Source organism: Oncorhynchus mykiss, chromosome 12, assembly GCF_013265735.2.
Source record: "Oncorhynchus mykiss isolate Arlee chromosome 12, USDA_OmykA_1.1, whole genome shotgun sequence".
Lineage (NCBI taxonomy): Eukaryota > Metazoa > Chordata > Actinopteri > Salmoniformes > Salmonidae > Oncorhynchus > Oncorhynchus mykiss.
Window position 1 is genome coordinate 59,559,088 of NC_048576.1, and position 72,089 is coordinate 59,631,176.

General features: G+C 42.6%; 2 protein-coding genes, 2 long non-coding RNA genes and 1 other non-coding gene across 5 annotated transcripts; 2 read left to right on the forward strand and 3 right to left on the reverse strand.

Annotated features, from left to right (window-relative positions):
* Nucleotides 1-8,768: 8,768 nt before the first annotated feature.
* LOC110537880 lies at nucleotides 8,769-10,224 on the reverse strand. Its single transcript, XR_005035050.1, has 3 exons — nucleotides 10,127-10,224; nucleotides 9,875-9,997; nucleotides 8,769-9,610 (listed from the first exon to the last, which is right to left on the reverse strand). It is a non-coding gene; the product is annotated as an uncharacterized LOC110537880 (transcript).
* A 1,832-nt stretch (nucleotides 10,225-12,056) lies between these two features.
* Nucleotides 12,057-15,476, reverse strand: LOC118936462 (G-protein coupled receptor family C group 5 member C-like). The gene is made up of 2 exons (XM_036939516.1): nucleotides 14,471-15,476; nucleotides 12,057-12,070 (listed from the first exon to the last, which is right to left on the reverse strand). Exons 1-2 carry the CDS (start codon nucleotides 15,471-15,473, stop codon nucleotides 12,057-12,059), a joined length of 1,017 nt encoding a protein of 338 aa, XP_036795411.1. The 5' UTR covers nucleotides 15,474-15,476.
* Nucleotides 15,477-27,373: 11,897 nt separating this feature from the next.
* Nucleotides 27,374-37,100, reverse strand: amdhd2 (amidohydrolase domain containing 2). The gene is made up of 12 exons (XM_021624330.2): nucleotides 36,941-37,100; nucleotides 34,832-34,983; nucleotides 34,534-34,670; nucleotides 34,191-34,330; nucleotides 33,081-33,135; nucleotides 32,620-32,832; nucleotides 32,094-32,182; nucleotides 29,955-30,099; nucleotides 29,620-29,727; nucleotides 29,480-29,548; nucleotides 28,886-28,987; nucleotides 27,374-28,473 (listed from the first exon to the last, which is right to left on the reverse strand). The coding sequence occupies exons 2-12, from the start codon at nucleotides 34,912-34,914 to the stop codon at nucleotides 28,400-28,402; spliced, it is 1,215 nt and encodes a 404-aa protein (XP_021480005.1). The 5' UTR covers nucleotides 34,915-34,983; nucleotides 36,941-37,100; the 3' UTR covers nucleotides 27,374-28,399.
* A 426-nt stretch (nucleotides 37,101-37,526) lies between these two features.
* Nucleotides 37,527-39,191, forward strand: LOC118937690. Its single transcript, XR_005035051.1, has 2 exons — nucleotides 37,527-37,991; nucleotides 38,837-39,191. It is a non-coding gene; the product is annotated as an uncharacterized LOC118937690 (long non-coding RNA).
* Nucleotides 39,192-40,283: 1,092 nt separating this feature from the next.
* On the forward strand, nucleotides 40,284-52,436 carry LOC110537890. The gene is made up of 5 exons (XR_002475687.2): nucleotides 40,284-40,712; nucleotides 40,822-41,140; nucleotides 41,394-41,471; nucleotides 43,154-43,264; nucleotides 51,291-52,436. It is a non-coding gene; the product is annotated as an uncharacterized LOC110537890 (long non-coding RNA).
* The last annotated feature ends 19,653 nt before the right edge of the window (nucleotides 52,437-72,089 follow it).

A 72,089-nucleotide genomic window follows, 5' to 3' on the forward strand; every position in this document is an offset into this window, starting at 1 on the left:
GGTTCTCCCATCTCCACAGAGGAGCTCTATCTATCCTTGACCAAGGCCCATCTCCCCTGATTGCTCAGTTTTGCCAGGCGTTCAGCTCTAGCATGAGTCTTGGTGGTTCCAAACGTCTACCATTTAAGAATGATGGAGGCCACTGTGTTCTTGGGGACCTTCAATGCTGCAGAAATGTTTTGGTACACTTCCCCAGATCTGTGCTTCAACACAATCCTGTTTCGGTGCGCTGCGGACAATTCCTTAGACCTCATGGCTTGGTTTTTGCTCTGACATGCACTGGCAACTGTGGGACCTTATATTGACAGGTGTTTGCCTTTCCAAATCATGTCCAATCATTTGAATTGACCACAGGTGGACTCCAATCAAGTTGTAGAAACATCTCAAGGATGATCAATGGAAACAGGATGCTCCTGAAGCTTAATTTTGTGTCTGATAGCAAGGAGTCTGAATACTTATGTAAATAAGGTATTTCTTTTTTTTATATTTAATAACTTTGCAAAAATGTAACTTGTTTTTGTTTTGTCATTATGGGGTATTGTGTGTAGATTACTGAGGATTCTTCTTCTTTTTTAAATCCATTTTAGAATACGGTTGTAACATAACAAAGTGGAAAAGGTCAAGGGGTCTGAATACTTTCCAAAGGCACTGTATTATTTACGGCCCTGCTGTACCGAGCAAGAAACGTTTGCACCTGCCATTCCCACTAGGTGGTAGTCAGGACAGAAACATAATTGGGGTGCTTCTTGTTATGTTATTAGTAATAATAATGATTGTTTCTGGAGCGAATGTGGTATTGTTTTGAATAAAATGTAACATCGTAACTGCATACGGTTCCCATACATTTCTGCAGGTGCTGTTTGTTATATTTATTGCTCAAATAATGTATTTCAATTGCGTTTGTCAATATTTGTACAGAGATAGTTGTTTCACCACTCTTTAGTTCTAAAATCACATCAGACAGGTGTGGTTTTGTTTCAATGCAAAGGAGCTAATAATTGTATAGCCAATAGTTAATCTATAGGGGAGCTATTTGTAGAGGTTGGGCAGTAGGTAAGGTAGTGGTTTTCTTTTGTTAGACCTACGTAACAGACTCCCTCCACATATCTTAATGATGTCCCCAAGCCTAAATAAATCAGCCCGGCACCCTCTGTTTTACATCTGTAATCCCAAAAAAGGTTGATTTACAAGACATGAAAGGACCCGTTGTCTGAGGATCTTTGGCCTGGGGAACAACTAATGCAGCCGGCTGGATCTAGATATTTCTAGCTGGTTTGTTTAGAGCTTCTCCTGTGTAAGAATCTACAAACATCTCAGGTTACATGGACTTGTTGATATACTTTCATAAACCGCAAATACATTTTTACAAACCTTTTAAAAATCTGTCTTTGTCCACTTTTTTATTTTTTTTATTCTCTCCCCTGCTTTGTCATCCCTATGACAAAGTGACTGTGTACAGCTATACAGAAATAATAGATTATATAATAACAACTTCTACTGACTATGGATGGATGAACTCTGCTGTTTAATCAGCTTGAACATGCCTGATGTTGTGTAGGTCTGTCGAGTGTGTTGTCATGGTGACAGTAAATCCCTGTTGCCCAGTGAGAGACTGGACAGGTGGTTGTGATTTCTAGTGAAGGCTGGCTGACTGGACCGTATCCGCTAAGTTCAATGACCAATATTTTCATTGCTCATAGTTTCAGGGGGGTACTGTACCATAGAATTACATGGGAATAATCTCTATGTACTCAAGCCTTCATGTACCTTTTCAATCCTTCATGTACCTAAGTCATTCAAGGGTAACTTTGAACACTAGTAGTGATTCACAGGAAGTTTGTTCTGTAGATCAAGACCTTTTATTTTCAGTTGAAGTTAAGCAGGGACGTGTTTGCTCAGGAAGAAGTAAACAGTAACATATGAAATGTTGCAGATGCAGTAGAAATGTAATGAATAGAGCTGACATGATTCCTTGTACTCTGTCAGAAATGCATGTCTGTTCTATTTCTATCTGAACGGACTGCTGTGCGTGAACCAGGAATTCCCCATTGCTCCTTGTCTGTTTGGAATCTGTCTCCATGGAAACAACTCATCAGTTATCCATTATGGGTTAGGGCCGCAATCTATGACCCACATCATATTTGTGTGGTCAGGAGGTTCAACCACACTGTTTAATTTTTTTAAATCAGAAAACAAGAGGCAATGTGTGTCCCAAATGGCACCCTATTCCCTGTATAGTGCACTATTTTTGACATGGGCCCTGGTCAAAAGTACTGCACTATAAAAGGAATACGAGCCATTTGGGACGTAACTGCAGTCTTTCTAGAGGTAATCTATAGTCACTTTTTGGTCTTTATCTATGACGTGTATATACTCTGTGTTCTTGAAGTGTTGACCTAGCTGTAACAATGAGATGCATGGGGACTCGCTAGGTAATGATTTGCAGGTGGTCTGTCCTATTCCTAACCATGTCTTATTTGTGTAAATGTAATTATGTATACATTCAAACAGGGCACACACGTCTTCACTGGGGTTCTAGTCCACAGAAACCTGCTGTTTATCACTGAGTTATGTAACTAAGAAGCTATTGTGAAGGTTTTTATTTTTGATCTTTATATTTTTCCTATACTCTGACCAATAATCTAAAACTCTGCATCCAAAAACAGTCATGCTATTGAAATGACAGATGGGGCCTTTAAAGCGTTCAACATAATGCTGACTCATGTCTGCATGCATCTGACCAGTTTGTTTGTTTGCTATTAATGACCCCTAGAGTCTTCTCCATTCTGCAGCCTGCTTATCTCCTCTGTGTTAACGAACCCAGGACTGCTGACTGACTGAACAACACAGCCCAGCACAGGTAACAAGGAGAGGAGTGGGTGGGTGAGGAAGAGGTTTCTCAGCCTGCTGCTGCTAGGCAGCCATAGCTCAATGAGAGTAATTGTGTGTGTGTGTACGCCTGCTGTGTGTGCAGTGACAAATTACACATGAATAAATATCTTATAGCTACTTCTCCCAGTGGGAAGGGAGAACTCATTTTAATGAAGCGAACAAGAGGGCAGCTGCCTCAACCCAGACTGGGCCATGTTTAGTGAAAAAATCGAATAATACTGTGTGAATAGAATATGGCTCTGAACTTGTATTTTTTACACAGCTGCTACTCTTCATACAGCTGTTACCATTACCCATACACTTTTATATCCTGTGTAATATAGAAAATATAACAAATATTCTTGTGTAGGTTGGTTGCGAGAGGGCTCTACTCGCAGCCCACTCAACTCCTTTTATATAACATGTACGCCTGCCTTCTGGCCCTGGATACCTCTGGATGGAAGACTGTTCTTGATGAATGCACTGACATGACTCAACGGTTTCATAACCACAAGGACTTATCGCATCTTGAATCTATGTTTTCATCTCAAATGGCACCCTATTCCCTTTATAGTGTACAACTTTTGACCAGAGCCCATAGGGGATATGCTGCCATTTGGGATGGACACTATCTACTGCATTAAGGTACTGCATCATTCCACTGCCCGACGAAACTCGTATTATGAACCCTGTTCTCATATTCTTCTGGCTTGATTGAGGGGATACACATATTCAGATTCTTAGTTTCAGCTACTTCATTCAAGGAGAGTCTGATCTCTCTCAAAAGCAGTGTGGTTGGATAGTATACACGAGTGGACATGCAGTGTGTAGCTGTGCACTATTTATTTCATTTATGTTTTACCTTTATTTTAACAGGGAAGACATTGAGACCTAGGTCTCTTTTACAAATGCACCCTGTATATACAACAAATATACACATTGTAACCAACATGTATAATACAAAAACACAGTCACAGGCTGTGTAGTATACAGTGTAGAGCTCTGCTATCCGAGCCCGATGGTCCCCGAGATTATACTTCGGGTTAGGTTTGTTTTTTTAAATCAATTACTAGGTTTACAGGTAGGGCTCGGGTATCACAAAATTTATCATTAACATTTGAAGCTGAGCCATTTGCTGGTGCTCTGCTGCGCAGTACACATCATGGTGTCAGAAGCGCTTCAACCTCGTCAAATATAATACCAGAACATTGTCCACAGGAGAGATTATGTTCTAAGTGAATACTTTTTATTTAATTTATTTTATTTTATCATGTTTGGTAATTAGTATTTTGTGTTTTTTATTTATGTGTGTTTTATATTGTGCAGGGCTCATTTAAAAAAGTAACTTGGTCAGCCATGCTTCCCCCAAAAAATTTAACAAGAAAAAAATAAAATAATAATCTATGTTTCATAAATTTCCATCTGTTTGCTAGGGGCTGAATGTATCTCACCGGAGAAAGCATCCGAGCGAACGAAACAGCGCCCCTCTGTCTCAGTATGTGTAGTATATTTAGCTGATGCTGTCTGGTCAGAAAGAGTATGACATTGTTGCTGCCCGTAGCATTGAATTCAAGGGAAGCCAGAGAGCATTTGGCCTCTAAAAATAAAATAATGGCCAATCAAAGTTGACCTAAACAGTGAGCTCAACTGTGAATGGTCTTGGCGCACCAAAAAAAAAACGTGTCAAGGGGAGCCAGTTTGGATATGGCTTCAGACCAATCACATCACAGGCCAAATGTCATTATTGACAGAAAACAACTTGAATTGTTGCATCTCGTTGTGTCGTGCTCCGCTGGCTAACTAGTTAGCTAAAATCGTCCCTTTCCTAAATTAACCATTGATGGAGATAGGGATTTGGACTTGTGGTTTAACTTAATTCTCCTTACTCGCCAATGATTTATAGCGGCGATTCTGATCCAACCATAAATTCATACATTGTGCCCCTGGCCTGAGGATGGAGGTTCAACATGTAGCTAGATGTAGTATGCTAATGTTAATCGGGGTGGCAGGGTAGCCTAGTGGTTAGAGCGTTGGACTAGTAACCGACTGGTTGCAAGTTCGAATCCCTGATCTGTTGTTCTGCCCCTGAACAGGCAGTTAACCCACTGTTCCTAGGCCATCATTGAAAATAAGAATTTGTTCTTAACTGACTTGCCTAGTTAAATAAAGGTAAAATAAATCAATAAAAAAAATTAGCTGGCCTGGTGTATCGTTGCCCATGAAAGGAAGTTAGGCTTGCGAGCAAGTATTTTAGCCAGGTAGCCTAGGACAACAAAAATTACAGGTGTGTACTGTGACAGTGTCATAGACAGTTTAGGCAACATGAAAGAGGATAGTACTGGCGTTTCTCTACAAGTAGGGTGAGTCCACATGTTTTTTTTCTACTTGCACGCAAGAAATCAGTACCATGGACAGCCACATATTTAGCTTACGTTGATTGGACAGTAGTTTTTGGTATCTTTTAGTTGTCACTATATTAGACTAGGCATAGGTGATTAGATGGTGCTGGAATAGTGGAGGCAGATCCTGTTTTCTTTGACTTGCGATAACCCTGTGGTTCTAAATCAATAGTTTAGTAGTCCGAAAATGTCTGAAACATTGTCTTATATATCACGGTATATGAACTAACAGGTTATAGAGCAAACAACGCAATTATCACAACACATCGGTTGTAATATGGCTATTTTTTTCCTGGATTGGCTTCCCCAGGGATTTTACTCACGTACCTCTACTGATTACACCCTAGATCAGCTAGATGCAGGCAAAAGTGTTTCTCTCGACCTGTGCACCTACGTTGTAAACATTCATAGGCTAGCTTGTAGCAACCTCATGATGGGTATAGAGAGAATTTGAGTATCATGTAGTAACTTAAACCTACCGATGTTACATTGAACTGGGTGAATGGAATATGAATGACTCATCCAATATGCTGTTATAGAAATAAGGCCATGTTAATTTAAAAAACAAAATCATCATCCCTCATCTTAAATGGCACAGACCGCCACTGGTGTATTGTGTGTGTGTGTATAGTATGCAGTGTGTCTGTGTTGGTGTGTAGTATGCATGTGCTTGTGTGTGAATCAGGAACACTGATGCCCATGCACACACACACATCCATGTCGGGGGCCCCAGCAGGCAACGAAGCTTATCAGAGCTGTGTATGTAAATAACTCCTCAGAGGTGTATTTTCATTCTCAGGACACTTCCTCTTGCGATGTTCCCTACTACACTATCTACAGTATCTGCCTCTTTTCCAGGTACTGTATTGGAGCTATTTCCACCTTGACCGTTTTATCCAAGGGATGATATCAAACAAGACGTGTAGTGTGATTTAATTATTTATTTAATGTTTAATGTTTCTATTGACAGAAAATGACAAGTTAGAAATATTTTATATTATGGCTGATATGGTTAATCATTTTAACAGATTTAGTTATTACACTTCTGAACAGTAAAGTGTAAACACAGAAGCACCCAAACAAGTTCCCATTGAGGGAGGAATTCATAACCAATAAAATAACAATTTACAGTAGATACATGTGACAAATCAAACTAGAGGGAGAATATATACCGTCCTGTATACACATTTAAAGTTCTCAAGGTGAAAATACAATAAATGATAATAATTTCCAAAATATGTAAAGACTTATATGAAGTGTATACATCAGTGCCTTGGTGTTTTAAAAAACATAGAAATACAGTGTAAGACCAGTTTCTTAAACAATATCACTGTGTTTAGACATCCACCCCAATTATATTTTTTTCACTAATTGGTATTTTGACCAAACCGTGCTGCTGTGAAAAGATCTGATTTGATTGGTCCCCCCAAAACATGGCGGAAATGCAGCTTAAAAGCCCTGGTTTGTTGATAAACTTGTTTGAAACCCTTACCTCCATTCCCTGTCCAATATAACAGAACTAAAAGGAGACTCATTGCCCTCCTGTGAAAGTCTGTCGACTATAACAGGACAGCAGTGATCCCAGAGAGAACAGAAACGAAACACACTAGGCTTAGGGGTCAGGGGTGAAGGTGGATGCTGATAAAACAGGTAAGCGTAAGATAAGAACAGACAACGTGAAAGAATCTATCCTGTCTCTGTCCATGTCTCGCCTTCCCTTTCTCTTCATTATAATGTGATTCTCATAGTCACATTAATTTAACCCCCTAAATGTAATTTTTGCACCCCAAAGGAAATCAAATTAGAATAAAAAAATCCCAATAAAAATCTGTCCGTTTTTAAGCTAGAGATATCTTGCATTGGATGCGTCTCAATCCCCCACATCAGCCGATGTCGCACTTGCGGTGAAAGGCGACAGAGTGATGTTTGTCAGACCATGAGATATCCCGAAACACAACATTGTCTGTAGCATCCAAACGGTTTGGCCTACAAACTATTATAAAGGTTGAGACTCTCATGAACACGATGGTGGTCTCCGTTTTGCTCTACGACCCCCACAAGCGTCATGGGACTTATCTGAAGTAGTTATAGCCGATCTGCCAATTTCTGTCTATAGCGTCCAAAAGGTTTGAGCTACACACTAATAACCCCTCTGTGGAAAGGTGAGTCTCTCACGAACACGTACATGTCAGTCGCACAGTGCCTTGCAAAAGTATTCATCCTCCTTGGCGTTTTTCCTATTTTGTTGCATTACAACCTGTAATTTATTTGGATTTCATGTAATGGACATACACAAAATAGTCCAATTGGTGAAGTGAAATTTAAAAAATTACTTGTTTCAAAAAATTCTTAAAAATAAAAAATGGAAAAGTGGTGCATGCATATGTATTCACCCCCTTTGCTATGAGTATATACACCTGTTCTGAAAGGCCCCAGAGTCTGCAACACCACTAAACAAGGGGCACCACCAAGACCAAGGAGCTCTCCAAACAGGTCAGGGACAAAGTTGTGGAGAAGTACAGATCAGGGTTGGGTTATAGAAAAAATATCCGAAACTTTGAACATCCCACTGAGCACCATTAAATCCATTATTAAAAAATTGAAAGAATATGGCACAACAACAAACCTGCCAAGAGAGGGCCGCCCACCAAAACTCACAGACCAGGCAAGGAGGGCATTAATCAGAGAGGCAACAAAGATACCAAAGATACCCCAATCTCCACTGTGGCGCTTTGCATCTCCTTCAGGGTTATCTGTCCATAGGATCACTTTAAGCCGTACGCTCCACAGAGCTGGGCTTTATAGAAGAGTGGCCAGAAAAAAAGCCATTGATTAAAGAAGAAAAATAAGCAAACACGTTTGGTGTTCGCCAAAAGGCATGTGGGAGACTCCCCAAACATATGGAATAAGTTACTCTGATCAGATGAGACCTAAAATTTAGCTTTTTGTCCATCAAGGAAAACGCTATGTCTGGCACAAACCCAACACCTCTCGTCACCCCAAGAACACCATCCCCACAGTGAAGCATGGTGGTGGCAGCATCATGCTATGAGGATGTTTTTCCATCAGCAGGGACTGGGAAACTGGTCAGAATTGAAGGAATGATGGATGGCGCTAAATACAGGGAAATTCTTGAGGGAAACCTGTTTCAGTCTTCCAGAGATTTGAGACAGGGACAGTGGTTCACCTTCCAGCAGGACAATGACCCTAAGCATACTGCTAAAGCAACACTCAAGTGTTTTAAGGGGAAACATTTAAATGTCTTGGAATGGCCAAGTCAAAGCCCAGACCTCCATCCAATTGAGAATCTGTGGTATAACTTAAAAATTGCTGTACACCAGCGGAACCCATCCAACTTGAAGGATCTGGAGCAGTTTTGCATTGAAGAATTAGCAAAAATCCCAGTGCCTAGATGTGCCAAGCTTATAAAGACGTACCCCAAGAGACTTGCAGCTGTAATTGTTGCAAAAGGTGGTTCTACAAAGTATTGACTTTTGAACAGTGAATAGTTATGCACGCTCAAGTTCAGTTTTTTTTGTCTTATTTCTTGTTTGTTTCACAATATAAATGAATTTACATCTTCAAATGTTGTTGTGTAAATCAGATGAAACAAACCCCCGAAAAATCTATTTTAATTCCAGGTTGTAAGGCAATAAAATAGGAAAAATCGTGAATACTTCGCAAGCCACTGTACATTTGCTCTAGGATGCCCAGAGGCTTTCACAGGACTCGTCTGAAGGTCCCCCAGTACCAAATGAATGGAAGTATATATGGAGTTTAGTTCCAAAAAATAAGTGGTCATGTAAAAAACTGTTTTTGAAGTATTTCTTATATATAGGACAGACACTTCAGAACAAACTTCCTTTAGATTTTTTACAGGGCTTAGACTGAAAGGTTTTTATGGCTGTGCAACAAATTCCTTTTGCCTTGTTGTCCATTCACTCTGGCCACACTGCTGTGTGTTGCTGTGTTGGTTGGATCTCCCATCAGTGCATGGGGTTGTGGCCCGGGGGTGGGGAGTGCTGGCTTGGGAGATGGGTAGGTGGAGGGTGGCTAGTACTGCCACTGGGACAGTCTGGATGAGACACAGGGAGATGAGAGACACACTTGTTCTGGGTGCACAGCACCAAGACTGTGGCCTCTCCTCTGACACTGGCTCCCTCCAGCCCTACTGTATGTACAGAACAGCCTGGCCTCTACAGTGGTCAAAGGCTCTGGGTTTTGGGGCTGCAGGGAAAACTAGGGCACAGAGTAGAATAGGGGGAGAGTGAAGAACAGGAACCAGGTTGTAGTAGCGTAGCATAGATTCACCACAGAGGCTTCTTATACACACCATTTCCCTGAGAAAGACAAGGCAGAAGAATTAGATGTGAAATCCTCCACCTTCCACTTATATACTTTTCACACTGTCGTGCCAACCCAAACTGTCCTGTGCAGGCTCAGATATGTTCTTTTCACATTGACTTTTCCAGAAACTGTTGGATGCATAACCAGGCCAGCATAGTACAGCTCAGCTCGGCTCAGTAGTTTTAAAAAGGGAAAGAAGACAGCAAAAACACCATGGATGCGTATACTGTTGTGTATGATGGCAGTGAAGTGCTTACACTGACTGCCGGGGACAGTCCTGTGGTGGGTAGGGGCACTAGAGAGTGAGGCAGGGAGCTGCTGCTCTGGTTTAGAGGGGGGGCCGTGGCCCTGGGGAGGCCCGTCTCATGGGACTGGTCCCTCTGTAGAGAGGACACGCACACATAGAGAATTAAAAAACGGTTGGTTTCGGTATGTATTTCTTGGAGAATAACACTAGTGTGATAATGATATGAGTGTTTAAGTCAGTGTATTGGGTAAAACCCACTCACATTTGCCAGGCTCTTGGTGATTAGAGCTAGTTCTGTGGGCTGGTACACACAGCTGCGGAGCTGACCACTATAACCACCGTATGGAGATACAGGCTTGTTGGCTGCTAGGGAGAAGAGGGAGAGAAGAATGCAAGAAAGAAAGAAATTAAAATTAATTAAAACTTCAAAACTCAGCTGCAAGTGCTTCAATTGCTTTGGATCGCTGAGGGCTGAATGATCAAATACACACTGGGATTTTATAATAATGGGATTACATTTCTGGCCAGCTCCCTTAAAGTTACAAACTACCAGTTCATTATAAATAATTATAGTTTCAACTCTATCACTTGTGGTAAGTACATGTCACAGACAAAGATAATATAATATTCCATTTGGATATGTCACATACATCACTATCGGATACATCTGACATTATTTTAAGAGAATGCGTGAGCCACCGTCTCTATGGCAACATCATGGTGCGAAATACTGGGGAGCCGGGGGGCTCAGCTCCCCCTAAATAATGCTAATTGAACCATGAACCTATTTGTTTAAAATGCAATGGTAAATATTAAAATAAAAGCTTCCAATGAAATGAACACCCCCACCTCTCTGACATGGTTTAAACCATTTATTTCTATGTGGTGGTGCTGTCCACTTAGTAGTGCTGAATTTCGGCTTCAGCTGAGCTCCTTTTATACATAGATTTTCCTTTGTACTTCCTCATTTTCGCCTTTGTTTGCCATGTGTCCTTGATAAAAAATAGCATATGCCTTTATTCCAATGCATTCAATTTATCCGTTGATTTATCATTGTTTGCTTTTGTCAGTCAGCTGTTTAGAGTGCTAATTGTTGTTTTTTTCAGGTACACACGGTTACTGGTGTTCTCCATGCCATCTGTGGCCAGAAGTAGTAGACCACTGATTTAGCTTTATTATTTTCTATAAATATTTGTTTTCTTTGCTGGTAGCCTAGTGCCTAGAGCGTTTGACTAGTAACCGAAAGGTTGCAAGATCGAATCCCCGAGCTGACAAGGTAAAAATCTGTCGTTCTGCCTCTGAACAAGGCAGTTGTTATTCCCAGCACATTATGCCACATTAAAAGGTAATACATTTTTACAATTTAAATGACGTCTTTATTATTAGGCCCGTAAAATAAAATGCAAGAGCATGCCCTCAATACAGAGATGGCATGGGTTAATTTGCACTCTGGGCAACAGAAACATAAAAATGTGTGTTTAATTATAGCCGAACAGGACAGTCGATCAGCTCATTGTAACCCATTTACAGTCCACATCAAGCTGGGTATTTCCTTATAATATACTGTAATTTACAGTATTCACACAATCATTACTTCTGTGTTTCAAACTTACACAATCACCACAACATTTTCATCCTGTTTAATACCGTAACCAAAGAGGTAGGTGTGTGTGTGTGGTGGTGGTGGGAGGGGAGGATTAGGATAGAAACAGACAATTACTGGGGTCAAAGTTCACAACCCAGCCCGCACATCCCCTCGTCCTGTCAAATGGAACCCCCAGAGCCCCGGTCAAAACTATTACACTATACAGGAAATAAGGTGCCATTTGTTAGGCAGCCAGTCTCTTAAATAACAGGTTATTATGCTATTAGGTACTGTAAAGCTCTACAAACAGAACAAGTAAACCTGACCATAGAATAGGTCAAACTGACCCTAGATGGAGAATAGCTTTTCTGTGTGTTCCATTACCATGTGAATAGTAAAACTGCATCCCAAATGGCACCCTATTTCCTACATAGCATACTACTTTTGACCTGGGCACATAGAGGAGAATAGGGTGCCATTTGAGTCACAGCCTAGATCTCCTATTTGTTCCATTTGAATTTCAAGAGTATAACTGATACTGTACAGCTCAGATCACAAAAGGACTCTCTCCCTCTCTAGCCCAGGTTGGCAAATATACAGTATGAGATCACCCAGGCCAGGCTGTGTAGAGGGGAAAGGTCAAAGGTGATATAAATGTTATTAAAAGCTTTCATGTCTACATACATTAGTAAACAAAGCCAATTATGCTGTTTTCATGCGGTTATAGGTATTCCCTCCTACTGGCCAGAGAGACACCTGTATGTAGTAGGTAGACATGTACAAAAATGGATCCAACCAGTAGAAAATATGGAGAATTCTAGTCCCTACACATTGTTACTTAGAATTCTAGAGCAAATACGCTGAAATCCAACCAACACTAACCCCATTTTCCCAGCAAAGACCAAAATAAATAATGGGAAGAGAAAAAAAGGATACATTGTATGTTTCCCAAATGCCCCCATATTCCCTACATAGGCTGTGTTTTTCAACCAGCCAAATTCTGATATGTTTTTCACTTTTGACCAATTCCATCAAATGTTTTCTCATCAGTTGATCTGATTGGTCAAAAGAACAATTTGTGAAAAAAATATCAGAATTGGGCTGCCTGTTTAAACGCAGCCCTAGTGTACTTCTTTTGATCAGGGCCCAGGTCAAAAGTACTGCACTATGTATGGAATAGGGTGCAATTTGGGGAACACACCTATGTTGTCTGACGACTGAGATCAGTGGAAAGGCACATGCTCTCCTGTGTGTTTTAGTGGGCAGGTGAACAGGAAACAGAACAGAGTGTTACATCAGAAACCAGAGGCGGTTTAACGTGTCAGTCAGGAGATGGCATCCTCAAACAGGTTAAGCTGGCGTGGGACGACAGAGGGCCACACTTTTCTTACTCCATATCTACTACTGATATACACTGAGTATACCAAACATTAGGAACATTGGTGTGTATTGTTAGATACTATTGCACTGTTGGAGCTAGGAACACACGCATTTCGTTGCACCCACAATAACATCTGCTAAATATGTGTATGTGACCAATACAATTTGATTAGACATACACAATCCATGTCTCAAGGCTTAAAAAATCGTTCTTTAACCCGTCTCCTCACATTCATCTACACTGATTAAAGAGGATTTAACAAGTGACATCAGGGATCATATCTTTCACCTGGATTCACCTGTACAGTCTGTCATGGAAAGAGCAGGTGTTCTTAATGTTTTATATACACTCAGTGTCCAGTCTATTAGGTACACCACCCGATTCACGAAAATGGTTCACTCCGAACATTGCGGTCGCTTGCTATATAAAGCAGGCAGACAAGCATCGAGTCGTTTAGTTACTGTTCGATTGAACGTTAGAATAGGCAAAACGAGTGACTGAAGCAACTTTGAGCGTGGTATTATTGTCTGTGCCAGGCACTCCGTTTCCAGTATTTTAGAGACGGGTGGCCTCTTGGGCTTTTCACGCACGACCCGGTACTGGATGGGTGTACTTAAACTGAAGCTGCAAAGACTGCAATTTAGCTGTGTTTCGTTTCACCTTTTTTCAACTGACATTTTTTTGTATATATCCAATTATGCCAGCTGATTCATAATATCGACTGGCTGAGAAACACTGCCTGCATGTCTGTCTCGTCCCAGCTCCTGACACGTTCATTACAATGGGACAGCAGGAAATTTAATTTGAATATTGAAACAATGTTGCAAATGTTGGAGAGACAGACAGCAAGGTTTATACAAATCCCTGCTGTTAAAAAAGAAATGTTTGTCTAAAAGAAATGTGAGATATTGTCTAGATGCTTTTTATAGTGGATATCAAGTGTATAACTTGCCTGTCTGGGTTGATGAGACAGTGGATTACGCAGTCAGATGGAACCGAGTAAATAGGCATTTTAAATCATAGATTTAGCCGTGGCAATTTGTGGAATAGACACTGGCTGGAATGGGGTTTTAACCAATCAGCATTCAGGATTAGACCCACCCGTTGTATAACATAATTTACATTACTGTAGGGTGAGAATGGGCGAATAATTGCTAGGACCAGAACAGATCAAACCTAGAAGAGCGCAAAACTATTTAACCAAGATTCATTGCTTGTCCGCTTTGAGTTGATCTCTGTCCAATCTATACATAATAACAGTGTTACTGCGTAGACCCGTTATGTAACGAAAGTTGAAATACGGGGAAATCAGTAAGATAAGAGCGTGAGAGACTGATACTATTATGGTATTATTAGATAATGATTAAGCCCTGTGATAAATAAACATGGATACCGATGTAACAGAAAATATTCCAGGAAATCAGATGGAACAGATTCAAATGATTAAACCTACATTAAATATATTTCTAGTGGATGGAAAAAATGTATTCATGATGCTATGATGGCACTGGCGTTACTCGCTCTCTTTTTTAAAAGTTTGTATATTTTGTTGTTTTTATCCAAACTGCACTACAAATTTCCCAAATGGGACAACACAGATATTGATTGATTGAATGGTTGGCTGGGCCTTCCTACTGTACCTGTGTTGGGTTCGTCCATGGAGAAGGCCTTGTTCTCCATGTACATGTTCTGATGGGCTGCTGCTGCTGCAGTGTTCTGCTCCTTCAGAATGTTATCATAGACCAAACTCCTGACTGGGTAGATAATGTGTTCCCCATCGCTGGGCTGCTCATCCCCCTCCTCCTGCTCCTTGGTGAGGGAGCATATTTCTGGGATGGTGTATAGGACCAAGAACACCCAGGCATTGCTGACCAGGGCAATGGCCAGGGTGGGGTCGTCCCAGCTGGGGTCCCCGGCCACCTGGTTCCCATGGATGTACATGACGATCCAGGCCACCCAGACGGCCATGGAGCAGACCCCGGTGGCCAGGATGAAGGCTCCGTCTCGCCGCCAGGCCTTGTGTTTGTGTGTGAGCGAGGGCACGGCCATCAGCACCACGCCCAGCAGCAGGGCCATGACATAGATCAAAGCCATCACAAAGTCCTGGTTGGTGATACTGCAGGAGATGTCAGGGCTGCCACTGGCTGTCATTGGCCTCCTCTCCACCGTGATGATCAGCCACTCTGTATTGATGATGATCTCAACCAGCCAGAAGGCCAGGGCCCCCAGACACAGCATCCAGCCCCGGGGGCCCTGGCCCTGCCGGTTCAGGAGCACCAGCCACAGCCCATGCATCAGGAGGCAGGCAAGACCACCCGCAAACAGTACACCAAACAGGAAGCGACGCGCGGTGCAGCTTGTGAAGTCCCGGCCCATGATAAAGGCAAAAGAGAGGCCAAAGAGGCCAAGGGTGAAGACCAGAAAGCTGGCCTGCAGGGCCACCATACCTTTCCTCTTCCTGTCTGTCACGAAGGGAAGGCTGGCCATGAGGATGATGATGAGGACGAAGGCCGTCACCACGCCTAAAGCCGCCAGTGACTCCACCACGATGCCCCACACTGCAGTCAAGTCACACAGGTTGAAGTACAGGGAGCCCACGGAGGGGCCACAGCCTTTAGGAACGTTGATGATGGGGGCTGCCATGGCACTGCTGGGGGACACACACATCAGAAACACACATTCAGTACATCTAAAGCCTGAGCCCCCCTTTATCCCTTATTATGATTGAATCAGTCAAGTACTGGGGGTGGCAGGTACTCATAGTGATATTTAACCATCGCATGGTAACCACTTAGCTACATGCAGTAACCTGGTCACTGCATCCTGTAGGTTATACAGAATATTCTCAGTGATTCCAACAGGTTATATTGAATCCTAGTGCTACCTATTCAATATTACATGAAACACTGTGTGTCTTACATAAGCTGGTACATGACAGAGTGGCTGGCTGGATCAGAATGGCTTCAGTCCTTACAGTGATTACATCCCCCGCATGGCGCCAGCCAGGTAATGGAAGGTGCCACACACACACCTGTTTCCTGGATAATTCTACCACTGATCAGAGTCACCACTGACCAACAAATCCCACACAACTGAAAGTGATCACTGCTCAGCTTATCAAGGACTGTGTGTCTACAGGTCTAATCTTTGTGAGAAGAGACCCTTAAACAGAAAGCAACCTGCTGGGCACACTGATTGAATGAATAAACGTTGTTTCCATGTCATTTCAATGAAATTACATTGAACCAACGTGTAATAGAGGTTGAATTGACATCTGTGCCCAGTGGGAAGAGTGTACTGTACAGCCAAGATGGAATATATGGGCAAGTAGGGGGCTAGCTAGCCTATATTTAAAAATAACCAATGCATTGCCATAGTAACTATGTAGCAGGTAAGGAAGACAAACACACTGATACAGATAAATACTTGTGTGTCTAACATAAAGGATGGGTGACTGACAGCCAGGCCAAAGCATCTGCTAAATACATTTGTCCCGTTGAACTGCCTCCATTTGAGGCAGTTCAACTACAGAAACAACCTATTTGAATGGTATTGATTAATCAATAATGAGCCATTTGATCAACTGAATACTATTAATACTAAACTTCCATAGAACACTAGTATGCCATTTGAATAATATTATTTCCTTAACAAGTATTTAATTGTGTTCCTAATTCTAATGAGGAGTAGCATATAGCCTCGTTATTATTTGAGGGCCTACTCATTAATGAGTAATACTATTAGGAATGATAGATAAATGACTGGAAACTGAGTTGTAAAGGTTATCATTCTACTACGCCCGTGTATTACCTGCCGACAGGGATGATGATGTGAATACGCGCCGCTCCTCTTTCTCGTCAAAAGCAGACAGAATAATCCAGGTAATTTAGACTACAAACCTGTATTGATATTTAATCCAGAAAAATCGAATTCCTTTTCGCATCCGGTGTTTATTTTCTATTGATTTCAATATGTTTTGACTTGAAATAGTTTATCAAATCTACAAAGAACTATCCGTAAAGACATACTGCCAAGTTACACTCAATTTTACAGATTTTGCTCTACGTGTCCAAATGTCTTCCTTTGGTGGTCAGTGTTCGTCTCCAATAATTCGCAAAGATTTTGACGGTGTGACTTCTTGATAACAGAGCCAGTATTTTTTCTGCCCACTCCCATTCTGCTATGATCACCGGCCTACCAGGGCCGGTTTACCAAATGGGCACGCAGGGCACGTACCCTGGGGCCCAACCTGTGCGTTTGGATTGTTGTGTAGTTTAAAAGTTCTCTAGCGCTATTTTGGAAAGATGGGGAGGCTGTAGGCGGCACATCCAAAAACCCAAACAATTATGCAATAATTGTTTTACACATTTTCCCACCAATATGCCTCTCTCTCGCTCAATCTCACCAATGGAGCCCCTGTTTAACTAAAGCACCCTTACACTTGAGCAAACTCTGCTACAGGTTTTGTTCGGGTTTGAGACATAAAATAGGGAATGTTTTAGTAAACTACCAAACATACATAGAATGAAGGGATACATTCTACTGGGACAAGATACATGTGCATGTTATTAAGTACTTATTTTAATCTCCTAAAATATCTTAATTCAATTAAGAAACATGCCTTTAGCCCTCTTTTTAAAATGTCATGATATGGTATAGAACACTAGGCTAATCCATAGATTTGCAAGGTGTGAGCATTTTGCAGGGCCACCTGGTGGATGATTATGATACAGGATTAACTGAGATTTGTCACGAATCTCGCCAAAGATGGTGCCTCTTCCTGTTCGGGCGGTGCTCGGCAGGTGGTCGTCGCCGGCCTATTAGCTGCCCTTCCCTTTCCGTTTGTTTCTGTTTATTGGGTAATTGGGTACACCTGTTTTGAGTCAGTGTTTGTTTGTAGGCTATTTAAGGGCACTAGGCCCGCTGGGTATTTGTGCGGGCTTGTTTTCTGTTATCTGGTGTATGAGTGTAAAGAGTATCTTTTCCAGACAGTTTAGTCCGTTGTATTTTGGGACGGGTTGTTTCATGCGCCCTGGTGTTTTGCATGTCGTGGCTCCACAGTCTATGGAATAAAATATCCACGAACTGAATTACCTGCTCTCTGCGCTTGACTCCTCCACTCACCATTGTAGAAGTTGTAACAAGATTTTTCAATATGCCAGACATTTGATCATAACCACCTGTATTGAGCTGTCTTTAGCCTTGCTCATACCTGGGGCTATGTGTCCTTTTTCCTGATCTCATATACAGTCAGAATGTCAACTGTCTGTGACAACTTTATTACATTTTACATGTAAAACCTGAACATTTCAGGAACATTTGCAACCCTATTTCTTCTGTGTCATTCTGCCAAAGAGTAGGAAACTAATCTAACCATCATCATATATCAATTCAGAAGTAAAATTGTCACTCGATTAAAATCATACAAATCATAAGAAAATATAAAGAATACATTTGAGTATGTGACTGTTATGAGCAACACAAATGCTAATATTTGTGCCTCTCAAATGTCTTTAAGGTAGGATACATGTATTTGTACAGAAAGGATGTACACATATCCTGTCTAAGATCACTGTTGTATCCAACCTGAATGTTCAACACCCTCCTGTGGATAGAATATTTTTTTAACCACTGTGATGTTTTTATGCTTAGCACTCCTGTAATGCCAAACTTGATTTTTCCTAAACCAACACATGTGTTTGTCTCTTGGAATCACTACCATGATCACAGATTATTATAATGATGATGACGTGAAGATTGTGTCGATTTCACTTTGTTTTGGGGGGTGGTCCTACACTACCGTTCAAAAGTTAGAAATATCCTTGTTTTTGAAAGAAAGGCACATTTTTTGTCCATTAAAATAACATCAAATTGATCAGAAATACAGTGTAGACATTGTTAATGTTGTAAATTACTATTGTAGCTGGAAATGGCAGATTTTGTTAAGGACTATCTACATAGGCATACAGAGGCCCATTATCAGCAACCATCACTCCTGTGTTCCAATGTCATGTTGTGTTAGATAATCCAAGTTTATCATTTTAAAAGGCTAATTGATCATTAGAAAACTTTTATGAAATTATGTTAGCACAGCTGAAAACTGTCATCCTGATGAAATAAGCAATAAAACTGGCCTTCTTTAGACTAGTTGAGTATCTGGAGCATCAGCATTTGTGGGTTCGATTACAGGCGCAAAATGGCCAGAAACCATGCTTCTTCTGAAACTCATCAGTCTATTCTTGTTCTGAGAAATTAAGGCTATTCCATACGAGAAATTGCGAAGAAACTGAAGATCTCATACAACGCTGTGTACTACTCCCTTCATAGAACAGCACACACTGGCTCTAACCAGAATAGAAAGAGTGGGAGGCCCCGGTGCACAACTGTGATGATGGTGTATGGCAGGGCTATTCAATTCCGGACATGGAGGACCGAAACACTTAGAAGGAAAGGAAACACACTAGAAGTGTTTTGGCCGTCCATGAAAATAATTTAACAGTCCTGGTGTAGGAGGTAGAGTCCTTGGTCAAAGTGGACGAGGCCGATGGAGGCCTGCTGTGTGGTGTCCATGCCCAGCAAGGCGTGGACTGCCTTCCTGTGGGCCAGTCTGTGTGATGGAGAAACCAGCGTTGCCCTCCAACTGAGAGAACCATCAACACCTGTCTGAGATAGAGAGAAAGAGAGGTAGAACATTAATATAAATAATAATTCATTTTCTTCATAAAGCTTGTTTATCACACTTAAGGAGCTAGATAGATCTGCTAGGTTCGCTCAAACGAAATGAGTCAATGTTGAACATCCGCTCACCTGTCTGCACGGACTACGACAACTGAGGTGGGGTTGAATCCTGTGCAGACGGGAGCAGACATCCGATTGAGGTGGTAGGTAAAAATAAGCTTGAGGGTTAGAGGTTGTTGATGTGTACTGTACCTATAAAGCGGAGGGATGCTGTTGATAGTCGAGGCACCCGCGGGTCAACACCACGATGAAGCTGTCACTACAGTCATGAGACGTGGAGGTGGTACCTGGGGTGGCGATTCTCCACCACCACGAGCTCCGCCCACCCGTGGGTGAGGCAATAACACGTCATGCCTTCCCGATTTTTATAAAGTATTTTGTATGAAATGATCACATCTTATGTGTGTTTTTGCTCATGTACAATGACCTTAAACAGGAACGTTAATATGCGTGTGCATCTTAATGGCATCAACATCCAAAGGTGTCCAGGTATAACCTGGACTGAAAAATAACCTGATTTCTGTAACAGGTCTCACCTCGTGTCGCTCCACCATGGTCTCGGTCAGTAGAATAATGGCGTCTGTTATGTTGTTGGCTGAACCCGTGACCTGTTCCACCATCACCTGTTTGGAGCTGTAGATAGCCAGAATATATACATTTTAACATATATTGATATACAGTTGAAGTTGAAAGTTTAGATACACTTAGGTTGGAGTCCTTAAAATTCGTTTTTCAACCACTCTACAAATGTCTTGTTAACAAACTATAGTTTTGGCAAGTCGGTTAGGACATCTACTTTGTGCATGACTCAAGTAATTTTTCCAACAATTGTTTACAGACAGATTATTTCACTGTATCACAATTCCAGTGGGTCAGAAGTTTACATACACTATGTTGACTGTACCTTTAAACAGTTTGGAAAATTCCAGAAAATTATGTCATGGCTTTAGAAGTTTCTGACAGGCTAATTGACATAATTTGAGTCAATTGGAGGTGTACCTGTGGATGTATTTCAAGGCCTACCTTCAAACTCATTGCCTCTGCTTGACATCATGGGAATATCAAAAGAAATTAGCCAAGACCTCAGAAGAAACGTCTGGTTCATCCTTGGTATTTCCTTGGTTTGCAACTGCACATGGGGACGAAGATCATACTTTTTGGAGAAATGTCCTCTGGTCTGATGAAACAAAAATAGAACTGTTTGGCCATAATGACCATCGTTATGTTTGGAGGAAAAGGGGGGATGCTTTCAAGCCGAAGAACACCATCCCAACCGTGAAGCACGGGGTGGCAGCATCATGTTGTGGGGGTGCTTTGCTGCAGGAGGGACTGGTGCACTTCACAAAATAGATGGCATCATGAGGATGGAAAATGGAAAATCTTGAAGCAACATCTCAAGACATCAGTCAGAAAGTTAAGGCTTGGTCGCAAATGGGTCTTTCAAATGGACAATGACCCCAAGCATACTTCCAAAGTTGAGGCAAAATGGCTTAAGGACAACAAAGTCAAGGTATTGGAGTGGCCATCACAAAGCCCTGACCTCAATCCTATAGAAAATGGGCAGAACTGAAAAAGCATGTGCGAGCAAGGAGGCCTACAAACCGGACTCAGTTACACCAACTCTGTCAGGAAGAATGGGCCAAAATTCACCCAACTTATTGTGGGAAGCTTGTGGAAGGCTACCTGAAACGTTTGACCCAAGTTAAACAATTTAAAGGCAATTCTACCAACTACTAAATGAGTGTATGTAAACTTCTGACCCACTGGGAATGTGATGAAAGAAATTAAAGCTGAAATAAATCACTCTCTATTATTACTCTGACATTTCACGTTCTTAAAATAAAGTGTTGATGATCCTAACTGACCTAAACAAAATCACACAAAAATTATCAATGGAAATCAAATTTATCAACCCATGGAGGTCTGGATTTGGAGTCACACTCACAATTAAAGTGGAAAACCACACTACAGGCTGATCCAACTTTGATGTAATGTCCTTAAAACAAGTCAAAATGAGGCTCAATAGTGTGTGTGGCCTCCACGTGCCTGTATATGACCTCCCTACAACGCCTGGGCATGCTCCTGATGAGGTGGCGGATGGTCTCCTGAGGGATCTCCTCCCAGACCTGGACTAAAGCATCCGCCAACTCCTGGACAGTCTGTGGTGCAACGTGGCGTTGGTGGATGGAGCGAGGCATGATGTCCCAGATGTGCTCTATTGGATTCAGGTCTGGGGAACCGGCGGGCCAGTCCATAGCATCAATGCCGTCCTCTTGCAGGAACTGCTGACACACTCCAGCCACATGAGGTCTAGCATTATCTTGCATTAGGAGGAACCCAGGGCCAACTGCACCAGCATATGGTCTCACAAGGGGTCTGAGGATCTCATCTCGGTACCTAATGGCAGTCAGGCTACCTCTGGCGAGCACATGGAGGGCTGTGCTGCCCCCCAAAGAAATGCCACCCCACACCATGACTGACCCACCACCAAACCGGTCATGCTGGAGGATGTTGCAGGCAGCAGAACGTTCTCCACGGCGTCTCTAGACTCTGTCACGTCTGTCACGTGCTCAGTGTGAACCTGCTTTCATATAAAGAGCACATGGCGCCAGTGGCGAATTTGCCAATCTTGGTGTTCTCTGGCAAATGCCAAATGTCCTGCAAGCTGTTAGCACAACCCCCACCTGTGGACGTCGGGCCCTCGTACCACCCTTATGGAGTCTGTTTCTGACCGTTTGAGCAGACACATGCACCTTTGTGGCCTGCTGGAAGTCATTTTGCAGGGCTCTGGCAGTGCTCCTCCTGTTCCTCCTTGCACAAAGGTGGAGGTAGCGGTCCTGCTGCTGGGTTGTTGCCCTCCTACTGCCTCCTCCACGTCTCCTGATGTACTGGCCTGTCTCCTGGTAGCACCTCCATGCTCTGGACACTAAGCTGACAGACACAGCAAACCTTCTTGCCACAGCTCGCATTGATGTGCCATCCTGGATGAGCTGCACTACCTGAGCCACTTGTGTGGGTTGTAGACTCCGTCTCATGCTACCACTCGAGTGAAAGCACCGCCATCATTCAAAAGTGACCAAAACATCAGCCAGGAAGCATAGGAACTGAGAAGTGGTCTGTGGTTACCACCTGCAGAACCACTCCTTTATTGGGGGTGTCTTGCTAATAGCCTATAATTTCCACCTGTTGTCTATTCCATTTGCACAACAGCATGTGAAATTTATTGTCAATCAGTGTTGCTTCCTAAGTGGACAGTTTGATTTCACAGAAGTGTGATTGACTTGGAGTTACATTGTGTTGTTTAAGTGTTCCCTTTATTTTTTTGAGCAGAGTATATTGTTTTGGCTTTATGAGGCACAACCTAATTCCTCATTCATCTAGATGTGGGTGTGGCATGGCCAGAAGCATTAACACAAGTGAAATTCCTGAGAACCCACTTCCAAAATGAGCACCTTCACCACAACGCATACACACACGTACACATGGATTTTGTATAATATATACAGTGCCTTGCGAAAGTATTCGGCCCCCTTGAACTTTGCGACCTTTTGCTACATTTCAGGCTTCAAACATAAAGATGTAAAACTGTATTTTTTTGTGAAGAATCAACAACAAGTGGGACACAATCATGAAGTGGAACGACATTTATTGGATATTTCAAACTTTTTTAACAAATCAAAAACTGAAAAATTGGGCGTGCAAAATTATTCAGCCCCTTTACTTTCAGTGCAGCAAACTCTCTCCAGAAGTTCAGTGAGGATCTCTGAATGATCCAATGTTGACCTAAATGACTAATGATGATAAATACAATCCACCTGTGTGTAATCAAGTCTCCGTATAAATGCACCTGCACTGTGATAGTCTCAGACGTCCGTTAAAAGCGCAGAGAGCATCATGAAGAACAAGGAACACACCAGGCAGGTCCGAGATGCTGTTGTGAAGAAGTTTAAAGACGGATTTGGATACAAAAAGATTTCCCAAGCTTTAAACATCCCAAGGAGCACTGTGCAAGCGATAATATTGAAATGGAAGGAGTATCAGACCACTGCAAATCTACCAAGACCTGGCCGTCCCTCTAAACTTTCAGCTCATACAAGGAGAAGACTGATCAGAGATGCAGCCAAGAGGCCCATGATCACTCTGGATGAACTGCAGAGATCTACAGCTGAGGTGGGAGACTCTGTCCATAGGACAACAATCAGTCGTATATTGCACAAATCTGGCCTTTATGGAAGAGTGGCAAGAAGAAAGCTAGAAGAAAGCTAGAAAGAAGATATCCATAAAAAGTGTTGTTTAAAGTTTGCCACAAGCCACCTGGGAGACACACCAAACATGTGGAAGAAGGTGCTCTGGTCAGATGAAACCAAAATTGAACTTTTTGGCAACAATGCAAAACGTTATGTTTGGCGTAAAAGCAACACAGCTGAACACACCGTCCCCACTGTCAAACATGGTGGTGGCAGCATCATGGTTTGGGCCTGCTTTTCTTCAGCAGGGACAGGGAAGATGGTTAAAATTGATGGGAAGATGGATGGAGCCAAATACAGGACCATTCTGGAAGAAAACCTGATGGAGTCTGCAAAAGACCTGAGACTGGGATGGAGATTTGTCTTCCAACAAGACAATGATCCAAAACATAAAGCAAAATCTACAATGGAATGGTTCAAAAATAAACATATCCAGGTGTTAGAATGGCCAAGTCAAAGTCCAGACCTGAATCCAATCGAGAATCTGTGGAAAGAACTGAAAACTGCTGTTCACAAATGCTCTCCATCCAACCTCACTGAGCTCGAGCTGTTTTGCAAGGAGGAATGGGAAAAAAATTCAGTCTCTCGATGTGCAAAACTGATAGAGACATACCCCAAGCGACTTACATCTGTAATCGCAGCAAAAGGTGGCGCTACAAAGTATTAACTTAAGGGGGCTGAATAATTTTGCACGCCCAATTTTTCAGTTTTTGATTTGTTAAAAAAGTTTGAAATATCCAATAAATGTCGTTCCACTTCATGATTGTGTCCCACTTGTTGTTGATTCTTCACAAAAAAAATAGTTTTATATCTTTATGTTTGAAGCCTGAAATGTGGCAAAAGGTCGCAAAGTTCAAGGGGGCCGAATACTTTCGCAAGGCACTGTATGTAGTAGTAGAGTTGTGGCCTGAGGGCACACACTTAATGTGTTGTGAAAAGTGGCTTAATGTTTTTGTACCCCAGGAAGAGTAGCTGCCTAGGCAGCAGCTAATGGGGCTCCTTAATAAATACAATTAAAACAACATCTAATGTATTTGGCACACAGGAAAACACATCATCAACATCAAACCAGCTTCCACAAGGATGTTTATGGATTTGTGCTGTTGGTGAGACTGTAGAGTTAAAGAGGTACTCACACTCAAAACCATGAAAAGGAATAACCCAGAGGCTGAAATGCAAAAATAATATAATTAATTTAATCCATGCTCAAAAGATTGCAAAAATTGCAATCCTTGTATAAACAGCAACCATTCACAACATGGGCAACAGACTCCATTACATTTGACTCATGTAGAATACAAAATGGGTCCATGGTTTGCAGTGTGGTGATGAAGGCACAACTGCGCCTCTTCAACCTCAGGAGGCTGAAGAAATTTGGCTTGGCCCCTATAACCCTCTCAAACTTTTACAGATGCACAATTGAGAGCATCCTGTCGGGCTGTATCACCGCCTGGTACGGCAACTGCACGGCTCTCCAGACGGTGGTACGGTCTTCCCAACGCATCACTGACACCTATAGCACCCAATGTCACAGGAAGGCCAAAAATATAATCAAGGGCATTAACCACCCGAGCCACAGCCTGCATAATTGCGCACCCAGCTCACGCAGGTGCTTCCCTATATCACATTTGACATGGTCCGTAAGCTTGAGTTCATTTGCACACAAACAAATCATACAATGATGGAAAGACCTGTGTGTTGTCCTTGTTAATGTAGACAGAAAAGAGCTCCAACTTCTTAATCATAGCCTCAATTTTGTCCCGCACATTGAATATAGTTGCGGAGAGTCCCTGTAATCCTAGATTCAGATCATTCAGGTGAGAAAAAACATCACCCAGAAAGGCCAGTCGTGTGAAAAACTCATCATCATGCAAGTGGTCAGACAAGTGAAAATTATGGTCAGTAAAAAAACTTTATGCTCTTCTTTCAATAAAAAAAAAAACATGTCAATACTTTGCCCCTTGATAACCAGCGCAATTCTGTATGTTGTAAAAGCATTACATGGTCACTACCGAAATCATTGCATAATGCAGAAAATACACAAGAGCTCAGGGGATTTGCTTTAACAAAGTTAACCATTTTCACTGTAGTGTCCAAAACATCTTTCAAGCTGTCAGGCATTCCCTTGGCAGCAAGAGCCTCTCGATGGATGCTGCAGTGTACCCAAGTGGCGTCGGGAGCAACTGCTTGCATACACGTTACCACTCCACTATGTCACCCTGTCATGGCTTTTGCGCCATCAGTACAGATACCAACACATTTTGACTATGCAAATTCCATTGGATGTCACAAAGCTGTCCAGTACTATAAAAAAAAAAATCCTCTTATGTTGTCCTGGTTTTCAGAAGAGGATGTCTTCCTTAATGGACCCCCCATAAACATAACAGACAGATACCAGCAGCTGTGCCAGGCCCGACACGTCTATTGATTCATCCAGCTGTAATGCATATAATTCACTGGCTTGTATGCAAAGCAGTAATTGTTTCAAAACATCTCCTGCTATGTCAATGATGCGTTGTGAAACAGTGTTGTTTGATGAAGACATTGTCTGTATAGTTTTTTGGCCTTTTCCCCAGCCATATCCACGGCAGCAGGAAGAATTAAGTCCTCCACAATAGTATGGGGCCTGCTTGTCCTAGCGACTCGGTAGCTCACCATATAACATGCTTCTAGCCCCTTCTTATTAATGGTATCTTTTGCTTTTACACATGCCTTTATTCTCGCTCAAAAAACTTCTGTGGCTTATTTTTCAAATTGTCATGTATCGTTTCTAAATGTCTGTGCAAGAGTGAAAGTTTCCCGCGAGAGAGTAACAGTTAATGTGATTGGATGTTAATTATTTGACTAGGCTACCTGTAATCGATATTGTGTTGTTATTCTGCTGAACACTAGATGGTTTAATTTATTTTTGGCAGTGAAACGAGGCTACTCGGGCGAGAAAAAAAAACTCACTCAAAAGTGAGAGGAAAATATAAATGTACTGTTTGAAAATATGAAGAAACTCATTTTTATTTGGCGTGCCCCCCGACACCATTGCGCGTACTCTAGTTTGTGAATACCTGATCTAGAGAATACAAAATGTGAGACAAGTTTTTGAGTGGACTATTGCATCACTTTTAGTCACTCTTAGGCCCAGAGCATAGCGGAGCAGAGTAGCAAAATCAGGGATCAGGGATTTTCACCAACCAATTGGTGAAAAGAAAACAGTTACAGTTGTGTGATAAGAGTCTATTATAGTATTATATTAGATACAGCAGATATTTAATTAATTCTATAAAGGAAGTAAAATCATGCTTAAACGTTGTACCTTGTTTAGGGTTTGGGAACGTGGGGCATATAACCCTGTGTTTGTACTTGAGCGATGGTCAGACTTGAATAAAGCATAAACAATTCCAGTGTCTAACAAGCAATTGTGAGCTCACAGCCAAAAAGGCATCTAATTATATAGCTATGTCACGTTCCTACACAATTTCCTGATTTTCACAGGCCGACCACAGAGACGTTAAATCATGGAAAATTTGAATTTTACCTACTAATAGAACATAGGCTTTCACCAAATTGACAGGAGTTTTATGATTTTATTTATTGGGGTGGATTATCCCTTTAATAGACTAGTTTTATGCATAACAACTTTCTATCCAAGCTGGGAGAGATCGAGAACAGCTCATGTCATGCAGGTTCCGGTAGCCTATACTGGACAGTTTTACAATATATTTTTAAAAATCAATTGGTAGCTGATTAGTATGCTGTTGCATCGCAAATACATTTTACACTCTGCAATCTGAATTTACAACTTGAATTACTTAACAAGTAATTACATTATTGCCATCAGCCAGCAGTAAAAAATGTCAGCATTGCAACACCGTGTATAGCTTTGTGAAATGTTAGGCTAAACATGAGAAAATGATGACCAAATAGGCCTAGCAATAAACATTGATCCATTAGCTAAAGCAAAGCTTTTACATGCCCTGGCACCACAGAAATCCTATCATCGATTCGATATGCATGCAGCTGCATAGATATGTCACAATTTCAGCACCATGGACAATGATCGGTAGTCTATACTTTATGAGTGGCTGTCTGGCTGACACTTAAGATTTTGTTTTATTTTCGGGAGGGATCTAACCCTGCGGGGGTCCAGAGAAACTGCGTTACCCCAGTGCTATGTTCCCATGTATCAAACAGATTATTAAAATAATTTCAATGCAGTATATGTTGTGTTAAGTGTCTTAATGCAAAATGTCAATAAAAATATAGCACAAAACTATTGAATTCTATACTGTAGCATTTTACAAGTGGCTCCATTTTACCAGGGTGCAGCTCAAATAGCACCCTACATAGAGTACTTCTTTGTGCTACATCCAAAATTCTTCTTATAGAGTGGTGCCATCTATGGTCTGAGATAAGTGTCCAGCACAATGCAGCCAGGCATTGATGTGTCCCAAATGGCACCCTATTCCCTTTATGATGCTCTGTTCTGGTCAAAAGTAGTGCACTATTTAGGAAATAGGATGCCATTTGGGACATGCCCATTTGGTCCACGTGGGCGGGTGGGGCAGCGGTGGGGGACTGATTATTATGATGTCATTTCCTCCACACTTCCTGGCCTGCGATGTAGGTGGCTCTGACGTTGATAGCATCATCGAGCAGAACGAGATCTAACGGGGGAGAGAGGGGGACATGTTTTACTATTTAGTGCTTCTTCCTACACCACACACAAGACCTAGACCAGTTGTTTTCAAAAATCTCTTCGGGACCACCAGACATTTTTTTCTCACATTTATGGAATAGTTAAAAAACATAGAATAGCTGGGGGTCCCCGAAGAGAGGTTTGAAAACCCCTGACCTACACAACCAGTTGAGGAGACGAATCAATGACCGTAATCAAGGGGGGGGGAGAGAAAACCTGTAGACATTCAGCCCTCCAGGAATTGAGTTTGACACCCCTGGAGTAGACAGAGCAAGACCGCCCTCTGCTGTTTACTTTCTCACCTGCATCTGACCCTAGTCCAGGGGGCCTTTACAATCGCTTACTTTAGGTGAGTGTGTGTGTGTGTGTGTGTGTATCACCTGCGTCTGCCCCATAGTCCAGGGTGCCTTTACAACGGGTGATGCCCAGGAGCTGTGCCGGGTGGAGTGACGCTGCCTCCAGGGCTTGCTCCACACTGCAGCCTGTCAACACAAACACACACAGGGCCGGATTACCGAATGGGAATGCAGGGCACGTGCTCCGTGGCCCCCAACCTTCAGGGAGCCCCCAACCAAATGTTTTTCATTTTATCTTTGGGGGCCCCCTGGAGGTCAAGGGCCCTGGAGGTCGGGGGCCCTGGAGCACATGCCCTGCATACATGGCAAAATTCTCTCAGCATCAAGGTAAAATGTTTAGAACAGCAGGACATTAGCTTAAAACTGCTACAATAGCATTATAAAAGTGCAACAAAAAATGTTGTGTGTTAAAATGCAGTAAGTTAGCCATTTTCCTAAAAGGGGATGGGGGCCCCCCTGGAGGTCGATGACCTAGGGACCCAAACGTGGTAGTCCGGCCCTGCATGCACACACACACACACACACACACACGTGTGCACACATGTAGTAAGTAACCACATATTTAGAAGGACTGAATAACTTTTGTAAGACAGCCCTTTTACTAACACACACACTCACCTGAAGCCTGTTTGAAGTGCCTGACACACATGTCCATTGTGGCTATACTGCCACTGAGCGTCTTGGTGCCTATGAGTAAAGACCGTTTTAGAGACAGCTTCGGGAAAAAGTTGTTTACACCTTACAAAAGAGATTCTGACCTGCTACATAAGCATGGAGCCCCTGGATCTCAATGACTTGCTGACCCAAGGTGTGGCGGCCCGGAGGTAGACCCATCGCTGTGATGGCATCAGTCACCAACACTAGACCTGTAGGACAAACACATTAAGCCAACACAAGCATTGCCATAGATTTCTTGAAATTAGTATGCATATTATACCTGACATTGCTTGAACAACTTCTGGTTTCAAGACTGAAACTCACAGCATTACAACAGAAGACTCCAATAAACACTCCAACACAACCCCACACACACAGAGAGACACATCAGAGCACACACACACACAGAAGCTGTGCGTGTAGTTCTTACACAGACCTGTAGGGTGTGCTCGGTGGGCGATACGCAGGGCGGCAGAGTTGGTGTGGATGCCATCAGCAATCATTCCGTAGAAGACCGTCCGGTCCTGGGGAACCTGGTCGCTGGTGAGGAGACCCACAATGCCCGGGTCTCGATGGTGAAACTAACCCATCACGGTCACCATGGCAACAGAGAGAAACGGCCATCATCTTCCATTACATTATTACAGTACAATTGTGAAACTGTAGTTGAATAGACTTGGCAAGGCATCTGAAGCATGTGTCCAACAGTATAGTGTAGACCGTATGTCTGTGATTTGGCTGACCACACCCAGAGGTGGACAGGTTACTCATTAACCACATTTACACTTCTCCTATTATTACTGTATGGTTTGAGAAACAGAAACACTATCAGTGTAGTGATGCAGGTCTTCAGATGTTGTACACATGAAATTGTGTCATTCCAAATGTTATAAGCAACGTTATATTACATTTTGTACGTCTCCAGCCGTTTCCCCTATCCAGCTGTTCCATCTAGCCTGCTGCTAGAATGGACGGAGATGTATCGTTCAAGTTGCAAATGGATTATAACGTTGCAGATAAAGTTGAAAGTGTAATGTGTCTTTGGTGGTAAAAAAGCAAGATTCTCCTATAAGGGTTATCCAGTAAAACGTCAGACAGCGATGTTACTGGAAGGAGAAACAGAGGATTGTACTACACTCACATACGAAAACTAACATACAGTACATACTAAAAATGTACAGTTGAAGTCGGATGTTTACATACACTTAGGTTGGAGTCATTAAAACTCGTTTTTCAACCACTCCACAAATTTCTTGTTAACAAACTATAGTTTTGGCAAGTCGTTTAGGACACCTACTTTGTGCATGACGTAAGTAATTTTTCCAACAATTGTTTACAGACAGATTATTTCACTGTATCACAATTCCAGTGGGTCGGAAGTTTACATACACTAAGTTGACTGTGCCTTTAAACAGCTTGGAAAATTTCTGAAAATTATGTCATGGCTTTAGAAGCTTCACATCATTTGAGTCAATTGGAGGCCTACCTTCAAACTCAGTGCCTCGTTGCTTGACATCATGGGAAAAGCAAAAGCAAAGCCAAGACCTCAGAAAAACAATTGTAGACCTCCACAAGTCTGGTTCATCCTTGGGAGCAATTTCCAAACACCTGAACACCACGTTCATCTGTACAAACAATAGTATGAAGTATAAACACCATGGGACCACGCTGCCGCGTTCTATCTCCAAGTGATGAACGTACTTTGGTGCGAAAAGTGCAAATCAATCCCAGAACAACAGCGAAGGACCTTGTGAAGATGCTGGAGGAAACAGGTACAAAAGTATCTATATCCACAGTAAAATGAGCCCCATATCGACATAACCTGAAAGGCCACTCAGCAAGGAAGAAGCCACTGCTCCAAAACCGCCATAAAAAAAGCCAGACTACGGTTTGCAACTGCACATGGGGACAAAGATCGTACATTTTGCAGAAATGTTCTCTGGTCTGATGAAACAAAAATAGAACTGTTTGGTCATAATGACCATCGTTATGTTTGGAGGAAAAGGGGAGGCTTGCAAGCCAAAGAACACCATCCCAACCATGAAGCACGGGGTGGCAGCATCATGTTGTGGGGGTGCTTTACTGCAGGAGGGACTGGTGCACTTCACAAAATAGATGGCATCATGAGGATGGAAAATTATGTGGCTATATTGAAGCAACATCTCAAGACATCAGTCAGGAAGTTAAAGCTTGGTCGCAAATGAGTCTTCCAAATGGACACATGACCCCAAGCATACTTCCAAAGTTGTGGCAAAATGGCTTAAGGACAACAAAGTCAAAGTATTGGAGTGGCCATCAAAAAGCCATGACCTCAAACCTATAGACAATTTGTGGGCAGAACTGAAAAAGTGTGAAATTAATCATTCACTCTACTATTATTCTGACATTTCACATTCTTAAAATGAAGTGGTGATCCTAACTGACCTAAGACAGGGAATTTTTACTAGGATTAAATGTCAGGGATTGTAAAAACAACTGAGTTTAAATGTATTTGGCTAAGGTGCATGTAAATTTCCGACTTCACTGTGCTAAATGGAAAACATAATACAATATGATGCTGTGTTATATTACTCACAGGCAGCATAGCATTGAAGAGATGTGTGATGAATGAAGCTCCGTTCTGCACAGCCTCCTCAGCTTGGGACAGGTTGGCTACAGAGTGTCCTACACGTGGAATCGGTCGACAGGTACACTTAGTGGTATCACATCATCCTACACAGTATGGCAACCTCCTGCTTACAGACAGGAGATGTCTATTGGATTGAATAAACAGCCTGGTTTTCTGTTGTTTAAAATAAGTCTTCATAAACCCTTTATAAGGCCTATATATATGCTTAATAAAACATTTAGGAGCAGATGTAATACATACAGTATAAAGGCTATGTCATTCCCAGCATGCACACAAAGAGGAGTATCTAAGTCATACATATAAATTAGATTTTATTCCCATTCCCAGAATACTACACCTACCTAGAGACACAGTGATGCACAGTGATGATTCATAAAACATGCATAAGGCCTACATAGATGCTTCACAATTAAATCATGCATAAGCAGACGTCATAGGCCTACATATCCTATTCCCAGTTTAATTCACCTACCTAGAGAAACAGTGATTCCCCTCTGAGCCAGCTCTCTAACCACCTTCTCACTGTTGGGTAGCTCGGGGGCCAACGTCACCATGGCAACGTTATCAAGGGTCCCGTAGGTCTCAATCAGGTCCAACATGCCGCCCGACTGGAAGGAGCGCAGGTACTGCTCCGGGTGGGCTCCCTTCTTCTCTAAACTGATGAATGGACCTTCTAGATGACAGCCTTGAGAGAGAGCGAGGGGGTGGGGGTAGAGACGGCGAAATGGACAAAAAAGGGCAGAAATATGAAATATTGACAGAATGTGTAATGGGGTAAAAGAGACAACATATTTCAGCATATCACACTGTTTTATAACATTTCCTCTATCACCATACAGTTATATGGAATACAGTATTGGATATCATGTCCAGATATAAGGACCAATCGGACATATGAAGATGTGTCTACATCCTTCCTGACTGCTTCTTTACCCAGAACTCCAGCTCCCTCCACTCCTCCACTGTGAACTTTAACCTCAGACAAGACCTAGAAAACAGGTATTTTACTTGAAAGGTACGTGCATCAGGATTTCATAACACATGCATAAATATTGCATTCATAAGCAATACATAAGAATTTGATCGAGCCTGCCTGGAGTGCCAGGCCAGGTGGGTGTGGTTTGCATATTTGAAACTATTTGGATCCAAATCAAATCACATTTTATTGGTCACATACACATATTAAGCAGATGTTATTGTGGGTGTAGCGAAATGCTTGTGTTCCTAGCTCCAACAGTGTAGTAGTATCTAACAATTCACATTGCGCCAGACAAGATCAATCCACCACAGCTCAAGTATTTGAAAGAAAACCAACACTATTTGAAACACATTTGAATGGGAGTCACTAATGACATACACTATATATACAAAAGTATGTGGACACCCCTTCATATTAGTGGATTAGGCTACTTCAGCCACATCGGTTGCTGACAGGCGTATAAAATCAAGCACACAGCCATGCAATCTCTATAGACAAACATTAGCAGTAGAATGGCCTTACTAAAGAGCTCAGTGACTTTCAACATGGCACCGTCATAGGATGCTATCTTTCCAACAAGTCAGTTCGTCAAATTTCTGCCCTGCTAGAGCTGCCCTGGTCAACTCTTTCCTGTTTCAGCATGACAATGCCACCGTGCATAACGCAAGGGCCATACAGAAATGGTTTGTTGAGATCGGTGTGGAAGAACTTGACTGGCCTGCACAGAGCCCTGACCTCAACCCCATCGAACACCTTTGGGATGAATTGGAATGCCAACTGCAAGCCAGGCCTAATCGCCCAACATCAGTGCCCCGCCTCACTAATGCTCTTGTGACTGAATGGAAGCAAGTCCCTGCAGCCATGTTCCAACATCTATTGGAAAGCCTTCCCAGAATAGTGGAGGCTGTTATATCAGCAAAGGGGGGACCAACTCCATACGCCAATGATTTTGGAATGATATGTTCGACGAGCAGGTGTCCACATACTTTTGGTCATAAAGTGTATGTGAGACAATGGTGAGAAACGGGACATGTTGAGAGGACAGGTGTAGAGGTGGTGCCTACCTTGTGGTAGATGTTTGGAGGGGAGGTGACTAGGGTGGGTAAAAAAGAGGTGACACCATGCTCCAAGATTTTCTTGGCTACTAGGGCCACACCTCCTCTGACATTACTGGTTGCTTGCGAGAAGTCAATGCCATATCCTCCTGTGGGTGTAAAACAATGGATCATTGATTGAGTTTGGAAAATCCTGTATCCAATGGCTTCCTTGTTCTGGTGAGAGAAACAGCTCGCAGGCTGTGTTAGTTTTCGCAAGGAACACTCCTCCAATAAAGTCCATACCTGCAATTGAATTGGGGACAGTCCCTGGAGTGAATTGACCCCCCCCCCCCCCAAAGAAAAGACTAACCATTGATCTGAACGTCAATGAACCCAGGAGCGATGATGAGGCCTTCACAGTCAACACGTTGATCTGCGTAGCCTTCCTCATCAAAGAACAACTTCTCTGGGTCTAGGATCCGCCCTTCCCGCACCCACAGATCCTCTCTGGAGGAAAGACAGGAACAATACACACATTATTAAACAAACCCTGTCACACACACAGTAACACACATCGTAACAACGCTTGTTTTACATGTAATGGTATTTATTTTACATGTGTGTGTGTATGTTCATATCCACGTGCTTGTCTGTTCATTTGTGTGTACCGCTGCAGCTTGTGATCTCTTAGTATCCTGCAGTTGACGAACTGGGTGATCGGCGCCTTCGACACAGACTTATTGGTAGGCATCTTCCACAAGACGCTATGTCACCTCTATGACACCTCTCCTGAAGTGTAGTCACTTCAGAAAGACTCGCTCTATAAATAACAGTCAAAGAACAGTACAGACAAGTTATCAAAGAAAGCCTTTGAAGAGTTACACTATTACAGTACACTATTACAGTACCAACCTGTAAAACCTTGAATAGCCAACTGTTCCGTCTTTATTCTTCAGGTTACATATCACATCTGGGATAATCAGTACACCAACCCACCACCATAAACAGACACACCAATGTAAGAACCTTCCTATAACAACATTGTACAATGCTGAAGGTGCAACATTTGACTTTGACCCCCATGTTGTCATTGCATTTTATTTCACCCTAGAACAGATCTGATAAGAAGCTAACACTAAAACCATTTGAATACAGTGTTGTTAGTCTATTAATGAATAACAACAGTGTGTAGGAAGGCAAAGACACCATAAATTACATGATAACAGGAAATATATGTATTTCCATGACAGAATAAAAGCAATGTTGGACTTACCTTGCAGAGAGCATAGTTTCAAACTACATGCAACTTAAAAGTTACATATCACAAAATGTGTATTTGAAATCTTTTGGACCTCAGATCAACCTAAGGGAATCTTATTTGAGTCAGAAATGTATGTTCATATGATAGAGAAGATATATAACAACCTTGCTGAGAATATTTCCAACTGACAATCTCTTAGGAAAAAAATATAAACTATTGGAACCAAGACTTAATAAAAAGAACTGATGTTGGCACAAGGTGGAGGGAAAGCTGGAGCATAACCAACTAAATTAAAGTTAAAGAAAATGTACTCTTAATCCAGTATGAACGAATGTATAGAATTTATAATACAAAAGACAAAATTCAGAAATCCAACTGTACAAAGGCAGTCATATCTTAAAAGTGCAAACTATACTGACCAAAAATATAAATGCAACATGTAAAGTGTCGGTCCCATATTTCATGAGCTGAAGGAAAAGATCCCTGAAATGTTCAATACGCACAAAAAACTTCTCTCAAATGTTGTGCTATTCTTTGGGGCATCAGTTAGTAAGCATTTCTCCTTTGCCAAGACAATCCTGACAGGTGTGGCATATCAAGAAGCTGATTAAACAGCAGGATCATTACACAGGTACACCTTGTGCTGTGGACAATAAAAGGCCACTCTAAAATGTGCAGTTTTGTCACACAACACAATGCCACAGATGTCTCAAGTTGAGGGAGTGTGCAATTGGAATGCTGACTGCAGGAATGTCAACCAGAGCTGTTGAATGTTCAATTATCTACCATAAACTGCTTCCAAAGTCGTTTTAGAGAATTTGGCATTACATCCAACTGGACTAAAAACCACAGACCATGATTAACCACACCAGCACAGGACCTCCACATCCGGTTTCTTCACCTGCGGGATCATCAGTGACCAGCTACCCAGACAGCTGATGAAACAAGTATTTGTCTGTAATAAAGCCCTTTTTGTGGGGAAAACAAATTCTGATTGGCTGGGCCTGGCTCCCCAGTGGCCGGGCCTGGCTCCCAAATCATGTAAAATCCATGGATTAGGGCCTAATGAATTTATTTCAATTGACTGATTTCCCTATATGTACTGTAACGCAGTAAAATATTGAAACTGTTGCATTAATATTTATATGATGCATACTTTCAGTTTTTCCGAGCACACATCACTCGCGCATAAGAGGGAGTCTTGCGCTGCTCGTGGTAGCACATGCGCAGAATAAATATACCGCTGGAACGCGGTTTAAGCGGTTTACATGTCCGAATAATTCGAAAGATTTCGGCGTACGTTTATTTCAATTTTTACCTTACACCGATTAAGGTTTTTACATGACCGAGTAAGGTTTTTACATGACCATTTCCATAGTCGGTGTAAGCAGTTTAATATAGGATTATTCATATGCATGTAAACGTACATCAATGTATTACATGAAAACGTTGGTCTGATCTCAGCTGTAAACGAATAAGATAGCTCATCTTTCTTTTGAATAAATCGAATACTTGCCCCATAGAAGACAGTCAAATCGCAGTCAGTGAGAATTCCAACAACGGTAGACGGATGGAATCATGTGAGAATGCTGCAGTCAGCTGATCAAAACAACGAACGGACTCGCGGAAGAGAGAACAATGACGTTTTAGCGGATGTATAAATCTGAAGCATCCGGTTAGCGTTTCCACTCGGAGCAAAGCTCTCGTAGAAACTTGCGGATAGGAGGGTCTGAGGACTGGCAGAGAGCGTTAGCTCCAGAGGCTGAGGAGGGTGGTGGATGGAAGAGCGCCACGGCAGTTCTTGATAAAGAAGGACTTCAGGCTGCGTTTCAAAGTCAACATACGGTCAAAACACTTAAAAGACACACCCTCGCCACTTACCCTTAGGGGAATCCTCCTCGCCATTTTTGGTGGGTGGTCCAAATGATTAGCCAAGGGACGTTTGCAACGTAAGCCCCTCAGCCCTCGTTTTTTGTCGGCTTTGCGAGTGTACAATTATGTTCACTCCGGGGCCTGAAACTCCCCATAATTCAATTCGCGACGATTGTACAAGTGGCGTCACTACAGTCCCTGGTTCAAATCCAGGCTGTATCACACCCAGCCGTGATTGGGAGTCCCATAGGGCGGCGCACAATTGGCCCAGCGTCGTCTGGGTTTGGCCGGGGTAGGCCGTCATTGTAAATAAGAATTTGTTCTTGACTGACTAGCCTAATTAGATCAAGGTTAAATACAATTTTTTTAAATTCCGGGAAAACTTAAAAACAACATCAATGGAGAAGTCAACATACAAGTATAAGTATAAGCGAATGCAAATAAGTTATACATTGTGGTACTAATGCAAAAAGTAAACACTTTTGTTTGGTTATCATTTTCCTTCAGAAGTTCCAGCTAGGCATTAGCTAATTAATTTGCTAGCTATCATACAGTGCAGTAGGTGAATAATAATAATGATATATTTAGTAAGTAAACCTGCACTCATAATTGACTGCAGGGCATAAAAGCACCCACAAGCTACCGGTGCCTGAAAACACAATCATTGCGGGATGAACGAGTGACGAATTACCAAGGTAAAGTTGGTTTTATAGTCACACATTCAGACGATTCGGATGTTTAGAGATGGATTTTGGCTGACATTCTGCACATTTTCTCATCAATAAAACATTTGACCTCAATAGTTTTATGTTCCCAAACTAAAATATGTTACAGAGTGGACTATGTTTGTGGACTTAACCCTTTGCCAAAGTTATATTTTTTTAGTTGATTAGGATTTAAAGGGTGAATTGAGTTATTGCATACATGCAATTCACAGAGTAGGCGTTCCCTAACGGAAATATGCAATACATGCTCGATCTCAATTGATGCCAGGCACAACACAACTGGGAACCCTGGAAATCTTTGACTTCTGACTTCAGTGTGTTGAAGACAACTGGGAACTGGGACAGCAACGACCACCCACTGGCAAAAATAATTTTGAACGGTCATCCAACTCAGGCCTCTTTCTAGAGCTCTGAGCTTCTGACCTAAAGATCACTGACATCATGATTTGACCTCATATTTTTCAGAATTTCCAGTTGTCTTGAAAGCACCATGAGTACCACAGTATGAGTCATAATACCCATAAACCCTAGCTGTAAAACCAATAAATGATTACATTTTTTTTGTTGCCACATTTCTGTGTCTAGGATTTTAGAACTACTTCATATAAGGTCTGTGTTTCATGTAGGCTTACCCTGGCGTGACATTTTAATAACTCTCTCAGACAAGGTAACATAGTAGGATTTTAGATGCGCAGATAGACCTAAGCCCAGACTATTTTACCGATACTATAGTAAAGTCTGTGGGTTATGGGAATATATAGACGTTAGCATTTTAGTAATCAACCTAGCTAGTAACTTTTTTTTTGGTCTTTCAGATTGGCGGACCGGAAACCCAGTGACAACACTCGGGTCTGCAGCTGACATTTTCCGTTGGGAAAGAGAAATGGCCCTGTATTTGCCAGAAAATGTTGCTCATCCATCATCGCAGAAGAGGAAGAGTCATATACTTCCACAATGGCAGAAGAGGTAGATCCAGACACATTCAACATGGCAGACGAAGTTCCAGGCGCCTCGGCCACTGAAGAATGTAGGAGGCTGCTGTCTACACCGTTGCGGAATGTTCTCACTGAGGTGCATCTTATTAAGGAAACAGTGCAGTTGAAGGTTCTACAGGAGAATCAGCTGTATACCTGCAACGGGTATTCAGCATCGTGGCTGTCTGATAAAGTACTTAGGAAAAAAACAGGACTTCCAGACAAAGACATGTTCAACATCGTTGTTGAATACTTGGAATGTTAAAAGGACTGCGTTGTCTACTTTGCCAAGTGTAGGGTGAAGATGTTGTCATTTGAGGATCAAGTGTTTATGGCTCTTATGAAGTTGCATCACAACTACACCAACTTGCACCTGGCTCAACTATTCTGTTGTGGTGCAATCACTGTCCGCAATGTTACCATCACTTTCATTCACGTGATCCACAAGCTTTTTTTCATTAGCATTATGAAGACTTCCAAGTTGGGAACCAAACGTGCTTGTGTCTTTTCATGGGTCCAGCAGAAACTGCAGGATGGTCATTGACTGTACTGCCATGGAAGTTGCTACTCCAAGTCAGATGGATCTGCAGAAGCAAACCTAATCTGTGTACCATTCAATGACCTTCTAGCTACTCCTGGGTGTTGTACCTAATGCATTTTAGATGTGCAGATAGACCTAAGCCCAGACTATTTTAGTAGTCTGTGGGTTATGGGAATATATAGACGTTAGCATTTTAGTAATCAACCTAGCTAGTCATTTTTTTTTTTGGTCTTTCAGATTGGCGGACCGTGGTGCTTTCAATGTGATCTGTATCGGACAAAGCAATTGTCCAGGCTCTGTCGCAGCTGGCTGCGAATGGGATGTCCATGGGGCGACGCACAATTGAGAAGATTTTCATGTCTTCATGTCTGGAGACATGATTTTTGTCAGACAAAGGCTTCTTTTTTTTTAACCCCTTTTTTCTCCCCAATTTCGTGGTATTCCAACTGGTAGTAGTTACAGTCTTGTCTCATCGGTGCAACTCCCGCACGGATTCGGGAGAGGTCGAGAGCCATATGTCCTCCGAAACCCAACCCAACCAAGCCGCACTGCTTCTTGACACAACGCACATCCAACCCGGAAGCCAGCCGCACCAAAGTGTCAGAGGAAACACTGTACACCTGGCGACCTGGTCTGCGTGCACTGAGCCCGGCCCGCCACAGGAGTCGCTAGTGCGCAATGAGACGAAGATATCCCTGCCGGCCAAACCCGGACGACGCTTGGCCAACTGTGCGTCGCCCCATGGACCTCCCGGTCGCGGCCGGCTGCGACAGAGCCTGGGCTCGAACCCAGAATCTCTGGTGGCACAGCTAGCACTGCGCCACCCAGGAGGCCCAGACAAAGGCTTCTTGATCCAGAGCTTGACACATGCAGGAATTACTGTGAACATTCCTCCATTCCTGAACCACAAAGGTTCATAGAGCGTGAGATGCATCTCACAAAAGACATAGCGAGAAATGGGATCCATGTTGATAGGGCAAATGCTTGACTATAAGATGTAAAAATCCTGAAATTCATCCCACCTTGTCTGCGTTATAGTAATGTGCTGGTGCAGACTTGCTGTGCACTTGTTAACCTCCAAGGCACACTCATCAGAGAAGTAGCTGTTGGTTGGGAAACGAGAACAACGAGGCATGAGGGTTTGGTGTTAAGGGACGAGTTGTCACATTGTCGAAGGTGGGGTTGTGTTAGGATAAACAATGCATTGTCTGTACAGATAAAGTTGATACAGCATTGAAAAATACCCACTATTGACCAAATGTCTCTTTGTTTTCCATTCCAACAGGAGTGCCTCCCTCAGACCATCCTGTGCATGGACATCCTGTGCCAGTGTGATGTGGTTGTGGAGACTACAGCACATCAAGCCTGTGGACGAACAATTCAGTAACTCATCAAATATGATACAATATTGTGTAAAACATTGAATTTGTAGATGTCTCAGTTTTGCCTGTCCCCTTTTCCACATGTTTTATACATGAGACGTGACATGCGGAACATAAGGCTCACCCCACGAGAAGTATGATCAATGCCACCCTCAGCAAGGAGAAGTGATGTCTCTCCCATCCTGCATTTAGCAGAAACTGAAGCTCCACAAAACAAAGGGGGTAAGAAATAATTTAAACTTCACAGATATAAATTCCCACTGTGCCCATGATAAAAATGCAATGTGAATTGTGTTGTACTACTGAATGAAACTGTGAGGAGATGCACTCAGACCAGCCCTTGTGATTGAACTTATGTTAACTACCTTACTTTAGTTGGCTGCTTTGCGGAAAACTTGAATGTAATATAACCTATTATGGGAGCCAAGTGTGTGTGTGAACTATGTGTAATATTTTTGGACCATTTGCTTCCCAGAAAACAGCTACTGACAGGTGGTGCGAAGAAGACGCTGATCCAGTGCCCCCCCAAAAAACATTGGAATAAAACTTCAAGGTAAGAAAAACTAATATGTGCAAAAAGTATTTACAAGATATTTACAGATGTTCACTGTTGCGGTGCCAACTTTGGAAGAATGTGGTCCTTAAAAAACTCCTCCAGTCCAGTAATATGAGTCTGCCAGAGGTTGTCACACTGGATGGGGATGGTAATGGAGGCTTTGGTGGTCCACACAAAGAAGAAGCAATTGTCCCTTCCAGTGATGTGGCGCTGCCCTTGGACCTGGTGCTGGTAAGGATGGTCTTCACGAAGGCTGTAAGACCCTCTCTCCTCCTGGATATAGAAATCCTTTGACATCACTGCCTCTTCAATGGAAAGGTCCCTGGACTTCTTGATGCCCCCAGGTGGTAAGTTTATGTAAAAACACATCTGCCACGCTGATCCTCAACATGGGGGCCCCTCAGGGGTGCATGCTAAGTCCCCTTCTGTACTTCCTGTTCACTCATGACTGCATGGCCAGGCACGACTCCCAACACCAAGTTTGCTGATGACACAAGTGGTAGGCCTGATCACGACAACAATATGACAGCCTATAGGGAGGAGGTCAGAGACCTGGCCGTGTGGTGCCAGGACAACAACCTCTCCCTCAATGTGATCAAGACAAAGGACATGAATGTGGACTACAGGAAAAGGAGGACCGAGCATGCCCCCATTGACAGGGCTGTAGTGGAGTAGGTTGAGAGCTTCAAGTTCCTTGGTGTCCACATCACCAACAAACTGACATGGTCCGAGGGCACGACAAACCCTATTCCCCCTCAAGAGACTGAAAAGATTTGTGTTCCTCAGATCCTCAAAAGGTTAAACAGCTGCACCATCAAGAGCACTGGTTGCATCACTGCCTGGTATGGCAACTGCTCGGCCTCTGACCGCAAGGCACTACATACGTACGGCCCAGTACATCACTGGGGCCAAGTTTCCTGCCATCCAGGACCTCTATACCAGGCAGTGTCAGAGGAAAGCCCTAAAGACTCCAGCCACAGTCTATATTTATAGTCATTGACTGATCTCTCTGCTACCTCATGGCAAGCGGTACCGGAGTGCCAAGTCTAGATACAAAATGCTTCTCAACAGCTTCTACCAGCAAGCCATACGACTCCTGAACGGCTATTCTCTGTTTATTATCTATGCACTCCACTGAACCTGCCCCGGAGAGGGTTCCTTAGACTCTGAAGATCCTTCTCTGTGGGCTCTCGGGACAGAGGGTTGTTGTCTTAAGCCAGGTACAGATCCTCCACTGACTCCAGCTGGTTGGGCACGGCTGGCTCCCTCCACTTGCATTCCACATCCTCACAGCCGATATTGTGAACTGCAAAAATAGCCAATTGTGCCGCCTGGCTACACTTATAAGCTCTATGGGGACATTCACATGTGGTAGAGAGAATCCCCTGGTCACCTGTAGAGATCTGCCAAGAGGAAAGATGTTAAGTGACATATGCCTTTCAAAGCATGACTTTGAACAGCTTGAAATGCATTTGTTTTCAGAAATGTGCTATATAAATAAAATTTGATTTGATTGATGACATTACAGCTGTAGAATTTTTAATAAACTGTCATTTTCACAAGGACAAGTGCAGTTTTTCCATTACATTTTTATTGAACATTTGAGATTTTATCACTTGATATCAATTTGTAGATGCATTGAAATGTTGACTTTATGTCCCCTTTTCCCCACATTTTAGAAATGAGGTGTTGCTTGCGGAACATCCTGCTCATCCCATGAGAAGCAGAGCATGATCAATGCCACTTGCAGCAAGGAGATCTTCTGGAATGGATGTACTCTCACTCTGGGGGTAAGATAATTTAAACATCCCAGATCTATAATCCTACTGTGCCCATGATAAAATGCAATATGATTTGTGTTGTACTACTGAATGAAACTGAAGAGATGCACTCAGACCAGCCTTTGTGATTGAACTTACTAGTTAATGACTTAAACTCTTCGAAATTTGACTTTTGAGAAACATGGATGAACGTCTACTTCTAACTTGAGACTGCGAGAGCTTGTTGGCTTTTTTTTTGCATGTGACTACTCATGTTTGTTAATAACAAATAAACATAAATAAATGTGCACAATGAGCACTTGTTGTCTTTCAAATACGTCATTAGAGTTGTTGGTTAGCTAGTTAGTGAATTTGACATGGAGAAAATTGGGCTACTGAAATGAAAATGGATGGCCCTCCCCTTCAGCAAAATATATTTGACCTAAACCTCCCTGAACACTTGAAGAAGAAAAAATAATAATTAAAACAGGATGCAAAATACCAAAATTGTATTCTAACACCCCCCCCCCCCCCCCCCCCCCCATGGAGACAAAACATGGAAAAAATATATAAACATTTACAAAATAACACTTTCAATATTTGGAAGACCCTCAAGTCCTCTACACAATATTGTGCTGCTGATGCCAGGTGCCATAGCAGTCTCTTTCTGCTGTAAAGCAGAGGGTCACCAAGCATGTGGTGCAGGTGATGGGGGACTTCATTTTGCAAAGAACACAGCGACGCCTCCATGCTGTGCCCTTTTGGACCTGAGGCACATCCATGCCTGCAGAAATAAATTTGGGCAGATGAACACCACTTGTGGCAGGAGCTGGATGAGCTTGGCACTGGGGGCTCCCATTCGGAGTCAGTGTCACTGTGAAAGAAAATGTTCAGTTAGAATAGTTTCACATATGATCCCTGTATCCCGGTTTAATAAACATATATATTAACACAGGGAACATAAGGTTGAATATATTATTATAGACCTGCTAGATCTACTGTCTATTTTATATTATGACATTTCAGCTAGATCTACTGTCTCTATTATATTATGACAGACCAGCTAGATCTATTGTCTTTATTATATTACAACAGACCAGCTGTATCTACTGTCTCCATTTCACTTTGGCCATTGTTGTGTGCCTGCCCTCCCCTCAACAGCCTCAAATAGGCTATTTCATTTCACAAATAATATTTTGTATTATTAATTTCTAACCACGGCATTGGCATGAGAAAAACTTGCCAGTCCAAAACAATGTCCTCTCCGTTCAAAAAATATTCTTCCATTTGGGAATCGCTAAATGAATCGTCCTCCAACAATCTCTGTCTAATTTTCCCGATCAATTTCTTCTAAAATTGTGTGTACATTTGTATATCTAGACTTAGATTTAGCTTTCCCTGACTTAGTCACCATACTAATTGATATATAAACAGCTGAAGATGCGCTTTACCAAAACAACGCTATGCGTAACATGCATTGCTCCTTCCGGTATGAAACTTCAATGGCGAATGACCCTCTTTACGCCGGAGTTTACTACATGGATTGGTCTTCCAACACATAAACATTACATATTCCCGTTTACCTCAGCTCATTGGCTATCTACCCAGCTAGATTTCAAGACGATCAGTGGTCATTGGGTTAAAATACAGTCAATCAACGAAACAGCGGTCATATCATTGGTGCACAAATGATGTCATTACGTGTTTCAGGGATCGTTTGACAGTGAGTGGAGGGCATTTGACCGCTGACCCATTACGGATGTAGGAAATCAGGCAGTGATCGCTGAGATCTTGGTTGAAAACAGCAGAGGTGTATTTAGAGGGCAAGTTGGTTAGGATGATATCTATGATGGTGCCCGTGTTTACGGCTTTGGGGTGGTACTTGGTAGGTTCATTGATAATTTGTGTGAGATTGAGGGCATCAAGCTTAGATTGTAGGATGGCTGGGGTGTTAAACATGTCCCAGTTTAGGTCACCTAGCAGCACGAGCTCTGAAGATAGATGGGGGGGCAATCAGTTCACATATGGTGTCCAGAGCACAGCAGGGGGCAGAGGGTGGTCTATAGCAGGCGGCAACGGTGAGAGACTTGTTTTTAGAGAGGTGGATTTTTAAAAGTAGAAGTTAAAATTGTTTGGGTACAGACCTGGATAGTAGGACACAGCTCTGCAGGCTATCTCTGCAGTAGATTGCGACACCGCCCCCTTTGGCCGTTGTCTGAAAATGTTGTAGTTAGGGATGGAGATTTCAGAGTTTTTGGTGGTCTTCCTAAGCCAGGATTCAGACACGGCTAGGACATCCATGTTGGCAGCGTGTGCTAAAGCAGTGAATAAAACAAACTTAGGGAGGAGGCTTCTAATGTTAACGTGCATGAAACCAATGCTATTATGGTTACAGAAGTCATCAAAAGAGAGCGCCTGGGGAATAGGAGTGGAGCTAGCCAATGAGCTGAGGCAAATAAATTCATTAAAAATCCTACAATGTGATTTTCTGGATTTTTTTTCTCATTTTGTCTGTCATAGTTGAAGTGTACCTATGATGCAAATTACAGGCCTCTCATCTTTTTAAGTGGGAGAACTTACACAATTGGTGGCTGACTAAATACTTTTTTTGCCCCACTATGTGCCCTCTGTTCCCCATTGTCCTTTTTGATTATTGTTCCATGTCCGTTGGTCTTGTGAGTACCTGTGCTCTGTTGTATCGGCTTGCGTGTTATCCGTTGTCGTGTCTTTACTATCATTAACTGAAGACTTTTAGTTTTTATCAAATATTCTCTGTAATTAGCATTTCGTGATTAACTAATCAGGCAAATGTACAGTGCCTTGCGAAAGTATTCGGCCCCCTTGAACTTTGCGACCTTTTGCCACATTTCAGGCTTCAAACATAAAGATATAAAACTGTATTTTTTTGTGAAGAATCAACAACAAGTGGGACACAATCATGAAGTGGAACGACATTTATTGGATATTTCAAACTTTTTTAACAAATCAAAAACTGAAAAATTGGGCGTGCAAAATTATTCAGCCCCTTTACTTTCAGTGCAGCAAACTCTCTCCAGAAGTTCAGTGAGGATCTCTGAATGATCCAATGTTGACCTAAATGACTAATGATGACAAATACAATCCACCTGTGTGTAATCAAGTCTCCGTATAAATGCACCTGCACTGTGATAGTCTCAGAGGTCCGTTAAATGGAACACACCAGGCAGGTCCGAGATACTGTTGTGAAGAAGTTTAAAGCCGGATTTGGATACAAAAAGATTTCCCAAGCTTTAAACATCCCAAGGAGCACTGTGCAAGCGATAATATTGAAATGGAAGGAGTATCAGACCACTGCAAATCTACCAAGACCTGGCCGTCCCTCTAAACTTTCAGCTCATACAAGGAGAAAACTGATCAGAGATGCAGCCAAGAGGCCCATGATCACTCTGGATGAACTGCAGAGATCTACAGCTGAGGTGGGAGACTCTGTCCATAGGACAACAATCAGTCGTATATTGCACAAATCTGGCCTTTATGGAAGAGTGGCAAGAAGAAAGCCATTTCTTAAAGATATCCATAAAAAGTGTTGGTTAAAGTTTGCCCCAAGCCACCTGGGAGACACACCAAACGTGGAAGAAGGTGCTCTGGTCAGATGAAACCAAAATGGAACTTTTTGGCAACAATGCAAAACGTTATGTTTGGCGTAAAAGCATCACACCATCCCCACTGTCAAACATGGTGGTGGCAGCATCATGGTTTGGGCCTGCTTTTCTTCAGCAGGGACAGGGAAGATGGTTAAAATTGATGGGAAGATGGATGGAGCCAATACAGGACCATTCTGGAAGAAAACCTGATGGAGTCTGCAAAAGACCTAAGACTGGGATGGAGATTTGTCTTCCAACAAGACAATGATCCAAAACATAAAGCAAAATCTACAATGGAATGGTTCAAAAATAAACATATCCAGGTGTTAGAATGGCCAAGTCAAAGTCCAGACCTGAATCCAATCGAGAATCTGTGGAAAGAACTGAAAACTGCTGTTCACAAATGCTCTCCATCCAACCTCACTGAGCTCGAGCTGTTTTGCAAGGAGGAATGGGAAAAAAATTCAGTCTCTCGATGTGCAAAACTGATAGAGACATACCCCAAGCGACTTACAGCTGTAATCGCAGCAAAAGGTGGCGCTACAAAGTATTAACTTAAGGGGGCTGAATAATTTTGCACGCCCAATTTTTCAGTTTTTGATTTGTTAAAAAAGTTTGAAATATCCAATAAATGTCGTTCCACTTCATGATTGTGTCCCACTTGTTGTTGATTCTTCTTCAGTTTTATATCTTTATGTTTGAAGCCTAAAATGTGGCAAAAGCTCACGAAGTTCAAGGGGGCCGAATACTTTCGCAAGGCACTGTAATTAACTAGGAAGTCGGGGCACCAAGGAAAATATTCAGATTACAAAGTTAAAATTTTCATAATACAACTTTTCAAATATTTTAATATCTGATCACTTAGACTTCGAATTAATGAATTAATTATCATGTTAGGAAATGATAACAGTGTTTTCCTAGTGGGATAAACCGGCGTCGCCGATTTGGTGTACAAAAGGGGAGTGGGGGTCGACTGAGATAAGACAACACACACTTAATTAATTAACAATTGAAATGCTAATCCTTTGCACATGAACGCTCACTCATTTGGGAATAATTGCAATCAATATATACATTTACGCTCAGTGTGTCTTCGGGATCTCTGTTGAAAAGTTTGTTTCTGTTGGAGAGTCTGTTCGCCCTCGCTCTCTCTGCCGTGGTTAGAATGGATAGTTCAGAGTGACATTCATTCATGTCGTTATAGAATAGCTGTTTCGAAGGTTGTCGGTCTTCGCGTTCAATGATACCGAATTCCTAGCTGCAGACTAGTAATTCATATCAAAGACTTGTTCTTATTCTGTCGGTATCGATAGTCTAAGAGTTTAACCACGTGGTATGGTTAAAAGATTCCGTCATCTACTCAAACCTTGGTCCTCTCGTTATCAAGGTAAGCTGGTCTGCAACCTTTGTCCTTTCGTAATTGAGAGAAACATGGTCTGTTGAGAAATTCTCAAGGTGGGGGTTTTATTCGGAAGAGCAGAAATAGGCTGTCTCATGACGCCAGGTCCTAACTGTGTTCATGGGGGCGTGCCAGAGACTTAAGTGAAACTTTGCACAGAAATACATTTCTCTCAAATTACATCATTACATAGCATCCCATAATTTCACAAATAGTTTTGTCTTTCGTCATTCATCCTGTATAGCAATTAGATGCAAGCCTCATAACTGAGGCTATTATATGAACAGCGTTATGGTAATGTGGCCGTATTGTCTCCCACGAGTTTCACAAAATGGTACCAAACGGACCAGTTCGTAGCTGGATTCTTCACCGATCTTTTATACCTTCTCTATAACATAAATGTCGTTCGGTTCTCCCCTGCTCCCACCCTGGGAGGATGCAAGATCTCCTCTCCTTTTCTGTCAACTCAACCAGTGTGTTTTCCCAATAAATTCTCTGATTATCCTAGCCCCTCACTCCCGTTAGCTCTGATTGATTCTGGAGCTGCATTACGCATTCCTTTTGTTCCCCTACAGTCATCCGTTCCGATTCGTGCCCTAGATGATTGTCCAATAGGGACAGGGCTCGTACATCACATCACTGTTCCCATTTCTCTGCTGACCCATGACACTCATTTAGAACAGATTACCTTCTTGATTATAGACACCTCCACGCACCCTGTTGTTTTAGGTTGTTTTGATCCATCTGTGCCCAGTTTAAGACACCCAGACACCTCCCTTATGGAAAGCTTCTTCCCCTGCCAGTTCCACAACGACCCTGGTCTCACCTCTCGATGGACTTTGTCACTGACCTTCCCCCCAGCCAGGGGAACACCACTGTTCTCGTCGTTGTGGACCGGTTTTCCAAAGCTTGTCCCTTCCTTCCTCTGCCTGGGCTTCCGTCGGCCATACAAACTGCGGAGAATCTTTTAACGCACGTCTTCCCGGCACTATGGGATCCCGGAGGATATTGTGTCAGACTGTGGCCCTCAGTTCACCTCGCAAATGGAAGGCGTTCATGGAACGCCTGGGGGTCACGGTCAGTCTCACCTTCGGGTACCATCATCAAGCAAATGGGCAGGTGGAGAGGGTCAATCAGGAAGTAGGCAGGTTCCTGATGTGTTGCAGTCAGGTCCGGCCGGGGGAGTGAGCGGATTTTCTACCTAGGGCTTGAGTACAGTCAGGTCCGGCCGGGGGAGTGCTATTTTAAAATTGTATTCCTGCGGCTGTCTCCTATACAACGTGACAAATACAGATTAAAAAAGGGCTTATATGAAAACCACACCACAAAAATCTGATGAATTATAAACGTATAAATTAATTGATCAGTAATCATTTTTATTGTTTAAATGTGTGTGCGTGCGAGTGTGGAGAAGATTACTGAGTAGTTTGGGTCATCAGGCTGACCCCCAGTCTTAGCTTGACGTTATTGAGGGATGATGTTTTGGCGATGTGAAGATAAGAATTCCAGGTACCTCTATATCTGATAGAGAATTGACTGTGAGATGTGGCAGTTGGGAGGGTGAATGTTATCGCAGAATTAACCTGGAAGAATCCATTAACGGATTTCGGTAAGTTGTCTGGGAGGTATGAGTATTTGTAGATGAATGTGCGTAATTGGTGTACATGTCGTAAATAGACAAGATATTGAGTTTCTTAAACAATGTTTCAGATGGAGCCAGGTAATTGGAGGGGGCTAGTCTTGCAAATTTATTTTGTATGATGAGTCATTTGTGAAGGTAGGAGGCATATGTACTGGCACTGACAGTCCTTGCCAATGACAAGCATACACATAACATGATGCAGCCACCACCATGCTTGAAAATATGAACGAGTGGTACTCAGTGTTGTGTTTTGTTAGATTTGGCCCAAACATAATGCTTTGTATTCAGGACATAAAGTTAATTTCTTTGCAACATTTTTTTCAGTTTTACTTTAGTGCCTTATTGCAATCAGGAAGCATGTTTTGGAATATTTTTATTCTGTACTATCTTCCTTATTTTCATTCTGTCATTTATGTTAGTATTTTGGAGTAACTATACTGAACAAAAATATAAAAGCAACATGTAAAGTGTTGGTCCCATGTTTCATGAGCTGAATTAATAGCTTAAGTGGGCAAACCTTCGATGGCCACTGGTACACTGTGCTCTGCATTGATGAATCCCGGTTTCAACTGTACCGGGCAGATAGTGTCTTGTTGGTGAGCGGTTTGCTGATGTTAGTGTTGTGAACAGAGTGCCCCATGGTGGGGGTGGGGTTATGGTATGGGCAGGCATAAGCTACTGACAACGAACACAATTGCATTTTATCGATGGCAATTTGAATGCACAGAGATACCCTGACGAGATCCTGAGGCCCACTGTTGTGCCATTCATCTGCTGCCATCACCTCATGTTTCAGCATGATAATACATGGCCCCTTGTCACAAGGATCTGTACACAGTTCCTGGAAGCTGAAAATGTCCTAGTTCCTCCATGGTCCTGCATAGTCAACAGACATGTCACCCATTGAGCATGTTTGGAATGCTCTGGATCGACAGCGTGTTCCAGTTCCCGGCAATATCCAGCAACATCGCACACCCATTGAACTGTATTTATTTATTTTACCTTTATTTTACCAGGTAAGTTGACTGAAAACACATTCTCATTTACAGCAACGACTTGGGGAATAGTTACAGGGGAGAGGAAGGGGGATGAATGAGCCAATTGGAAGCTGGGGATGATTAGGTGGCCATGATGGTATGAGGGCCAGATTGGGAATTTAGCCAAGACACTGCAGTTAACACCCCTACTCTTATGATAAGTGCCATGGGATCTTCAGGACACCAGTTTAACATCCCATCCTAAAGACGGCACCCTTACACAAGGCGATGTTCCCCAATCATTGCCCTGGGGCATTGAGATATTTTATTTTAGACCAGAGGAAAGAGTTCCTCCTTAAGACTTCCTCTTAAAGACTTCTTCCTAAAAAGTTCCTCCTACTCCTCTCCCATCCAGGGACCAACCAGGAACAACCCTAATTAGCTTCAGTGGCAAGCCAGCAGTGGGATGCAGGGTGGTATGCTGCTGGCCCATTGAAGAGGAGTGGGACAACATTCCACAGGCCACAATCAACAGCCTGATCAACTCTGTGCGAAGATGTCGAGCTGCATGCTGCAAATGGTGGTATCACCAGATACTGACTGGTTTTCTTATCCACACCCCTACTTTTTTTAAAGTATATGTGACCAACAGATCCATATCTATATTCCCAGTCATGTGAAATCTATAAATTAGGGCCTAATGAATGTATTTAAATGGACTGATTTCCTTATATGAACTGTAACTCAGTAAAAGCATGAATTGTGTTTATGTTGCACTTATATTTACAATTGGCTCATTCATCCCCCCTCCTCTCCCCTGTAACTATTCCCCAGCTCGTTGCTGCAAATGAGAACGTGTTCTCAGTCAACTTACCTGGTAAAATAACGGATAAATAAATAAAAAAAATTCTGTCCAGTGTCGTAGAATTACAACATTATGTTAATCACATTACTTTTATATTAGAATGTATCCCTATATTAGTACATTCCCACTGTCATATCTAATAGGCAACATAATAGTGTTCTTAGAACTGTGTCTGTGAATTGAGAGGAGCCGCTGAGATTTTAACACTGACAGTAGATTTACGATGGCTTGGTGTCTGTGTACCTGTTTGTCTGTGCCAGGGACATCAAATCTCCTTTTCCTCTCCCATATGGCAGATGAATGCTGAACTTAATCGTTTGAGGGAATGACCTGCTGTCTATGTTACATTAGTACTTCTGTATAAACAAGCAGTAAATGACCAAGAGACAGAAACTTGTTGCTATGTAATCTTGATGTCTGTTGCATGAGAGCACAATGTACCTTTGTATAAATTCTCTCATCTGTGATGGACTTTACTATAAAATGTGTTGCATTAGTCCCGCTGGTTGAGTTCTCAGTCATCACCTCCAGGGTGGTTATCAAACCCCCTTTTCTTTTCTTTTCTTACAGTGGGATGCCGGAGGGTAGTGCGTTGAACTTGTGAAGGGGGTGGGCACAGTCAAACTGGATGGATGTCTTTGTCTCTGTGTCTCGCTTCATCAATTAAAACAGTCACCAATCAATTTCATTAATTCGGGGAGAGTGGGGTAAGTTGAGCCATGTTTTACATTCAACATTACTTCATCAAGGGAAATATAATATTCTTTCTAACAAATAGATCTACAGTGCCTTGAGAAGGTTTTCACTCCTCTTGACTTTTTACACATTTTGTTGTGTTACAGCCTGCATTTAAAATGTGTTACATTGAGATTTTTGGGGGGCACTCGCCTACACAGATAAGGTCAGTGGAATTATGTTTTTCAAAATGTTTACAAATGTAAACAAATATTCAACCCCTTTTATGGTAAGACAAAATAAGTTCAGGAGTAAAAATGTGAGTAACAAGTCACATAAGTTGCATGAACTCACTCTGTGTGCAATAATAGTGTTTAACATGATTTTTGAATGACTACCTCATCTCTGTACCCCACTCATACAATTATCTGTAATGTCTCAGTCGAGCAGTGAATTTCAAACACAGATTCAACCTCAAAGACCAGGGAAGTTTTTCAATGACTCAAAAAGAAGGGCATCTATTGGTAGATGGGTAAAAATAAAAAAGTAGACATTTATTCGCCAATGTCAAATGTGACATGTCCATTATGTTGTGCTGAAGGATGGCACATGCTCTAAAGTAAAGCTCCCGAGTGGCACTGCATCTCAGTGAAAGAGGCATCACTACTGTCCCTGGTTCGAATCCAGGCTGTATCACATCCGGTCATGATTGGGAGTCCCATTGGACAGCACATATTTGTCCGGGGTAGGCCATCATTGTAAATAAGAATTTGTTCTTAACTGACTTGCCTAGATAAATAAAGGTTAAATAAAAAAATATATTTAAAAAAGTCATCTTAATTTAACATTTCATCTTCAATTGATGTCCCAAGGACCAACGCATCAAACGTGGCCTTCGTTAACCAATACAGAGTGCCGAGAATCTCCCGGCACATTGCTCATTGGCTTAATCTACAAACCAATCATCTCCCACAACACCTTCCCCCATATGTCTTGTGCACCTCTTTCGTATTGGCAATAAAGATATTGTGTTTGTAACTCTGACACACATCGACCACAGTTTCGAAGGGTGTAGTCTTTCTTCTTCTCGGTGGAGCCATTAACTAGCTAGCTCTGTCCCCTGCTAATTAGCTAGCTGGAAGGTAGGACCTGTTTTTTTTTTTATAACTAAATAACACAGACACAAAGTCAAAATTGACTATATCGTACAAATTCATGAAAACTAAAATGTGCTTTTTGGTTTTAATTTAATATGAAGAACCAAACCTGTCATTCTAATTATTTAATTAGAATTAAATAAATGCACACATACAGTGCCTTTGAAAAATATTCAGACCCCTTGACTTCTTCCACATTTTGCTATGTTACAGCCTTATTCTAAAATGGATTACATAAATAATTTCCTCAGCAATCTACACACAATACCCCATAATGACAATGTGAAAACAGGTTTTTAGAACTTGTGACAAATTTATATAAAAAACAGAAATGCACCGAAAATCACTATAAATAGATACATAAATAAATCGAGACATAATTCAATAAATGAGAAAGGAAATAAGTGTCACTGAATAGGCTGATTCACAATTCCATTGATCCACAATTCATAGGTGAAGTTCTGCAGTGAAATATACACTGAGTATACAAAACATAACATGGGCTGACCAGGTGAATCCTATGAAAGCTATGGTCCCTTATTGATGTCACTTGTTAAATCCACTTCAATCAGTGTAGATGAAGGGGAGGAGGAAGGTTAAAGAAGGATTTTTAAGACTTGAGACATAGATTGTGTATGTGTGCCATTCAGAGGGTGAATGGGAAAGACAAAAGATTTAAGTGCCTTTGAATGGGGTATGGTAGTAGGTGCCGGTGCACCGGTTTGTGTCAAGAACTGCAATGCTGCTGGGCTATTTCACAGTCAACAGTATACCGTGTGTATTAAGAATGGTCCAGCACCCAAAGGAAATTCAGCCAACTTGACACAACTGTGGGAAGCATTGGAGTCAACAAGGGCCAGCATCACTGTGGAACGCTTTCAACACCTGGTAAAGTCCATGCCCCGATGAATTGAGGCTGTTCTGAGTGCAAAAGGGGGGTGCAACTCAATATTAAAGTGTTCCTCGTGTTTGGTATACTCAGTGTAAGTTTGCCCCAATTCAATTATGAAGACTAATACATCCACAGTGCGATTTTAAATTATTTTTCCTTTTTGTCAAATTCTTTCATTACTGTCTGTTGTTGAATTTATATAAAAACATTCCAAACTTGTTAAGTATTATCTAGCACAAATTTGGAACTGATTCCACTATTTGTATCCGTTTCAATCAGGGACTTTTATTTTAAAGGTGGACTGCAAATTCCACTATTGTGGCTGATCTTTATTGTGAATAGCTTCACATACAAGTGCTGTGCTGGCCACTGCTGAAAACGGAGGTTATGTACGTAACCATGGCTATGTGAGCTATTGGATCACTCCAATATGGTATCCTTCTGCACGGCAGGATGCATTCCGAGTAAGAATTTCAAATTTGTCCCGTGTACTGGGTAGTGCTGCGGCTGACCCCCTTAAAGAGCTGCTGCCGCACTACTTCCACCTCGTGTTCTTTTCGAGGCACTGTAGATCACTGACAAAGAGGATTGGAGTGATCCAATAGCTCACATAACCGTGGTTACATACGTAACCTTCATTATGTAGCACTATATTGGATCACTCCAATATGGTATCACAATACCAGATTAATCGGTGTCTGTGATCAGGCTCACCCCCTTTAGCGGGAAGGAGCGGGATAGCCACTTTGATGGGGTCCTCAAACATGCACTAATCACCAACAGTTGAAGGTGTTGTTTTGGGTGCTGGCCGTGGGAGTGGCCTGATTGAGAATGCCCAGCGGAACCAACAGTGAAGTCACCGTCAGTAAGCCAACTAACTGTTGGCACTCTAACACCATCTGCTCGTCCGAGCCGAAATCGGTTGAGGTAGGTTAAGATTTTGCCACTCTCACCTGAGGGAGACGTGCACTCATGAGAGCCAAGTCTATGGACATCCTGAGGTAGATCACGTTCTGTGAGGAGGTCAGGTGACTCTTCTACTCGTTTAGGGTGAGAACCATAACTCGAATGTGATTCAAGAGGGTCCTCGTGTCCATTGTGGCCTGTTCCCTGGATGGGGCAGATTATCCAATTGTCCAGGTCAGGTCGTTTGTAACGATGTGCTTTGAGAGTCGCAGGTGCGCGTAATGATGGTGACAGGTGTGCGCCATAATGAGCAGCCTGATGACCTAGAGGCCGGAGAAGGAGCACACATGACAGTACCCCCTCCCCGACGCGCGGCCCCAGGACGCTGACCAAAATGACGATCCCAGGGATCAGGAGCGGACAGGACACCTCTGCAGAGCCGCGGGAAACCTGTCAATCTGGCTAAGACGCAGGAGCATGGCGACCTAGAGCGCCGGAGAGAGAGCATACCTGACGGTACCCCCTCCCCGGCGTGTTCGGCTCCAGCCGCAAGATGCCAACCCAAGGAACGTTCCCAAGGATCCGGAGCGGATCGGTCACCCCTGCTGATGCGTGGGAACCTGTCGCCGGCTGAGACGCGGGGACATTACAGATTGGCTGAGGCAGGGGAGTATCTTCTGTTTCCAGAAGGTGTCAAAGTTATCAATAAATGTGACTCCAGCAGAGCTACAGTAGTCTTTTAGCCAGATGTGTAATGCCAGCAGTCTGCTGAATCTTTCACACACAACGATGGTACCTGGACCTGAAATTATTGGCCATTTTTTGGAGTCTTTTAATGCTGAAATCAGTTATTTAAATCAATTTTCAAATTGAGGTGACATCATTAACGTTTTCTGTGGTTGTATTGACTAGGTCCTGAGATCAGTAAGGGGAATTTCAAATGCTGTCGGATAACTTAAAATATTATGCTGATATTTTATATATTTTGTGATATATTGAGTCTTTTGGGGTGTCTTATGCCTAGAATTAGCCAAGGAGATTGCATGGTTCATTTGGTTCCTACTCTGAAAGTTTGATAAATTGTGCACAATAACATGTATATTTAATTGTGCAACAAATGTATTTAGGGTGTCAGACTCATATACTGTATTTCAATGCACCGAGCTGTCTGTCTAAACTACTGGCACACAGCTCGGACACCCATGCATACCCCACAAGACATGCCACAAGAGGTCTCTTCACAGTCTCCAAGTCCAGAACAGACTATGGGAGGCACACAGTACTACATAGAGCCATGATTACATGGAACCCTATTCCACATCAAATAACTGACGCAAGCAGTAAAATTAGATTGAAAAAAAAACTTTTCGGACTTTTCGGACACGTTATGGAACAGCGGGGACTGTGAAGCAACACAAACATTGGCACAGACACATGCATACACACACAATAACATATGCACTATACATGCAGATGGATTTAGTACTGTAGATATGTGGTAGTGGTGGAGTATGGGCCTGAGGGCACACAGTGTGTTGGGAAATCTGTGAATGTATTGTAATGTTTTTAAAATTGTATAAATTTTGCTGGACCCCAGGAAGAGTAGCTGCTGCTTTCACAGCAGCTACTCAGCAGCTACTCTAAGTTGTCGTCATTTTGCTGTAGGCTACACACATTATCATGGTGAAACTGTGTGAAATTATATCCAATGTTATGTAAGCTAGTTGGACAGAAAACTGAATATTGTCGCCCTATGTGTAATAGCATACCAGGCAACATAGGCTAACAAACATAAGTGTTATACTAGCCAATTTCATTACATGCATAATATTATACACATAAAGAGATGACATAGCTGCATACCTTTATTTTTTGCGCGTTTCTCCTCTTCTTCTTTCCTCTTTTTGCTAAACTGGGCACCTGATGGCTTAGACCTTTTCTTATCCATTTGTTTTGATTTGGCACCCGAGCATCAATACATTACCCATCCCCCAACACTGTCAACCAAGAGTCAAGACTAAACCAGTTCACCTTAGTGGTGTGCAGACCGGTTTTATATTATTCTTAACGATTTCGCACAAACCAGAACAGAAATGCAACAATATGTCTGTGAAACTATATATTCACAGTATTATGAATTAATTGTGGTTTATTTGGCAGCATTTCTTAGTGTGACTGATTTTACTAATTGTTTGATAGATTCCTCCGCTCCCCCTACCTCGGGCTTCCAGTGGGGAGACCTGAGGTCAACCAACCCCCACCGCCCTCCCCATCTCGTACTTCTGAGTGGGAGAGCTTCCCTGGCAGTAGCCTGCCTAGCTCACAAACTAGAATCAGGGCGCCCACTCCGACAAGGTTAATTGACCCACAGTCCCACACAGTGACATGATATCATTGACGTGATGTGCAAATGAGCGATAGAAACCCTAACGCGCAAATGTCACCATTCAAAAAAAAATTGTGCGGGCACCCCGTGCCGCCTCCGGCAAGATGCCGCCCTGGGCAGCTGCCCATGTTGCCCATACCTAAATCCGCCGCTGCCGGTGGGGGAAAAGGTGTTGTGCCCTCTTCACAACTGTCTTGGTATGTTTAGAACATGATACTTTGTTGGTGATGTGGACACCAAGGAACTTGAAACTCTCGTCTCGCTCCACTACAGCCCTTTCGATGTGAATGGAGGCATGTTCGGCCCTCCTTTTCCTGTAGTACACAATTAGCTCCTTTGTCTTGCACACATTGAGGGAGAGGTTGTTGTCCTGGCACCACACTGCCAGGTCTCTGACCTCCTCCCTATAGCCTGTCTCATCGTTGTCGGTGATCAGACCTACCACTATTGTGTTGTCAGCAAACTTAATGATGCTTTTGGAGTTGTGGGTGAACAGGGAGTACAGGAGGGGACTGAGCACACCCCTGAGGGGCCCCAGTGTTGAGGATCAGCGTGGCAGATGTGTTGCCTACCCTTACCACCTGGGGGCGACCCTTCAGGAAGTCCAGGATCCAGTTGCAGAGGGAGGTGTTAAGTCCCAGGTTCCTTAGCTTAGTGATGAGCTTCGTGGGCATTATGGTGTTGAACGCTGAGCTGTAGTCAATGAACACAATTCTCACATACGTGTTCCTTTTTTCCAGGTTGGAAAGGGCAGTGTGGAGTGTGATTGAGTCATCTGAGGATCTGTTGGGGCGGTATGCGAATTGGAGTGCGTCTAGGGTTTCTGGGATGATGGTGAGCCATAACCAGCCTTTCAAAACACTTCATGGCGACCAACGTGAGTGCTACGGGTCTGTAGTCATTTAGGCAGGTTACCTTCGCTTTCTTGGTCACAGGGACCTATGACACATGCATGCAAACACAAAATAGCATATGCACTATACACACATACACATGGATTTTGTGTTGTAGATTAGGGGCCTGAGAGCACACAATTAATATGTGGTGAAATCTGTTGTAAATATATTGTAATGATTTTTTTAAAATTATAACTGCCTTCACTTTGCTGGACCCCAGGAAAAGTAGCAAAATGGGGATCCATAATAAATACAAATACAAGCATAGTAAGTACACTTTTCCTCAATAAAGTAGTTACATGGCATACAAGTGAATTCATAGCTGGCTAATATAATTATATTTTGGCCCCACGTCTTACCTCACTAACAATTGCTAATGCGAACAGCAAATTCCACTATTGTGGCTAATCGATATTGTGGCTAGCTTCACATAGAGGATTTATTCCATCATGACAACATGCTCCTACTTATTTGACTGTAGTTAGATAGTTGCTAGCTCATTAATTAAGTAAATCTATTGCTTAATAAGTGAAATAGTTAACGTGAGCTAGCCAGCATGCATTGCTTCTGACATGCCACGATCCTGCTTGCTTTACAACTGACAGATATTTAGCTATCGTAGCTAGCTAGATAATAATGGTTTATGGTAACTGTAATTTAGGTAATTAACTGGCTGTAAAATGCAGCAAGTTGCCAACTCGACTTTATCAGTTGTAGCCAAGCTAGCTAGCGTGATACTCAGTAACGTTAGCTTACCATGCTTTTCTGGCTAAACGGACATTCCTGTCGCTCATCGCGATCGACTCCTTCTTCCCTACTCCCCTCTCTTGGTCTTCTTCTAGGTTCAATAATAGTCCGGTGCCTTATTGTCAAAAGCAACCCATTCCACACAGCCACCTGGTGCAGGCCGTCCATGGCTCAGTGTTCCAAAACTGTTAATATGTTTATATGCAAGCAAGGACAATGTTACATTTGTTTTTTTTGTGTGTTTTTATGGTGCACGTGTGGCACAGCAGCATACAATTTCCCCCGAAAAAGTGACTTCATATTGATACATAGCTATATGCGCTACACGTTATTGTTTGGGGGTTGCTAATGTGAAACATGGCCTTTAAACTTTGAACACGTTCTGTCATACTGAATGCAGCCCAGGCAAATGCAATTGATCAACGTGCCATGGCACTGACCTCATTATCAGGAAGTAATACAGAAATAACTAAATTAATCAAATGAAAGAAAGTGTGATGAATTATTTAAATAGTTATTTATTTATGTGTGCAATAATTCGTCCATTTATTTATTTATCTATTTATGTGTGCATTTGTTTATTTATCTATTTATAGGTGCATTTATTTATTAATGTATTAATCTATTTAAGTGTTCTTTAGTTTATTTATTTGTTCATTTCATTTAATTCTAATTAAGGCAGGTTTGGTCCTCCATAATTTAACCTTAGAGTTAGGCATAAGGTTATCCATGTGGTTAAAGTGAGGGTTAAGCTTCGGGTTAGGTTTAAAATAATGTTTTAAGAAGGTAATTGTGTAAATGGGTGGGATTTAACCGTAATTATGACTTTGTGTGTTAACAAGTGACAACCAGGGGGAATGTTTTTGCTAGGTCACTCACATAGAATTCTATGGTCACTCCCACTAAGGCTGACTTTGAATGGCTGATATCCAAGGCTTATGTACTGTGTATGCAATAGCCTGGGGACAAAGCCCCCTTCATAAGGAAATGTAAAGTGATTTTCTTCTGAAACCAAGTTAGATGTTCCTCAGAACACAAATATGCATGAACAATATAATGAGCCATACCGTGTGGTGCTTATTTAAATGTGCAACAGAAAGAGGCGTGAAGACCTTTGCAATCAGTACTTCTTTGTTTCGTTTTTCATTCATTAAAAAAATCTATAATTTGTCTTGGACCAAAATATTGGAGTCGGTTGTTTAGATCAAGTAGGTTGTTTAGATCCCAATTGACTCCCTTTTTAGAGGCAGCGGAGACTGTGCAAGGGTGTATAGACTTAACAGTACACCAGTAACACTATTAGGTCATATTATGTTAAACTACACCTTTCATAATGAGGGTTAATCTAGCATCTTTCTTAGCCTTTTGGGTTAATTATATGTACAGTAGTATCATCAATGTACTATTAGGAGAGGAGCACTTTAAAATAATCATAAAAGAGAACATCCCTAGCTCTTGCCCTGACAACACTATTACCAAAGTCATACTGATACAATATAAAAACCTGTAGAACTATAAAATGTAGCCATATAGTTATTCTGGTTATTTGTCTGTATATTTTGTTTATTGTCAAATTCCTGGTACATGTAAATGTCTTTAGTGAATAAAGATTATTCTGATTCTGATTTTCAGAGTTCTATTTCATTCTGTGGAAATTACTCCTGAGTGGCGCAGTGGTCTAAAGCACTGCATCTCAATGCAAGAAGCGTCACTGCAGTCCCTGGTTCAAATCCGTATCATATCTGGCTGTGATTGGAGTCCTGGGTGGTGCACAATTGGCCCAGCATCGGCGGGGTAGGCCATCATTGTAAATAATAATTTGTTCTTAACTGACTTGCCTAGTTAAATAAAGGTTAAATAAAATGTGTAAAAAAAAATTATGGACAGGTCCTGTCCTCTGCCCTCTGGACAGACGTGGTGAGTGACTGTGTGGCGCGAAGATGACTCAGCCACAACTGCGTCACTGGGGCCCTGAACAACCCTGCAGCCCACCATAGGCCATCACCGAGCTCGCCTCAGCAGCCAGAGTGGCAGACTAAGCGCGGGGGTGTTAAAGGTGAGTGGTGCCACTCAGATCAGCAGCTTCACACACTCCTCAGGGGCTGACACACACATTAGTACCAAGCCATGTGTGAAATTTGATTAGACTATACAGGAGGGGTCCTCTGTCCCAAATGGTACTACTTTGACCAGTGCCCATAGGGAGCTTCCTTTCCGTGGATGCGTCCTAAATGGCACCCTATTCTTCTCATTCTTTATTCAAACAGGGAGTCACCATTGAGACCAGGGTCTCTTTCACAAGGGAGTCCTGCACACACAATTCATCAGACAAAATTAAATAAAAATCAGATACAACGTAAAACAAACTAAAATACAGCACAAGAAAAACAATTACATTCATCAGTAAGAAGGTCCCCAATCAAAAAAAGAGGATTCTGAAAGTAGACAACGCAAGGCTGAAATTTAAAAATCATATTGAAATCTTTCAACAAAATGTAAATCATGGCTATTTGTATTTTTGTATTTGTATTTATTAAGGATCCCCATTAGCTGCTACTCTTCCTGGGGTCAAGCAACATTAAGGCAGTTATAAACAATTTAAAATATCACATAACATTACATTTCATAACAATACATTTAATGTGTTCCCTCAGGCCACTACTCCACAATCACATATTTACAATACAACATCCATGTGTACGAGTGTAGAATGCGTGTCTTATCATGTGTATGTGTGTCTGTGCCTGTGTGTGTCTCAAATCAAATCAAATTGTATTTGTCACATACACATGGTTAGCAGATGTTAATGCGAGTGTAGCGAAATGCTTGTGCTTCTAGTTTCGACCATGCGGTAATATCTAACAAGTAATCTAACCTAACAATTTCACAACAACTACCTTATACACACAAGTGTAAAGGAATTAATAAGAATATGTACATAAAAATATATGAATGAGTGATGGCCGAACGGCATAGGCAAGATGCAGTAGATGGTATAAGAGTACAGAATATATACATATGAGATGAGTAATGTAGGGTTTGTAAACATTATATAAAGTGGCATTGTTTAAAGTGGCTAGTGATACATTTAATCACATCAAGATGGTTAGATGCAGTAGATGGTATAGCGTACAGAATATATACATATGAGATGAGTAATGTAGGGTTTGTAAACATTATATAAAGTGGCATTGTTTAAAGTGGCTAGTGATACATTTATTACATACATTTTTCCATTATTAAAGTGGCTAGAGTTGAGTCAGTATGTTGGCAGCAGCCACTCAATGTTAGTGATGGCTGTTTAACAGTCTTATGGCCTTGAGATAGAAGCTGTTTTTCAGTCTCTCGGTCCCCGCTTTGAATGATCCTGTACTGACTTCGCCTTCTGGATGATAGCGGGGAGAACAGGCAGTGTCTCGGGGGGGTTGTTGTCCTTGATGATCTTTTTGGCCTTCCTGTGACATCGGGTGGTGTAGGTGTCCTGGAGGGCAGGTAGTTGCGCCCGGTGATGCGTTGTGCAGACCTCACTACCCTCTGGAGAGCCTTACAGTTATGGGCGGAGCAGCTGCTGTACCAGGCGGTGATACAGCCCGACAGGATGCTCTCGATTGTGCATCTGTAGAAGTTTGTGAGTGTTTTTGGTAACAAGCCGAATTTCTTCAGCCTCCTGAGGTTGAAGAGGCGATGCGGCGCCTTCTTCACCACGCTGTCTGTGTGGGTGGCCCATTTCAGTTTGTCCGTGATGTGTACTCCGAGGAACTTAAAACTCTCCACTACTGTCCCGTCAATGTAGATAGGGGGCTGCTCCCTCTGCTGTTTCCTGCTGTTACATATAAGGTTTTGATTCTACTGCTTGCATCATTAACCTGATGTGGAATACAGTTCCATGTAGCCATGGCTCTATGTAGTACTGTGCACCTCCCATAGTCTGTACTTGACTTGGGGATTGTGAAGAGACCTTTGGTGGCATGTCTTGTTGGGTATGCATGTGTGTTCGAGCTGTGTGCTAGTAGTTTAAACAGACACCTCAGTGCATTCAGACTTACATGCATAGTATTAATGTTAGCTCTCTGTGTACATTTAATGGCCTGCTGTGCTGCCCTGTTCTGAGCCAATTCTAATTTTCAGAGGTCCCTCTTTGTGGAACCTTTCCACACGACTGAACAGCAGTCCAGGTGCGACAAAACTAGGGTCTGTAGGACCTGCCTTGTTGATAGTGTTGTCAAAAAGGCAGAGTAACACTTTAATATGAACAGACTTCTCCCCATCTTCGCTACTGCTGTATAAACATGTTTTGAACATGACAGTTTACAATCCAAGGTTACTCCAAGCAGTTGTAACCTCAACTTGCTCAATTTCCACATTCTTTATTATAAGATTCAGTTGGGGTTAAGTGTTTAGTCAATGATTTGTCACAAATAAAATTGTTTTTTAAATTTGTTTTTCCTTTTTTTTTTATTGAATATTAAAACATACAATCTACTTGCAGTGAAGCCGCTCAACATTTACATTACATTCAGTCATCTAACAGACTCCCATCCAGAGCGACCCACAGAAGCAACCAGGGTCAACGCCCTGCTCAAGGGCATGTTGACGGATTTCCCACAAGGTCAAAAACAGGGACCTGAACTAGCGACCTATCAGCCACCGGCACAATCTCCCAAACGCCAGACCACCAGCATTCCAAGATCAGCCCCCTGCCCCCACACAGTTCCCCCGAGAGCTGCCCCTCAACCATCCGAGACCTTCCCCCCCCCACCCCTCAAGCCACCATCCACCACTGCACCAATAACCAACAAAATGAACAAAATAGAAAAAAGAGAAAAACAAAAGGAAACAACAATACAAAAATAAAGGACATGGACAACAACAATCATAACAGCAAGGCTAACTGAATACATTTGAGTGCATGTATGGCATCATTTACATGTGTGTATGTGTGTGTGTGCATTTGAATGCAAGTGTGTGTATATGCATGTGTACACGCGTTGAAACACCTGCGCGGCATCAGCCTCAGGCAAACAGGTATCAGATGTAACAACGTCGCCCCTCAGTGTCATTCAAACTTACTTTTACTTTTTACTTTTTTTACTTTTATCTTTGACCGTCATACAATCCCCCAGCCAGCAACTACACATCCCAAACCTCAGCTTCATTCAGCCCATCCCATCTATCTCTGCTGAACACCCTCTTCCAATTACTATGTGCCATACAGTGCATTCAGGAAGTATTCAGACCCCTTAACTTTTCCACAATTCGTTACATTACAGCCTTATTCGAAAATCTATTCAATAAAAAATAAAAACATCAATCTACACACAATACCCCATAATGACAAAGCAAAAACAGGTTATAATGTTTTGCTAATTTATTACGAATAAAAAACAGAAATACATACAGTTTACATACAGTTACAAGAAAAAGTATGTGGACCCTTTGGAATTACCTGGATTTCTGTATAAATTGGTCAAAAAAATTTATCTGATCTTCCTCTAAGTCACAACAATAGACAAACACAGTGTGCTTAAACTAAAACACACAAATTGTTGAATTCTTCTTGTCTATATTGAATTAATAATTTAAACATTCATAGTGTAGGTTGGAAAAAGTATGTGAACCCCAAGGCTAATGACTTCTCCAAAAGCTAATCAGAGTCAGGACTCAGCTAAACTGGAGTCCAATCAATGAGACGAGATTGGAGATGTTGATTAGAGCTGCCCTGCAATATAAAAAACACTCACAAAATGTGTTTGGCACGCACATGAAGCATTGCCTGATGTGAACCATGCCTCAAACAAAAGAGATCTCAGAAGACCTAAGATTAAGAATTGTTGACTTACATAAAGCTGGAAAGGGTTACAAAATAATCTCTAAAAGCCTTGATGTTTATCAGTCCACAGTAAGAAAAATTGTCAATAAATGGAGAAAGATCAGCACTGTTGCTACTCTCCTTGGTAGTAGCCGTCCTGTTGACGAGTCTACAATATGTAAAACACTAAAACAAGAATGGTGTTCAAGGGAAGAATTCACTGCTGTCCACTAAAAACATTGCTGCACGTCTGAAGTTTGCAAAAGTGCACCTGGAAAAATATTCTGTGGACAGATTAAACTACAGTTGAGTTGTTTGGAAGGAACACACAACACTATGTGTGGAGAAAAAATGCACAGCACACAATCATCAAAACCACATCCCAACTGTAAAATATGGTAGAGGGAACATCATGGTTTGGTGCTACTTTGCTGCCTCAGGGCCTGGACAACTTGCTATCGACAAAAAAATGTATTCCCATGTTTATCAAAACATTTTGCATCTGTCCGCCAATTGAAGCTCAACAGAAGTTGGCGATGCAACAGGACAAAGACCCAAAACACAGAAGTAAATCAACAACAGAATGGCTTCAACTGAAGAAAATATGCCTCTGGAGTGGACCAGTCAGAGTCCTGACCTCAAACTGATTGAGATGCTGTGTCACGACCTCGAGAGCGGTTTACACCAGACATCCTAAGAATATTGCTGAACTGAAACAGTTTTGTAAAGAGGAATGGTCCAAGATTCCTCCTGACCGTTGTGCAGGTCTGATACTAAACTACAGAAAAAGTTTGGTTGAGGTTATTGCTGCCAAAGGAGGGTCAACCAGTTATTAAATCCAAGGGTTCACATACTTTTCCCACCTGTCACGTTCTGACCTTTATTTCCTTTGTTTTGTATTTATTTAGTATGGTCAGGGCGTGAGTTGGGTGGGCAGTCTATGTTTGTTTTTCTATGATTTGGGTATTTCTATGTTTCGGCCTAGTATGGTTCTCAATCAGAGGCAGGTGTCATTAGTTGTCTCTGATTAAGAATCATACTTAGGTAGCCTGGGTTTCACTGTGTGTTTGTGGGTGATTGTTCCTGTCTCTGTGTTTGCACCAGATAGGACTGTTTAGGTTTTCACTTTTCTTGTTTTGTTTAGTATGTTTTTGTAGTCAGTTGTTCAGGTGTACCTTTACGTATTAAAAGAACCATGGACACTTACCACTCCGCATATTGGTCCTCTGATCCTTTTCGCCTCTCCTCTTCGGAAGAAGAGGAGGAAATCCCTTACACCACCCTGCATTGTGAATGTTTACATGGTGTGTTCAATAAAGACATGAAAACCTATAATTGTTTGTGTGTTATTAGTTTAAGCAGACTTTGTTTGTGTATTGTTGTGACTTAGATGAAGATCAAATCAAATTGTATGACCAATTTATGCAGAACTCCAGGTAATTCATATGGATTCACATACTTTTTCTTGCCACTAAGTATTCAGACCATTTGATATGAGACTCGAAATTAAGCTTCAGGTGCATCCTGTTTCGATTGATCATCCTTGAGATGCTTCTACAACTTGACTGGAGTCACCTGTGCTAAATGAAATGGATTGGACATGATTTGGCAAGGCACATACCTGTCTATATAAGGTCCCACAGTTGACAGTGCATGTCAAAGCAAAAATCAAGCCATGAGGTCAAAGGAATTGTCCGTAGAGCTCCGAGACAGGATTGTGTCAAGGCACAGATCTGTGTAAGGGTACCAAAAAAATTCTGCAACATTGAAGGTCTCCAAGAACACAGCTGCCTCCATCATTCTTAATAGAAAAAGTTTGGAACCACCAAGACTCTTCCTAGAGCTGGCTGTCCGGCCAAACTGAGAAAACAGGGTAGAGGGCCTTGGTCAGGGAGGTGTCTTTATTAGGTATTGTGTGTCGATTGATAAGGATTATTATGAGTTTTATCCGTTTTAGAATACGGCTGTAATGTAACAAAATGTGGAAAAGGTCAAAGGGTCTGAATAGTTTCCGAATGCACTGTAAATAAGGTTACTTACATTGTGTCTTCCAACGCGCCACTGGGAAAATATACATTTTCTGATTCAGTATGACAACTAAGTGACACAATGGTAGGGTTTAACTGAGCTGGGCTTGTGTCATTGATATGGAATTTTCTCAATGCAGCCTTATAATGCCGTGGAAGGATCCAGGAACACAAATTATTTGGTCGGATCCCATCCTCCTTATAAAACAAGCGTTGTTTCCAGAAGGTATCAAAATTGGCAATGAATGTTACAACCACAGAGCAGCAATCGTCCCGTAGCCAGTTATGGAGGGCTAAATGTCTGCTGGAACATTCAAGGCCACGATTTCGGGAGGGCACAGGTCCACATTTTATTGGCCGTTTGTTGGTGTCAAGTAAAGGCCCAATCGGTTTTCAGCTGTTCTGAGCTGCCCTTCATAATGTCATTGAATCCCACATGAACTATGATAGACTCGATTTCCTTTTGCTGGTTTAAAATGTTTGGGAGCAGCTTGTTGATGTCCTGTACTTGTGCTCCTGGACAGCACAACATTTTTGATCCAGGGACTGTGACATTTCTCACCATTGAACTGCCCAATACAATGGCCGGAGAATTCCTGATTCTACCTGTATTCTGTTGGAGAGGTTTCCATTAAAGAGCACCATCTGTGTTTTGTTAGAAAGGCAACTCCTTATCCACAATTATAGCAGGTGGTGTAAAGTCATAACACATACTGTAAGCTTTTCCATCAGCAGACTAGGATCAATAATGTTCAAAGCCGCACTGAAGTCTAACAAAACAGATCCCACAATCGTTTTATAATCAATTTCTCTCAGCCAATCATCAGTCATTTGTGTAAGTGTCGTGATAGTTGAACGTCCTTCCTTATAAGTGTGCTGAAAGTCTGTTGTCAATTTGTTTACAGAAAAATAGCATTGGTCAAACACTATTTTTTCCAAAAGTTTACTAAAGGTTGGTAATAGGCTGATTGGTAGGCTATTTGAGCCAGTAAAGGGGGCTTTACTATTCTTTGGTAGCGGAATGACTTTAGCTTCCCTCCAGGCCTGAGGGCACACATGTTCTAGTAGGCTTAGATTGAATATATGGCAAAAAGAAGTGGCAATATTGTTCGCTCTAATTCTCAGTAATTTTCCATCCAAGTTGTCAGACCCCGGTGGCATGTCACTATTGATAGACAACAATCATTTTTTGACCTCTTCCACACTCACTTTATGGAATTCAAAATTACAATGCTTGTCTTTTTTAATTAACTATACTTTGATGTGTAGTGTCAACGTTGGTTGATGGCATGTCATGCCTAAAGTTGCTAATCTTGCCAATTAATAAATAATTAAAGTAATTGGCAATATCAGTGGGTTTTGTGATGAATGAGCCATCTGGCCCATCGTTGGAGGTTCCGGACTGTGGCCCGTCATTGGAGGTTCCAGTCTGTGAACTGTCGTTGGACGTTATGAACTGGGCACCGTCGCAGGGCGCTCTGGACTGGGCACCATCGCCGGACACTCTGGACTGGGTACTGTCACCAGACGCTCTGGACTGGGCACCATCGCCGGACACTCTGGACTGGGTACTGTCACCGGACGCTCTGGACTGGGCACTGTCGCCGGACGCTCTGACTGGGTACTGTCGCCGGACGCTCTGGACTGGGCACTGTCGCCGGACGCTCTGGACTGGGTACTGTTGCCGGACGCTCTGGACTGGGTACTGTCGCCGGACGCTCTGGACTGGGCACTGTCGCCGGACGCTCTGGACTGGGTACTGTCGCCGGACGCTCTGGACTGGGCACTGTCGCCGGACGCTCTGGACTGGGCACTGTCGCCGGACACTCTGGACTGGGCACTGTCGCCGGACGCTCTGGACTGGGTACTGTCGCCGCACGCTCTGGACTGGGTACTGTCGCCAGACGCTCTGGACTGGGTACTGTTGCTGGATACTCTGGACTGGGCACTGTCGCCGGACGCTCTGGACTGGGCACTGTTGCCAGACGCTCTGGACTGGGCACTGTCGCCGGACGCTCCGGACTGGGTACTGTTGCCGGACGCTCTGGACTGGGCACTGTCGCCGGACGCTCTGGACTGGGCACTGTCGCCGGACGCTCTGGACTGGGCACTGTCGCCGGACGCTCCGGACTGGGTACTGTTGCCGGATACTCTGGACTGGGCACTGTCGCCGGACGCTCTGGACTGGGTACTGTCGCCGGACGCTCTGGACTGGGTACTGTCGCCGGACGCTCCGGACTGGGTACTGTTGCCGGATACTCTGGACTGGGCACTGTAGCACCTCAAGGTGAATGCGGGGAGAAGGAACAGGGCGTACTGGACCCTGGAGGCGCACTGGAATTCTGGTGCGTGGTGCCGGCACTGGTGGTACTGGGCTGCTGACACACACCTCAGGGTGAGTGCGGGGAGGAGGAACAGGGCGTACTGGACCCTGGAGGCGTACTGGAGGTCTGGAGTGTAGAGCTGACTCAACCCGTCGTGGCTGGATGTTTATTTTCGCCCTGAAAATGCAGGGCGCTGGCACAGGACGTACTGGGCTGTGTAGACTCACCGGAGACACAGTACGCAAAGCTGGCGCAGGATATCCTGGTCCAATGAGGTACACTGGAGACCAGGAGCGCTGAGGCGGCACCCTCCTTCCTGGCTGGATGCCCATTCCAGCCCGGCCAATGCGAGGAACTGGAATAGAGCGCACCGGGCTAGAGTAGAGCACTGGAGACACCTTGCGCTGCACCGCATAACACGCTCTCCACAGTAAGCACGAGGAGTTGGCTCAGGTCTCCGACCTGACTCATGCAATCTCCTCGTGTGCCCCACCCCAAAACAATCTTGGGGCTGCCTCTCGGGCTTCCGTGCCAGCCGTGTACCCTCATATCGACGCCGTTCCTCCTGTGCTATCTCCATCTGCTTCCATGGCAGGGTCTTGTCCCCTGCCATTACCTCCTCCCAGGTCCAAGATGTCCACTCCTTTTTAGCACGCTGCTTGGTCCTATTTTGGTGGGTTGTTCTGTCACGGTCGTCATAAATGGGAGACCAAGGCGCAGCGTTGTAAGCGAACATACTTATTTAATAGAAGAACAAACACTGAACAAAACTAACAAAACAACAAAACGAACCGTGACGCAATATGGCTAGTGTAACAGGTAACTAAACATAGAATAACATAGAATAACAACCCACAAAATAACCAAGGTATATGGCTACCTAAATATGGTTCCCAATCAGAGACAACGATAAATAGCTGCCTCTGATTGAGAACCTATCTAGGCAACCATAGACATGTAAACACCTAGACTAGAAAAATCCCTAGACATACAAAAAACCCTAGACAATACAAAAACTAAACAAACCACCCATGTCACAAAACAAAGATCACGCCCTGATAAGGTCAGGGCGTGACAATTCCTTTTGCCCCATCCCTCTCAACCGTACAATTTTTCAATTCCTCATCAATCCACTGGGATTTAACATGTTTTACAGTCATTTTATTAACGGGCGCATGCTTATTAGTAACTGGAATAAGCAGAGTCTGGTTGCTCCTCATTACACACCACAGACCAACCAATATTCTTTACATCAACATAGGAATCATGACAAAACTTATTGCTTGACCTCTTATACACTATATTAGGCCCAGCCTTTGGAACTTTGGTTTTCTTAGATATGAATATTAAATTGTCATAATTACATCCGATGGGTTTGGATACTGATTTAAAGCAAATTTCTGCAGAATTAGTAAAGATGTGATCAATACATATTGATGATTTCATTCCTGTTCTTTTTGTAACTACCCTGGTAGGTTGACTGATAACCTGAACCAGGTTGCAGGCACTTGAGTGGGCAGCTTGATGAAAGCCAGTCAATATTTAAATCACCCAGAAAATATACCTCCCTGTTGATATCACCTACATTATCAAGCATTTCACACGTTATCCAGATACTGACTGTTAGCACTTGGTGTTCTATAGCAGTTTCCTAAAAGTTTGCTCTTTAGGTGAGGCAGATTAACCTATAGCCATATCACAGTAACCTACACTTTTAGTAATCTTGCATGATACCTAAAGACTCACTTTAGCATCTGAGCGCATGCCTATCCCTCTTAGAGAGCTAACACAGTCATGTGGCGCGTAGGGCACTGGACCCAGGTAATGTCCCAAATAAGCCACTCTGGTCAAAAATAGTGCATTGGGAATAGGGTGTCATTCGGGACTCAGCCCCAGGTTTCGATCCCATTGGTTCGCAGCCCCAGGTTTCGAACCCATTCACACTGGTCACTATTGCTGTGAGATAGGTCTATTCTGGGATGCTCAAGGCTGTCTGGAGTTGCCAATGCCCTCTGGAGCGTCCGGGAGCTTCACTAAGCTGCAGCCAGAGCCCTATAAACTGAAATTAGTGCAGGGGTGCTAACATAAAGAGCGATGATCAAACAACTTCTATCTTTTGTACCCAACTTTGAGGCTAACTTTAGCATTAAGCATCAGGGTATTACTGCTAATATTCACACACTCGCTAGGAAATAAGTGGAAAATATGCTCAGTGTTTGATGTTTTTTGGTGTGTGTTCCAGTGAATATCCATTGAGGATTTTGGGTGGATTATTGGATTATTATCCTTCTGTTTTCTTCTGTGTGTGTGTGTGTGTGTGTGTGTGTGTGTGTTCTCCTTTGTGGTGCGTCTGTTTCAGGGAGTGGGGGAGGGGGGCTGGAGATGAAAGAATCAGAGATCAAGGGTGTTTGGGGTGGTGGGTCACAGGGGTGGGGGGGGCTTAACCCCTTTATCCTGTATGGGGGACTTCAGCTGTCCCCTGCCCTGACTGTCCCCTTCAATATCTGTCTGTCATGCTACCCCCATCATC

Excerpts from the sequence above, each read along its gene's own strand:
- LOC118936462 (XM_036939516.1), bottom strand. The coding sequence starts at position 15,473 with ATGGCAGCCCCCATCATCAACGTTCCTAAAGGCTGTGGCCCCTCCGTG.
- amdhd2 (XM_021624330.2), bottom strand. The coding sequence starts at position 34,914 with ATGCCTACCAATAAGTCTGTGTCGAAGGCGCCGATCACCCAGTTCGTC. Across the intron at positions 33,136-34,190 it reads CTCCAAACATCTACCACAAG|GTCTTGTCTGAGGTTAAAGT; the intron begins GTAGGCACCACC and ends CCTGTTTTCTAG. Across the intron at positions 29,549-29,619 it reads GCTCCATGCTTATGTAGCAG|GCACCAAGACGCTCAGTGGC; the intron begins GTCAGAATCTCT and ends CTTTACTCATAG.